Raw genomic sequence first — 72089 nt, 5'->3', positions numbered from 1 at the left:
GCTGTTCTACTTAGACAAGTGCAATCTGCTTCTACTCCCTCACTCAAAGGCCTATCGGTTCTCTGAAACTATTGCTTCCAAGGTAACATATGGCCCTCTGGTTGCCAAACATAAATAAGCTTTGAAATCTTTGTTCACTTGACCTTTCTTCGCACTTAACTGTTGACAGCTCTCTTGTTTCAAAACACTTTCCTTCTTTGGTTTATTTGATATTATTTCCTCCTGGTTTTGCTTTTATGACTCTGAGGACTTTCTTATGCTTACCCAACTTTTACTGCTGGTATTACCTATGCTGCATCCCTGATACTCTTTCACATTCTCATCGTATACTCTCTCCCTGAGCAATCTTACCTTCATGCTGGTTCTAATCTCTATGGACTCCAAAATCCGTAATATTAGCTCATACTGTTCTTCTGGTCTTCAGATTTCTAAACACATTTTTATGAAAATGTATAAATAATTATCCATACTGATTACTCAAAAAGCTCTTATGGTCTATAAATTGTATACACATACCCCCACTACCACCACCACCAATTCTATGATATATTGGATTTTTAACAGCACAAACCTCTGTTATATGCCTTTCTATGGACCAGTTATAGTGCTGACATAGGACTTAGAATCAAATGAAATACACTCACGGCCTTCTGAGATCTGTAAGTCCAGAGACCCTGTTCTTCCTCTTAGATCTACCTCTTAGGGGCTGCTATACCATCTTGCCCTTCTCAATCATAGGGCCTACACTATGCTGTCCTATAACTGCCCATTTTCTTATGTACATCTCTCCCACATAGTGTCAAAAGGCCAGGAACTTCCTCTATCTTATTTATGTTTCATTCTAACTCAATATACATTTGTTGACTTGAATGGATTTTCCCAAGTGCCACAGTGGGTACACTGTCAGTCTGTTTGGGTTGCTATAACAAAATACCATAAACTGGGTAGCTTTTAAACAACAGAATTTGTTTCTCACAGTTCTGGAGGCTGAGAAGTCCAAGATCAAGGCATTGGAAGATTGAATTTTTGGTGAGGTCCCTATTCTGGTTCAAAGACAGTGCCTGTCCTCACATGGTAGAAGAAACAAGGGGTCTCTTTTGGGCCTTTTTTATTAGAGCACTAATCCTATTCATGAGAGCTCCATCCTCATGACCTAGTCAGCTCCCAAAGACTCCACCCACCTCCTAATATCATCACCTTGGGTGTTAAGATTTCAACATATGAATTTGGAGGGAAACACAAACATTTAGACCACAGCTCCCACCTAAATACTATATAAATTTGGTATAAAAAGAAAATTCTTATTTTCTCTCCTGAGTTTCATTTTCATACTTCTGTAATTAATCTCCCAGCAGGTCAAGAACATTCTATTTAGGCATTCATAGTATGTTTTTGAAATTTATGAACTAAATAGAAGGGATCATGTAAAGTGCAGGTAACTTTTGGTAAACCTATGGCTTATTTGACCGAAGATGTATAAATACAACCTCAGACATTAAAGAACTACCAACTTATAAAAGCATCTGGAATTGTGTGTGCATGTGCCATTATAGCTAGGATACGAAAAAAATGTTAGAGATTTTGTTGGATCTTTTCGTTTAAATGTTCTTATATATTTTTGGGCAAAAACCTTGCATATTAATATTAACCTATGCCTCACAATAAAAATATTAATCATATTTCCAAGATTTTTACTAGTGTGAGAGGTAAGGGTATTCTGTGAAGTCTCTGAGATTATATACAAATATTGTTGTATGTATAAAAGTTTGTTTTATAAAAGAGGTTCTGTTGCTTTTATCAAATTCTCAGAGGGATCTGTTTTTCTCCAAATGTTAAGAACCATAGTGACAATATTCTTTAATCTGTGTTACATTTTACAATTATTATTGAGAAAGAAGAATATTGAGAGAAAATGCAAAATGAATACCTGAGGCCAATTTTTTTTTCTACACAGCAATGCAAGCTCTCTTTATGCTGACCCTACAAGGGCATTTCTATTTGTATCTGAATAGATTTATTTCTAGATTTGGAAGACAGCCCATGTTCCATTACCATGCAGCCCACAACATGCTCGTGATTGCTAATTAGGGTACAAATTGTGGTGGTATATCTGGTGACCTGCGCATGTGTTCAATAGAAACAGAAATGAGCCCCTCAACTCATTTCACGTAGGCCGGAAAACATCTGCCAGATGGTTATAGTTTTTAGTAACTATAAAACTGAATCACATTTGAACAAATGACTTAGATGTATAGCGTTTAAGAGCTTATTCTAAATTTTCTAACATATCCGTGGAGATTAGTCTTAATGAAAAACTACATTAATTTACTTCATGCATTGTGATTAGCTTAAAATGGATAATTTCTTCTCATTTTAGCCAAAGTCAAGCTAAAAATGCTTTTAGCCACTTTTATATAATGCTGACAAAACACCTGGGAGCTTTATTGATATAAGGGTATCTATTAGGACATCAAAATTAATTTCAATTCCCTCAGGTATCTTATTTTAATTAACAAATCCATGATTCTATTCTATTAATTAGCATTTCAAAAATAAGTTAGAGATGAATTTAATTCTAACAAAGTATTTATCTTCTATAATAATAAAAAGAGCACTAACAATCTCAATCTAATTTGTTTTATTCTTTTAATAACAGTCCTGAATTCCATCCAGAAGAATAATATAATTAATATTCATTATTTTTATTTGAAGCTTTATTTTCAGTGTGCATATTTTTCGAAAGCCTCATTATCAGTGGCACAATAGTTTTAACATTGTATCTTTTAAAGTTTATTAATGTGAGCACAAGTTCATTTAATATATTATATTATTACATTTTCTCTTAGATATAAACTACATATTTATTTCATTCCCAGTTTGTTTGTTTTTGATGTGCCACTGAGCATGACAGGAAACAAGTTGGTAGAATCAGTAAACAGCTCCCTGTTTCACCCAAACATACAATTTGTGCATAGTCATATATTTTAACCTATATTGCTATTTTTGGTAAATCCTTGTATTTTGAAGCTTATCTTAAATACAGCTACAACATTTTACACAATAGAATAATTAACAGATTAATTGTGCATCTTGTATCATACCGAAAGTTCCAATATAATAAAAAGTGTTGAACAATTTCAAATAATTTTGTCTTACATTAAGCCACAAATAATGGCTTCAGGTGGTATAATACTAGGGAAACTGGGTGATGAAAACCTAAATGGCATCATTCTGAAATTCCTCATAGAATGTTTCCAGCTGCATATCTGATTTTTTGCCAGTGTGTTTTCATCTAAAGGCATCATAGAATTGTTCTCAAATAAAATTCTGATATTCAAATAATATACAATACAAAAAATCAAGATTTTTGTATATAGTTTCTGTTTTTGCACCTGTCACACTGATAACCTATGTTGTATGTTACCACAAAGAGTCAGACAGTAAGTATTTTAGGTTGTGGGCCAAAAGGCAAAATTGAAATTATTACAGAGTTGATTATGTAACAAATGAGAAAACAGGTTTCTACAAATCTTATTTATGAAATTCAAAAGCATAAAAATTGAAGATAATTTTTGGTAATACAGATCTACTAATGAGTAGAATGGAGTTCCCTTTTAGAAATAATATGTCACTCAATTGGGGTTCAAAGTTAGTCTTCCATATGACCAAAATCAATTGCAACTGTTCATCTGTCAATGCTGATCTGATATGAGATTTTATATATTTGGTCTTTGAAAATGCCTTTCACACAGATAGGTACTACCAAATACTGATATTAACTCATGAGTATGTATAAGCCATTTATAGAATTTTGTTAAATTCTTCTCTAGATATTTGCCTGTTAGCATATCCTTACATTTCAGATTATTCACTTCCAATTGAAGATTAGGTGGAAGCTCTTCACTTACACAGTTAAATAGATTTTAAAATATGGAAATTTCCTTTGAACTTGGAAATACTGGAACTGTATTTTCAGCTAGAAAAGTATATCTCCTGAAAAATTGTGTGGGAATGGAGGTATTCCTTTTTATCTTAACTTTTCACAGACTAGGAAGTGTATAAAGCAGCTTGACATTACTTGTAATTCAAATAATGTTAGTTGTCATCAAAATTATTTCCTGCAGTATAAGTTTTGTATATAAATGGTGTTTTCTCTCATAACTTTAGGTTAAATTAATTAAGAAACATCACCAAGTCTACAGCAAAAAGTAATTTCCAAAGCTATTTGGCATTCAAAACAGAGTTCAAAATGTGATCTTCTTAATCACAAAATTTCAGTCTTGGCCCTGACTTCAAAAAAATTGTAATGCAATATTGTCACTGCTAAGATATCAAGTTTCTATCAGGGTATTCAGCTTCTATTTCTAATACAAATTCGCAAAATTGATGATGACCGTACCCACAGAGCCAATGAAAATCACTGTTGATACTATTGGTAGTGGCTTAACTAACAAAGTATTTTATTCTTGTTGCATTTATTGACAATAATTCACTGAGCTAGTTCAGGTCCCATAAGAGACACACACCACGATGGAATTAGACATGCAAGAAATATATTTGGGAAAACATCTGTAAGGGATGGATGAGAAGGAGCTGGAGGAGGTGGGAATGCAGTTCTGACCTGCGTGAAGGAGAGAAGGAAGGAAGGAGGTTCTGGCAATGCAGTTTGAAGAAAGTTTTGGTCAAGCCAACGAGGAGTCCTTGAGGCAAAGTCACCTGTCAGAGTTGTCCCTGCCGCGCTCAAGTGTGGCCTCAGCATAATCATGTTGGCAGATTTGAGTGCAGCAGCTATGGCCATCAGTAAATTATAATTCCTTTAGCAAGAGATCTAAATGGCGCATTTTCATGGCTGCCACAGTTCCCATGGAGCTCTCTTACTGCAGGGAAACTCAAAAGAGAAATTTGCGGGATGAACTGTAGCCCCAGGCACTGCAGGTTATCTTGGGCTGCAAGTGGTACTCATCTTCTTTCTACACAATCTACTCTAAATCCTCCTGTGTTCACCGATCACTTTTGCAAATCTTGATTGCCTTCCTGTTCTCGTGACCCAAACCTTCATTCCCAAGCAACTGAATGCTTGATGATCATACCCCATTCAGGCCTGAGTTGCTGCATGTAACTGTTCGACGGGGCAAGGGTGTACCAAAAGGTGCCCAAGTGGATAATTTAAGTTCCATGTGTTGCTTCCTGCCCCCCCTTGTGTAAAAGCAGCCCTACCTTCTCTTGCTGGGTCAATTACTCTTCTTAGTATGGTGATACCTATTCTTGTTGACTGGTCCCTGGACACAAGGAGTTCTGGAGGACATGGTGCCCTAGGGACAACTGTAGCTTATATTTGGTAAGAATATACCCTTTTTGGATTTCAGGACCTCCATTCCAGTACAGCTTAGAGTTGTAGAGGTGAGAAGCACCAAAGTCCCCAGTGGACCGTTGGCAGTGATGTTAAGTAGGGTCACTCCTGTTTCCCCCTTTGATTCTTGAATCCACATATTTTTATTATTGGAACACAATACCATACTGAAGCCTCTGATTTTATACAATTAAAACATATCAAAGGATGGCATCCCATCCTTTCAGAGAATCACCTTTCTGCTGGTGCTGAAGCTGTGCCTTTAAAAAGCTGTTCCAGCATTCTGTAAAGCCAGCTGCTTCTAGATGGTTGGTATAGACTTAACCAGTGGATTCCATGGTCATAGACCCACTCCTTCACCTCCTTCATTGCAAAGTAGAACCCTTGTTTAGATGCTATGCCATATGAAATCCTTGCCTTTGAATTAAGAATTCCATAAACCTTATAAACTGCAGTGGTGCAGGTAAGAATGGCAAACCCATACTCAGAATAAGCATCTATCCTAAGAGAGATATACTTACTGCCTTACCAGTATGGAATGAGGCTAAGTGGTCAGCTGCTCTTCCCAAATAATAGTGCCATATTGATGTCAAGAACTGCAAAGGAACTGACATTTTACCCTATTTTTAAGCTAATAAATTTGCCTTCCATAATTTCACTGATTTTGGAGAAGATGAGACTCTTGGATCAGAGACAATGGGCAGTTTATTACTTAATGCAATAGCAGTAGAATATCATCTTTTTAAATTAATATTATTTATGATTGACAAATCATAATTATATTCCCCTTATGGAGTACGGTGTGATATTTTCATATATGTGTACCAGGTAGAATGATTAAATCAAGCTGATTAACATATCCATCACCTCACTTAAATTTTTTTTTGTGGTGAAACATTTAAATTTACCCTTAGTTATTTTGAAATATGCAATGCATTATTACTGACTATGAATCACCCTGCTGTGCAATAGGTATCAAAACTTATTCCTCCAGTCTAGCAGAAACTTTGTATCCTTTGACCAGCAGCTCCCTATTCGCTTGCCTCCTGACCCCCAGCCTCTGATAACATTCATCTTTGTCTCTGCTTCTAAAAGTATCATTGTTTTTGTTCTGGTTTCCTCAGCTCCAATTCCCAAAGAGGTTTATAAAGAAGAATGTACATGCAATGAGTTGAACTACAGGATGAGCTTAGGGAACCCAGATATTTTATAATGGGAAATAACTTGTATCTTTTCCCCAGAGGGAGGAGTTGCCATTATTCTACTGGATAGTAAATAAATCAGCCCTTTCCCCCAATGAAATGATCTATCTTTCAAGGCTGTTTGTTGTAAAAACACTCTTGAAAAAAATAATTCTGAGAAAGAGTAGCCAGTACCTCCACTAATAAAACATGCAGACATATGAGAGACTCATGGAGAATTGTTTTCAACAATCAAGTGCACAGTTGGTCTCTGTTGTTGAACATGTTAAACATTCAGAAGCAGGAGTAGCTATACAGAACTTTGTAAGTGGGGGAGTCCATGCTCATCGGTCCTTATGTAACCTCTATCTCTACTATGCTATTGTTCCTTTAATGTATCCTCTATGACAGGTCTGGAGTTGTTGATGATGACATTTGTAGTGTCAGTTGACCAAATAATTTTATCTACTTACTTGTCTAGTCTCTTTTTCATGGTGTATACTTTCTGGTGGGCATTAAAGAGGATACAAAAATATACACACTTTCTTTTTACTCTATACATTCAGACATGTGACTCTGCCCCATATCTTTTTATCTCTGATCTTTAATGCTTTCCCTTCTAGTCCCTTGACCAGAAGGTAAAGCCATTGGCTACTGCCAAAGACTTTTTGCGTAATTGTACCTTTGGCCACTTCTCCCTCACAAAGTAGATAAACAGGTTCACTGCTTTGCAGCTCAGCTTATTGGGAATATTTTCCTTCTGTAATATCTTTCAAGGCCACCCATGAATGTGGCTGCAGTGTAGTCACTGTCCATTTTCAGTTGACATACTGAGCTAATCCATTAATAAACCAAGGTCTGGATTTTTCCTCCTCCTTCAGCTGGTCACACGGGGCCCCTCTATACAGCTATAGCACATTTATGAAGATAAATGTAGTTGTTGTGGACAATGAAACTAGCCACAATGGCTACTGGAGATAAAGCCTCAACTGAGTCTTAGAAGATAAGAAGGCAACTTGGACATTCAGCAAGTAGGACAAGACATAGATTATCTCAGGCCTGTCTTCCCATGTGCTCCAACATAGTGTATTCTCCTTCAGAATTCAATCAAAAACAGATAAAACAGCCAAGACTTGTGTCCTTTGGCTCTGATGTACTTTGTGAATTGAACCCCTGCAATCTGTCAAATGAACATGCTGCAGTAACTCAGAGAAGTGAAGCTAAAGGAGAAAGAGGAATTGTTAAGTCTAGCCATGTCTTCTACGTAGTATTCATAAGTATGTGTAACATAAAGAACAACTTGCCTTAACATTGCTTTTTTCCAGATCCAGATGTACATCTGGATATTGGCATTATTGTGTTATCACCTTTAAAGAAGGAGGAATGGATGAAAGCATGGCAGGATAATGAATTGGCTGGAACACAAACATTAGAGCAAGAGCCACATATGATAATATATTCAGGGGCATGGTGGGGAAAATAAATAACAGTGCCTATAAGACGAGCAAAAGCAATGGACCCTCAGTCTCAGTGTCACAGAGAACAGTAGGAGCAGTAAGGAGCACATTCTCTATGTCCAGGGGTGTCACTCCAACCATTTGTAGCCATGGCCCAAAGTTGCCAATCTTCTGATCCTTAAGAGAAGGTAGAAATATATTTTAAAAATAATATGTCCAAGATTTATTTTGGAGAAAGTGAGATGAAGACCTTAATTTGTTCCAAACAGCTAGCCTCCTGTCCTACAGGAATTTTTTACTTAGTTTTTTGAAATATCATCTTTATGATATAATCTTCCCTTGACTTATGAAGGCAATTTGCACAGGAAAAATATAAGGCAAATTATCGAAAGTGGCATAAGTGGAATTGATGTTACCATTTGTTACAATAGAAAAAATTTGAAATATACTCCTGAGCCCCCAGATTGACATCTATTTATCCATTTATTCACCCAATATTTCTTGAGCATGATCATGTGCCAGACACTTTTCTAGGCCATGGGGATACAATAAACAAAATAGATTAAAAACTCAACCTCTCATGGATATTATATTCTGGTGGGAAAACAGAAAAATTTGTAAGATATATTGATGGAGAAAAAATAAAGCAGAAAAGAAGAAAAAGAAACCAGGGAAGGAAGAGATGGCTAGTATAAGGCATTCTAAGCTATTGTAAGGTCTTTGGTTTTACTTGGAATGAGATGGGAAGCCACTACACAGTTTTTAGCAGAGGAGTATTTAGCAGAGACATATTTTAATTTATAATTTAAGAGGGTATCTCTGGCTGCTGGGTTGTGACTAGACTGAAGGGGAGTATCTGAGTCTTTTCCAGCTGCTATAACAAAATACCATTGACCATGTAGCTTATAAACAACAGAAACTTATTTCCCATAATGCTGAAGATGAGGACGTCCAAGATCAAGGCACTGACAGATTTGGTCTCTGGTAAGGGCCTGCCTCCTGGTTCATAGATGGCACCTTCTCACGGTACCCTCACATGGTGGAAGGGAGATAAGGCAGCTTTCTGGGGCTAATCCCATTCATACGGGCTATGCCCTCATTCCCTAATCATCCCCTAAAGGCCCCAGCTCAGAATACCATCACCTTAGGGGTTAGGTTTCAACATATAATTTTGGAGGGGACACAAACATTCAGACCATAGCAGGGAGCAAGGGCAAATGCAGTGAGATAATTTAGGAGTTTGTAATGAAACAGAAATCTTAAAAAGAAAAGATGAGTGTCGACTCAGTGCTTTTGATAAATATAACATCATTATTCTTTGATGTGAAGAAAGGGGAGAAAATTGGAATATATATTAATGTACCAGTTACTATACATAAGTACAAAATGCACTTATCAGATGAGATTAGTCATGTGTATGTTAAATATATGTACAATCTACATCTTATCATCATGAATTTGAGTTTTTGGTTAGTTTATTTCCTGAGATGAGCAAGAAACTCTCCTATCAAATTCAAAGATTTTAATAGTGATTACCATTAGAACTTGTCATAGGAAATTGTATTCATTGGATACATGTTAAAGAAAATTGGGTTTGCTTCTTTTAGTTTAAATTATGTGGGGGTTTTTTGGTTGTTTGGTTTTTTTTTTTTTTGAGGAAGGCAGAGGCGTTTATTCCTCCCTGCCTCCCCTGTGGGAAGCCTTCGATCAGAGGCCCATGGGCCCACCACCGTTGGGTGCTCAGTTCCTGCCAACATCTGCCAGCAAGTCCTTGAGGTAGCCTTGGGGCAGCCTGTAGTAGACTCGGGTCCTGTCCATGGCCCTGGCTGCCAGCAATGATGCCTTCACAGAGGCATAGTTGCCCCCCAGCAGGGCTATACTCCACCGTGACCGTGGCCTGGGTAGCAGCCTGGCCATTGTTCCAACTGTGCTCTGGTCCAACGGCCTGGCCTGCAGATGGAAGGACACAGGTTGCCAGAGCCCCTGGCACAGCTCCAGCATATCTGTAAGCAGTAAATTATGTTGTTTTAAAAAATTCTCATCACCCTATTCTGCATAGCTTACTGGTTGTTTAGTGTTTTAAGTTTCTTCTTGGTATTTTACCCCAATAATTATACATTATTACTAATATTGTTTTAAGTAAATATTTGTTTACATTCTCCACGTTTATTGCTTTCTTTGCCTATCATTCCTTCTTAAGTTCAGTTTCTCCTTCATAGTTTAATTTCATACTTTCTTAATTATGTCCCTTAATGAATCTTTTAGAGAAAGTTTGCTGATAGTCAAGTCTCTTATGAGATTTCTGAAAATATTTTTTTGCCACTGTCATCCTTGAACACTGCAGTGATTAGTGGGCGATCACCTATATTAGGCAGATAGTTATTTTTTCTTAGTGCTTTGAAAATATTTTCCCACTTCTGGCTTTTATTGTGGCTGTTTAAAAACCTGCTATAAGTCACTTTTTATTTGCTATTTCTTTTATCTCTCTAGTTGCTTTAATATATTTTTTCCCACTATGACAGGTGTGTGTATAAATTTAGTTTTATTTCTCTTGCTTTAGAATGGTTTTACTGCTTGAATTTCAGGTCTTCAGACTTTTGTCAATTCTCAAATATTCTTATATGTTATCTTGATGATTACTTCTCCCTGTTCTCTCCTTATAAATTGATATTGGAACTCCTCAGTCTCTCTCTCATAACTTCCATCTTTCATAATTTTATCTTTCTATTCTGCTTTCAGAATAATTTTTGTCAGATTTATATTGTATTTAACTAATTCTTTTATATTTTAAACTTTGAAAACATGTAAAAGAATACTTATATCATATGTACAAGACTACTTTTTTAAAAAGTAAGCTGAACACCCTTGTACCCAGCACTCATGTTACGAAATAGAATACCTTAGTGGCTCTGCAAAAATCACAATCCTGCCCTCCTTCTCTCATCCAACAAAGGTAATCCCTGTCCAGAATTCTGTATTTATATTTTGTGGGCTTTCTCTTTCTATAAATTTTTACTATATAGTATCTCAAATTCATGCTTAGTTTTTCACACTTTAAAAACTTTTATATTTTTATATAAAAGCAAGAATATTTATGTATTCTTCTGCAACTTAGCTCTCTTTATTGTTAAATTTAACCCATGTTGATGTGTGTAACTGTAGGTCACTCATTTTTAAAGTCAACTTTATTAAGGTATAATTTACATACAATAAATGTACCCATTTTAACTATATAGTTTGATGATTTTTGACATACATATTTGTGAATATATATGTATATATACACCCACTACCACAATCAAGATATAGAACATTTCATTACCCCCTAAAATTATCTTGGTGATCAATCATTTTTACTACTGTATACTAGTTGTTGAATAAATATGGTACAAATTATTCACTCACTCTTATGAATAGACATTTGAGTTGTTTCCAGTTTCGGTTTTTATAAGCATTGATGTCATTCAAAGACATGGCTCCTCAAGATCATTGGCATGTACATAAGGGTGGGTTTGTAAGACTGCAGGGCATGCACATCTTCAACTTTACTAGATAATGTCATATTGTTTCCCAAAATGGTTGTACCAACATGTACATAAAATTCACAGTGTGGGAGCTCTAGTTGATCCACATTCTTGCCAAAACTTGAAACTTTAATTTGGGCCAGTCTGGTGGATGTAAAACTGTACTTCATTATAATTTAAAAATGTATGTCTGTGATTTCAAATGATTTTGAAATATCTTTTTATATGTTTATTGGCCATTCAGGTTTTTTCTTCTTTGAAGCGCCTATTTTGTTAATTTTTCCATTTAGCTGCTTATCTTTTTCTGATTGATTTAAAGTAATTCTTTATATTCTGGATAATAATCCTTTGTTTAGATAATAATCCTTTGTCAAGTATGTGTTGCAGATATATACTCCAGTTTTGTTTAGTGTTTTCATATTTTTTGGTGTCTTATGCTAAAACAGAAGTTAATTTAAATTAGCTAGATTTATTTCTTTTTTATGGTTTGTATCTTTGCATTGTAAGATATCATTTCCTTCTTCAGGTTAAAAAATGTATTCTCCTGTTTTTCTTTAAAAAGTTTTATAACCGTGCTTTTCACATTTAAGTCTTTAAAATATTTAGAATGCAGGAATCTAATTTCATTTTCTTCCAAATGGGATAATCAATTTTTTCTTTTTCTCCTGAGTAGCAAATTTCTGTTATATACCAAGTTTCCATATATCCATGGGATTGTTCCTGGGGTCCCTATTCTGACCCAATGGTTTATTTGTGTATTGCTGTCTTAACACCACTGAGTCTTAAACACTATAGCTTTATAATAAATTCTGATGTCCAGTACAAGTGTTCTCACCTGTTTTTTCCTTTTTCTCTTTTTTTGAGGCAGGATCTTGCTCTATCACTCAGAATGGAGTGAAGTACCAGGAATATAGCTCATTGCAGCCTCCAGCTCCTGGACTCAAGGGATCCTCCTGCCTCTAGTAGCTGGGACTACAGGCGCACACCACCACGCCTGGCTAATTTTTTCATTTTTTGTAGACTGGGTCTTCCTTTGTTGCCCAGGCTGGTTTTGAGCTCTTGGCCTCAAGGGATCCTCCCAACTCAACCTCCCCAAAGTGCTGGGATTACAGGTGTGAGCCAATGTGCCCAGTCCTGTTTTTCTTTTTAAATGTTGCTTAGTAAATATTAACCCTTTGCTTTTATTTTAGACACAGATATAACATTGTATGAAACCTCTATTAGTATTTCCAATAAAATTGCTAACTGGCACCTTTATAACACGAAGCCTTTGAAAACTGTACATTCTATTTAATCCCTACTACCATTTCCCTAGTTCACAGCATTACCATTAATCTATTTCATTACAAAATTCTTCTTGGGGTCCTTGCCTCCAGCACTCCAATCCCTTTTTCACATTCTAGCCAGAAAAATTTTGCTAAAATGTAATTCAAGTCAACTTCTACTTATCAACCCTTTAGTGACTTCCCAGTGCCTCCAGGATTAAGGCTAAACTGCTCACCTTGGTTCATCTTTAGGAACTAGCTTCTGTTCACTTGTGATCCTCACTTCTAGCCATCTTTTTCCATCATATATTACCCTGCATTCCTCTGTGGTCCTGTTGCTCTGAGTTCACTTTTGGTTCCTCAAGTTAACTGGGAGAAGGTTTTTTTTTTTTTCTGAGACAGAGTCTCACTCTGTTGCCCGGGCTAGAGTGCCGTGGCAACAGCCTAGCTCACAGCAACCTCACACTCCTGGGCTCAAGCGATCCTTCTGCCTCAGCCTCCCGAGTAGCTGGGACTACAGGAATGCGCCACCATGCCCGGCTAATTTTTTCTATATATTTTTAGTTGTCCGATTAATTTCTTTCTATTTTTAGTAGAGACGGGGTCTCGCTCTTGCTCAGGCTGGTTTCGAACTCCTGAGCTCAAACAATCCTCCTGCCTCGGCCTCCCAGAGTGCTAGGATTACAGGTGTGAGCCACCGCGCCTGGCCTGGGAGGTTTTTTAAATAGGTAAATGGCAATTTGAAAAATTTGAACTCCCAGGATTTCAAACAGAAATTAATTTGCAAATTTATTTTATTTTATTTTATTTATTTATTTTAAGAGACAAGGTCTCACTCTGTCTCCCAGGCTGGAGTGCAGTAGCACAATCATAGCTCATTGCAGCTTCCAATTCCTGGGCTCAAGAGATCCTCTGGCCTTGGTCTATCGAGTAGCGAGGACTACAGGCATGCGCCACCACTTCTGGCTAATTTTTTGGAACATTTTTTGTGGAGACTGGGTGTCACTATGTTATCCAGGATGGTCTTGAGCTCCTAGCCTCAAGCAATCTTCCTGTCTCAACCTCCCAAAGTGCCGGAATTACAAGCATGAGCCTCCACACCCAGTCTAAATTGCAATTAAATCCTTAAAATTAAAAAAAAAAAAAAAATTCTTTCAGCATAATTGCAAACTCTTAAAAGTCATACAATCCCTAACAGCCTCATGCTCTTTCCCTTTTTATGTTTTTAATGAGCTCAGGGTTTGATTGATTAAAACAAGTGTAACTCTATCAATCATAATAACAAATTGATTGTAAACTCAATTTAACACACACATATCAGAATACAAAGCACATAGTATGTTCTTTGAACTGGTAAATAAATGTCTTATTTCCTGATCATGATAATTTCTAATTGTATAATGTTTGGAACTTTCACAATCTTTCTACCTTGGTGAACACTGGAAAAGAAATTCAGGAAGTTATTATTTAGGAGAGATTCACTGCAGAAAGTACACAACCACATCAAAGAAGGAGACTCTAACAGCGATCTTCTTTAGCACCTGACTCAAGATTCTTTTCAGTGTTTGAAATATCTAAGGAGCCAGCCAATCCAGAATGGGGGTCTCCAAAGGCCCAGTACGCACCACTAACATCATTCAAGTAATCTCTATCCTCCTTCCTCTGCTATAAAAGCCCCACCCTACCTTTTCTTCTCACTTTGGTTCTTTCTCAAGCTTTTCACCACCAGAGCTGAGGGAGAAGAGGTCTTCAACCCAGGTGGCTTGGGCAGTAGAGAGGGTCTGGATAAAGGGTCTGGCCCAATCCCCAACCCTTATGACATCAGAATTTATCAATATGAATCCAAAACCCTAACACCATTACAAGGTAAGTGTTACTCTCCACTTCACCCACTTACACACTCCGGATAAAGTTGTACAGGCCACCTGGTCCCACAGCTGCAACTTCCTCTTCTATCCTGCTTCCCCCAACTCAGACATATTCATGACAATAAGCCTTGCTAGAAGGCCAGGGTTAGCCCAAGGACTTCAAAATGTGTACACACACAAACTGAAGTGTAAACTGGTAACTTGTCCTCTGACTAAGCCCTAAAATTCTACCTTTGTCATGGGGAACATGTGAGAATTCTTCAAGACATTTGTAGGGGCCTTACTCACAAATATATGGATAGGTAGTTTAACCTCTTTTATCTCCTTCAGCTGCCTACAGGTATAAATGCCCACATCCTTTGTTGGAGTTCTCCTGGATGGCGGACAGTTTTCCTAAGTGAGACACTAGCTAAGGGCTCAGACTTAATTACATTCCTTGGTGTCACCTACCCACAGGGAACTTACATATCTTTGCCACCCCAAATTGTGGGACTGCAGACTGAGCTGCTGCAAGTCTAACTTCTCCCTTTCACCCCCACCCCCATGACAAACAGGTAGTCAGAGAACAGATGAATAAGTTTGTTGCCTAAATTAACACCTAATCTGAAAATAAAATTCGAGTCTCCCCTGCCTGAAGGCATCTCCAATCACTATCAGTGATTCTCTTGGTAGAAAGCACAATGTTGGGAGCCAATTCTACCACTTCTTAATCATTCTTCAAGTTATGTCTGGGTGCTATGCTTGGGGGTGGTGGGTGGTGGGGTTCTGGTTCTAGCCATTGTCAGCTTTCTTTAGAATATGAAATACTTAGCATTTCCTTGACCCATCTTTGACCCCTCCCTAGTTGCCATTTGGGTAACAGAAAAAGTTCAACACAACTTCTTGTTATACATAAATACAATTTTTTAAAAAAACACACATGTACATGATAGATAGAAACAAACTACTGCATACAATAGTCATAAGTACAACAAATATACCTTTGCAGTAAGTATATTCATACACATGTTTATAGACACGTGAACTCACTGCAAAAAAAGACAGAAAACAGGAAGAGAAAAATCAGTTATCTACAGAATCACTAGCATCAAACTCATGTTAAGAATGTTAAGAATATACAATGAGATTTCATGATCTCAATAAAGCTGTTTCATTAAAAAGAGAATGTTCAGTAAGACAATAAAACAAACAGGGAGGGAAAGGAGGAAAGACAAATATTCATACATCTTCAAAAGGTAGAGCATTTAGCCTCATGGCACTGAATCATTTGCAGATAAAATAGGCATATAATTCAAGTATCAGAGAAGGCTTTGCACCAACGTCAGACATCCAAGACTTTATCTCAGATAGAAAATAAGGAATTTAGTTCTCTTTTAAAATGTCCTCTTAATTTCCTTTCAGTTTATTTTCTTCCAGACCACTTCAGGATTTACAGAAATAAATATAAAATCACTACATTGTTGTCTTTTAAAATTAAAAAATTGCAAACACAATATTCAATCAATAAAATAAATGGTAAAATAAACATTTTTAAATCCCTTAGTTCCACAATATGGTCAGATAGGAGAGAGGGCACATAAGTTTTGGGTGGGAAGAATTAAACTACTTTCTACTAAATCTATCTACAACTACTAGTTTTTTTTTCTTTTTAAAAGGTGTAAGATTTTATTAAACAAATACACAATAAAATATAACTCAACTGAGATTTCAGGACTAAATATGAATGTTTCCTCTACTTTAAAAGGTTTTTGGGATCTTTGGAACTTTTTTACCAATAGGCTAAATTATTAGTGCTATTTTGTGTCACTAAATATTTTTCCTTTCTTCAACTTTGAATGTTACATTTCTTTGAAAAGAAGCACTTGCTGTAAGTTGCTACCCTGTCTAGGAAAAGACTGTCCTTTTCCTCAAGGATTCTGTGTGTTTTTATCCTAAAGAACCTGCCCTGTGTTGATAGTTTGTTTTCAGTCATTCTAAGTGAGCACACAGACACAAGAAGAGGTATGTGTGGCATTTTTCTGAATCACCTCCAAATAACAATAGAGGTTGTTAAATCTGCTTGAGGTGCCAGTAATACCTGACTGTGTTCCAGAGCACCTTAAAGGCAAGCAGCTCTAGCAAGGTCTAAAAACCTTCTAACATAAACTTGTCACTATGGCCCAATCCCCAACCCTTACGACATCAGAATTTATCAATATGAATCCAAAACCCTAACACCATTACAAGGTAAGTGTTACTCTCCACTTCACCCACTTACACACTCTGTCTGAACATGCATCTACCAAACAAACTTAACATCAACTTCCAATCTAACCACCCTAGATCAGCCTAACAAACTTAATATCTTACTGACCTTACTGATTCCCTTCCCTTCCTAGATTCGCTGACCTAGTCTGCATTTCAGAGAAATCGTTCTCCCTCCTGAAGTTGTCCTACAATCTTAACATGCTAACGAAATACAAAAATAAAAAAAGACATATTAAATACAAGACCAAATTTTTTAACAGATTTAAGATATTTTAGTAAGTATAACAAATATAACAAGAAAAATAAAAGAATTATAAAAACTGTATACATTCTTCATTGAAAGTGTACATATAGGCAATTTAGAAAATTGCTACTTTACTCATAACTTTTCATACTTCCATAAGTGTGACTAAACAGAAAGTTTAAAGTGAAATAATAAATTCCTCACACTAAATGCCTATATGGATACTTTGAATGAACTTATATATTAATATTTAAATTTTTTAATGTGATAAGTGAGCTTGCTTCTTGCTTGTCAATTTGTCTAATCTAGGTTGGATTGATGATAATGCTACTCTCAGGGGATAATGTATATTTAAACTGTTTCTATGTTTTGTTTTAATAACACTTAACGTAGAGAACCCAGTCTCACACAGGTATGTTGAGGGGAATGGAAGAAGAGATTTTAAGGCAATCTCTGAAAGCTCAGGATATTCATGTTTAACTTTTATCCAAAATGAAGGAAGTGATGCTGTATTTTCAAAATTTATTTTCAATCCTTCATCAGTAGCCAGCTTCAACAACTTAGCCTGTAGAGTTACAGTTAAATTTAAATTACCTTTTGATGAAAGAAATGGATTTTGGATCCATGAATTTCCTACGCGTGGATCTTCTTTTGATGGAAAATAAAATTCAAAACATTCTAACAAATTTGTAAGATGTTCACTGATAACTTTTCGCAGATATGCAATATCAAGATCACTCCCTACTTCACTGATAATTGTTGTTAAATTATGGAACATGTCATAACAATCTGCAGAAATTCTATTTTTCCAAGTCTCTAACTTTTGTTTCTGTCCTTCAATCTTATCAGCCATTGAAAAACATGTTGCATTCTTTCCTTGCATAGAAGCATTGAGATCATTAAAAATACTGAAGATATCAGACAAATAAGCAAGTCTGGCTGTCCAATTTACATCTTTAAAAAGTTGGGACCAAGAAGGTTTCTTGCCTTGCAGAAACACTAACAGTTCATTTCGTATTTCAAACATTCTTGACAGAACTTTTCCCCGTGATAACCACCATATCTCTGAGTGCAATAATAGTTGCTTATGATCAGCTTCCATATTGTCACATAACAAAGAGAATAATCTTGAATTTAATGCATTAGATTTTACGTAATTTACAATTTTTACTATGTCAGTAAGCACACTATTTAGTTCAGCTGATATTTTTTTCATGGCAAGACTTTCTCGATGAATGAAGCAGTGTGTTGTTTTACATTCTGGTGCAAGTTCCTTAATCTGGGTAACCACTTCAGAATGTTTTCCTGTCATTAAAGCTGCACCATCAGAACATACTCCTACACAGAACTTAAATTCCAAACCACATTTGTTAACAATATAATTCTTCACAGCTTCATATAGTTCTGAGCTAGTTGTGTTTATAGGCAAAGAGGCTGAAAAAAAGAATTCTTCCTTTATATCATCATTGTGTTCAAACCTCACATAGACTAAAAGAACTATCATGTTAGCAATATCTCGGCATTCATCAAGTTGCAATGAAAAATACCTTGCTAACTTTATTTGTTCTATGAGTTGGTCTTCCATATCATTAGCCAGTTCCTGAATACGTCGAGCTATGGTGTCATTGGAAAGTGGTACTTGAGCTACCTTCTTTGCTGCAGATTCACCCAACATTTCCAAGCAAACTTCTTTGATGCAGTCTTTCACTAGTGTCTCGGCAATTGTGTAAGGTGTTTTAGATTTAGCAACTGGAAGTGCTACTTTATATGAAGCCCGCAAAGCACTAATATTTATATGAGAAACGTTGAATACCTGTTTTGGTTGACTTTTTAACTCACTACTCTTTCTTTCAAAGAATTCTTTTGGTTGTGAACTTATTTCTTTATGTTTTGAATATAAATGTCGCTTAAGTTTTGATGGTTTCATTGCTTCATTAGCCAGTACATCTCCACAGATAATACACTGTGGTTTTAGTGTTTCACCATCAATTACAGCTACAAAACCAAACTCAATATATGAAGGGTCATATTTCCGAGTAAAACTAGTATGAACTCTTTTGGTTTTCCCTTCTTCAGGATGTCTTCTATTATTACCATTTCTTTTATTACTACTTCTGTATTCAGAAAAGGTGTGTCTTTTCTTGACAAAAAAGTCCAGTGAAGCTTGTTTCGTCCTCTGCAAATTAGGATTAAAAACAAATAATACAAATTTTACTTCCCTCCTTTAGTTAATAATGTTAAACCACAAATTAAAAACTAGACTTGATTAAAAATAAAAGATTACTTTAAAATTAAGTTATAAAAATAAATAAATGCTTACATTTTCTCAGTTTTATATATCTTTGGATTATAGCTGATAAACTAAGCATGAAATATCACACACTGTGATGTTAATCTATTGTATTTGCAACTCCCACATGTGACTCACCTTGAGAATTTAACAGCACCCAATGGGTCTATTAATATATTCAGTAAGATGAGCCCATTAATCATATGCTTAGCTGTTGCAGCAATGTCAAATTGTTGTTACAAATGTTTCTAAATACTTCTCTTAATTTTTATACTTAACTCATTATGGAATGATAAAAAATAGTTTTCAGGCCAGCACTGGTCTACAGATCACACTTTGAGTACTGCTGGCCTAAACCATGTGCCACCTCTGTATTTCAAAACATTAGCCATTACCTCATAACGCCTACTGATTTAATTGTTTTTGGCCTTATCTCATGCTTTCCATTAAAATTCTAAAACTGAACTCTTTCTCAATACTAACCCATTATCTTCCAACTAAATTTATCATCTTCTCCCCTCCTAAATACTTCTTCACTTGACTCGAGATATCCTTTTTAGCTTGCCTCCCCACTCAAACTCACATACAGTTCAAACAAAGTGACATTAAATTTGTCTGTTCCCAAATTCATTCTTCTGTAGAAACATACCATCATACATACTATTTATCACCTCAATCTTGGCTCTCTCAGTACCCTAAGAAATGCCTGACATCAGAAAGGAGTAAAGGAGATACTGTTCATCACCCCAGAACGATGAATAAAGCAGCATTCAAAGTTATAACTTCCAACTTAAAAAAAAAAAAAGAGGGGGAGGCATTAAAAGTAATTAGCCTTTCTTTGGGAAAAATATATCCAACGTGGTCAAAATGTGCTTTTGTATAGCTTGTTAAATAATGCTTATTCATAATGATCACAGTAAAATGTAATGAGGCCCTTCCCCTGCATTAATTTAGAGCAGATACTCAAACTTACCCAGTCCCCTACTTTGTCTCGTGAAAAGGGTGTCTCTGATGACTTTAGCATTTTGGAAGGTTGAACAGGCAAACTTCTTCGAATCCCGTCATGTTTCCTTTTCATTGTACTGGTTTTGTAACAAAGACTACAAGTTATCTCATGACCACAGCCTTTAGTCTCATGTTGAGATGGCACTCCACATACTGCATGGACATTTCCATCACATGATATACAACTATTAGCACCTGTGCATTCTTTTTCACAAACTACACAGGATAAAAATCTCAGTCTCCTCTCAGGAGAGTTTTTTTCAGCCACCTTAGGAGTAATAGAAAGATTCTCTTCAATATCACTACTCTCTGTTTCTGTCTCAATGTTTTCTTCATCCTGGACTCTGAGGCTATTTTCTAACTCTTTGTCAGCTTGATCTAATTCATTTTCCGAGTGCAGGCTGGCAACAAGTTCTTCAGTTAACTGAGAGTGGGACAGACCCAGTTTAGCTTCAGAGCTAAATGTACCTTCACATGGAGTTTGCTGCATCCCTCTGTGATAGGGCTGGTTTTGGGTCATCTGAATGAACCACAAAAATTCAGCCCAGTGTGAAGAGTTATTAGTTTGCATCCAGGAAAAAATACGCTTTTTTATATCCTCATTAGTTTGTTCTGTAGAATTTTGGTTTTGGCAGGTCCGAGGCTTCCCATGGACAATTTTCAATTCTGGCCAAATATTACTGAGTTCACTGACAATCTGACTTGAAAATTCCCTTCCATTGTCAGATTGCAGGACACTAGGGGCTCCAATAATTGTAAAAATATCTAAAAGAGCATGTGCAATTTCCTTAGGCCTTTTAGATTTTAATGACCGCAAAAAACTTAATTTTGTATGAAGGTCTTGATAATGCATTATAAATTTATACTCCCCATCAGGATTCAACTGCATGTCTATAAGATCTACTTGGCATCTTGAATTAACTTCTTTAATTGGTTTTGATATTAGAACTTTCTTGAGTTTTGAATTTTTCTGTTGGCATGGTTTACAGAGTGTCAGGTATAGCATTATAACTTCTTTTGTGATGTTCTTGTATTTTGCTTGTAACTCTTTTTCCATGCGGGTACGTCCGCCATGTCCAATGCTGAGATGTGTATCATGCAGAATGTCAAATAAGTCCTCACTGTGTAAGTAATACCGTATTTTATCTGTTTCTCCATTTATAGCCTCAATCAGCCTCTCATTTCCTTGCACAAGGATCACATCAAATCTAGCCAAGCGACGGTAGTCAACTGATTCCTTTTTTGCCTTAGCTTTAGCCTCTTTCACTTCCCTTATCAATTGACAGTACTTTGCTTTAGAAAATATCTTAGTATTATTACTTTTGTTTTCCAGTAATACTGCTAAGCTTCTGAAGAACTTTTCTCTCATGTCTTCTGGTTCAATTTCTGCTTCATTAGTTTCTAAGTTACTGAGGTTATCATCACCCATGTTTTGAGACATCATGGAAAGCCACAAAAATGACCCTAAAATATAAAAGAAAAAATAAATTAGGGATATTTGGAAATATAATTTAAAATACATACATTGCCCAAATAACCAACAGAACTTAAGGTAGAAGTAGGAGCTATGGACACACAACAGGGGGATGCCATTTGGTTAGGGAGTCCAACCTTGGTGGAATGAATGGAATAAACAAAGGGTGAAGAACTCGAGTGAGGAACAAAAAATTCATTAAAAAGTAGAAAGCCAGGACATGACTTTCCAGAGCAGTATCCAGGGTTAGCCTTAAAGTAAAGCACTGTTTTACCTAAAACAGGATGCAAATTAATGTTTGTATTTATTTATTATGCAAGAACTTTTTTTGGCTAGAGAAGCCTCAGCAATACAGAAATAGATTTTTTTTTTTTAAATCTGCCGACTATACCACATTTTCTGTTTTATTCAGTCAGGTTAGCTGTTGTATCAACATTTGGGGCTTAATTTCCAACACAATGTATTTATATCAGCTCCCTTTTTGGGTTTGTAAACTACATACTCAAAACAAATATCTTCATCACCAATTTTGATAAAGTAAGAGTAGTGGATGAGTCTGAACTACTGAAAAATCTCTGACTTAAGCATGTTGAAAAATGTTTAGAATATTCATAATAAATACAACCTTAGAATGCTCAAACTTAGCTTACTAAATCTTAAGAAAACATTTTTTAAAAATCAAATTAGCATGTCACCTCCAGACAGTCTCATAGATGCTTGGAAAAAATATTTTCTCTCAAGTCAACATTGTTTATACTACCAATTTGCATTCCAAATACTGAACTAGTAAATTTAAATCATCCCTAATATTCCTAAGTTCCAAAACTAGGTTAAAATTAATGATATGTTACTGTTTTGGCCTCAGTTAACTCTCAATTGTTCCAATAAGACTTCCTTGATCATTAAATTTAAATTCACAGTGAGTTCTCCTTTCCTGAAAAACATAATCTATTCATAACACAAGTTAGCACTATAGCACTTTCTTCTTTAACTGTTTCAAAAGTAGATCTAATAAGATTGTAAGTTTTTAAAGAAGCAGATACCTATTTTTCTAGTATCTTTCATGTTATCTAACATATTCCTATATTTAAAAGTATGCAATACAAATTTGTTGATTAACTTTATAAGACAATGACAATACTCATGGTAAATGCTATCTCAAAATGTAACAGAACAATTCTTTCCATGCTGATCCATTTTGTGCCAGGCTATGGCACTATATGCAGAAAAGGAAGGTAAACAAGTACAAATTTGGAAGAAAGAAGGGATATACAGCCATGTAAATGAGAACCAGAAGAATATGAGACCCAGAAGTTAGCAGAATCAACATTAATAAGTCTATAATGAGCAGAGAATAGGAAATACAGTGCTATAAGAGGAGAAAAACATTGTATTCATTACACTTAACCCTTTTTTGCAAGACAGTTACTCCACAATCAGGCCACCCTGTGCTTCCACCTCCACTATGTATTATGGCATTAACAGACCTTAGAACATTAATGGATGTAGACTTCAGAAATTCCATATTCCTCGATAGAATTTCTAAATAGTATTTCAAAGTTTTACACAGCTGTTATGTGACAAAAATTGGAGGCAGTGGCTATAGTAATGGGACCTATGGCTAACCTGACAACTGCTCAATATTTACATACAAAGGTATCCCTGATTTATCCACAATTATTTATTTACTCCATTGGAAATATTGTATTCAACTAATTTTGACATTATTACCTGTTTAATTCAGCTCCTTTAATAACATTATGCTATATTGGTTGACTTTTCCTTCAGCTACATTCACTAGAAGCTGAAATGGAATGAGGTTTGATGACTTTTCAAATACTAGATCCCTTCCTCTCCCAAGTCTCACCCTCTTTCCCAGAATTAAATTATTCTCACCACTATCTTGAAGTGAGTGTGGCTCTGGAGATTCACATTCCATTCTGTCTTCCATAGACTGGAGCTGGGTGCCTAAGGATTCCTTTGTGGAATCCAAAGGGGTCATTTCTTCCATAAGAACTTCCTGCCCATATGTGTCCTGTGGGACCTGGAGACAGATACATTTGGTAATCAATATAAATAATTATGGTTTGTCATAGCTAAACCTCAAAACATTTTTCCACTAAAGTAGAATGTAAGAAGAAGGAAAAAAAATCAGTCTTCACTGAATTCTTAAGAGGAGTATAAGACAGAATAAGAAATGAAAAATGCTGGGACTAATAAAGCCAGAGTCATACAACAGAAACTGATTGTCTCCATTGGACAGGAGTTGATATTCATCCCTTTTGGTTTCTGTTTTTGGAAATAACAATGAAAACATATTAAAGCTATTTCTCCTAAATTGTGATGATTGAAAGAAAATTGTAAATGAGTTTCAATGTGGTTAATTAAAAGTAAATATTTGGGGGGATGGTGGAAGGAAGGAATGCAAATTACCTAATAGAGACCAATGAGTTGTTTAACCCAGGAAGGAAGGAATTTCAGTTGTTTCAGACCAAATGTGGAAAACATTAGCCCAACATGTTATGGATGGGGGAAAAAAAAAAGCCAACTAAGTTGGATAACTATGTTGGGTGAAAAAGAAAACATTATCCTCTCCTTAACACTAATCATATAGTATATGGTTTATAATTAAATTACCCCATTGTCCCAAAAATATATTTTATGGTATTTAAAAACAAGCTAAGATCCAATCAATGTTTATGCATGGTTTTTAGTTCTATCTCCTTTGCCTCTTTTAATCTAAAATATTTTCTGCCTTTTTTAAATGACATTAAATTTTGAAGAGTCAGAGCCAGTTGTCTTACAGAATATCCCACATTAGAGATTTGTCTGATTATTTCTTCACAAATAGATTCTATTTAGACGTTTTTGAAAGAATACTATGTATGTGATGTGCACTATTTGGGTCACAATAAAGAGCACATTATGTCAGGTTATTTCATGACAGTTAATGCTAAATATGATCACTTGTTTATGGTAGTAACCACTAGATATATCTATTCAAAACACTTTTGTCCTATTGTAATTAATATCAGCTACCAAATAATAATTTGAAATTATGTAAATATCCTATTCCCCAATGGTTTTAGCATTGATTGATGATTCTTGCCTGAATCCATTTTTGTACTAGAGATTACAAAATGGTGACTTATTTCTATAATTCTGTCTACATTTATGAGCAGGAATTTTCAGTAAAGAGCTTTCTGTCCCTCTTCCTTTATTTGTCTGGGTTTTATTTTTTTATCACTATAGACTTAATTTATAATCTATTCCATCCTTAATCACTTTGATGCTCAAACTGTCTCAAACTTGGCCAGTGGGAGACCCTTCGAGCTGGCTCCTACATCCTTTTGACATGAGCCCACTAGTTTTTTAGCACATTCATGCTTTACAGAAACAAACAATTCAAGGCCCACATTGTATTTTCCCTGTCCCAGACTCAGTTTCAACTATTTTTTCCAAGAAGTCCTGATTCACTTTAGAGGGCAACAGTGTTTAGTAACAAAGACTGGTTAGTAGGTAGACTCATTGTCAATGAGGTTATCATTTCCAGGCCCTTTCACAGAACCAGTAAATACATTTTCTAAAATATCATCAACAATTCAATTTCACCACCGTATGGTTTCCTCACCTTTCCACATTCCATATTTGTATCTCCTTTTCCCACAGTGGGAAAAAAAAAGTTCAAAACAATATATTTATTCATTTGCTTTATCCTACAATAAACACAAAATAGTTTCAGAATTACAACACTAACTTTGTGCTGTAGAACACTTCCAATGACATACCTAGTAAGTAAAATTCAATATGTCTTTGCAGATTTATATATCCATCCCTAGACAGAATCCCACTAAGAGTATAGTCAGAATACCATGTTCAAGTTACCTGAATTTTTAATTATTTTATTAATTTGATATACAGTTGGGTTCATTTGTTTCTGCTTGTTTTTGTTTAATCATTTTCAATCTAATATATATTTATAAATACTGAAACCATTTACATGGTATCGAAAAATCAAAATATTCAGAGAAGTCTTCCTCATATTCTTAAAGCCTGCATTCTACTCTCACCTATGCCCAAAAGAAACTTTTTTTAGTTGCTACTTTATTTTTGCAAAATATTAATAAGTAAAAATATTACATGTACATGTATATGTACATTTGCATGTAAATGTATGTATATTTACTTATAAGTGTGTGCATATATTATACTGTATACAAATTGAATACAAGGATGTATATACTTATTTTTCTTTCATATTATGTATACTAGTTCATACCTTCATTTACCTAATATAAAAATATTATCTGGAAATCATTTGATATCAGTTCACAGATATTCTCATTTTTTTTTTTTTTAAAGACAGGGTCTCACTCTGTTACCCAAGCTAGAGTCCAGTGGTGTCATCATAGCTCACTGCAACCTCAAGCTCCTAGGCTCAAGCAATCCTCCTGCCTCAGCCTCCCAAGTAGCTGGGAATACAGGCGCATACCACCAAACCCAGCTAATTTTTTTATTTTTTGTAGAGACAGGTCTCACTCTTGTTCAGGCTGGTCTTGAACTCCTGAGCTCAAGCCATCCTTCCCCCTCAGCCTCCCAAAGTACTAGGATTACAGATTACATGCATGAGCCACCACATCCAGCTTGCTTATTTTTGCATAAACAGAATCATACATGTATTTAGTTCTGTCTGGCTTCTTTGGTTAACATTATGTTTGTAAAATTCATCCACGTTGTTGCATGTAGCAATTGTTTGTTAATTTTCATTGTGTAGTATTCAATTGTAAACACCACAATGTATTCATCCGTGCCACTCTTAATTGATATTTATTTGAATTGCTTAGAGTTTTTGGCAATTATGATAATGACGCTATGAATATTCTTTTACATGTTTTTGAGAATGTTTCTGTTAGATATATACCTTGCAGTAGGTTTGCAAGATCATGGAGTATCATGGAATATGGTTATAAGACACTGTGGAGAAAACTTTCCTGGCTCACCTAACATTAAACTGGGATATTTTAGATTATATGACAATAATGTTGATTCCCCCCCACCAATTCTACAGACCAGTGAATCAGTGGAGAACAAATACTGCCAGAACCATAAATTCCACTAATGCAGACTCATCAGGCAGAACGAGATGTTCAAATGGTTAAAGGACTAAAAAAAGGTGTTAGTAGTTGAACTTATTCTACTGCATAGACAGAAAATGTCCACAGATATTGAACCCCAAATTGCACATATACCAGAATATTTCAAAAGGGAATATTCAATGACATATGAGGAAATGGAAACCTACGTGTATTATGACATCATGGTAGGATTTAAAGAATTTGTGTCATGTTCCTTTCCCTCCAATTGGACACCATGTTATAAATTTACTCTTCTTAGACTGTTTAAAGTGTGTAAGAAACCAAATCAATGTTCTTTTAAAATAAAATTTATAAAATGCCTAAGCCAGTTCCTTTCAGTAAGCTTTTCACTTCTCTGATCTTAATTAGTATCTTATGTAGATTGCTCTAGATAATAGCAAGCTTTTCAGTTTGTCCAAATCTTTCTATAACTGTGGAAAAATAGCATGTAGGAAAGAGGGCTACCGATTGTTTATAATAAAACAATTGTATCAATTCTGTAAAGTTAGTGTGAGCAGCCTCAGCTCTTAGAGCAACTAAGAAACAAAATGTGGATATGGTTCACTGTGATGCATTCCCCACTGACGACTCCTCCACCTCTCACATACATATACACACACAAACACAAATCCAGCCTCTTCATTCTTCTACTTTGCCACTAGAGGGACTGGACCAAGATAGGTGGGCCTGGTCTTGGAAGCAATAGGAGGAACTCCACTTCTGGCTCTACCACAGAAGTTTGAAGGGTGCCTTGGGGCATGGCAATAACAAATTACAAAACTGAAGTTACTTCAAATTGGTTATGACAATCATTTGTCTTTCACTATATAATACCTGGGTTTGATTTTTAAAATGTTGGAAATAAATGTTTAGTTATAAAACGGTAAATATTGCTGTATTCATTAGAAATGCATCTATTTCAAGTAAGTTAAAATGCTTAACTTATAGTGGCTTAAACAAATAGGGGTTTATTTTTGTTACATAACAAGAAGTCCAGAAGAAGGTAGTTGCTGGCACTAGCTCACTTACCTAAAAGTTTTGTCAGGAACACTAGCTGTCTTTATATTTCTGCTCTGCCATTCTTTTTTTTTATTATTATTATTATTATTATTTTTATTTCAGCATATTATGGGGGTACAGATGTTTAGGTTACATATGTTGCCCTTGCCCCCACCCCCAAGTCCGAGTTTCAAATATGTCCATCCTTCGGGTGGTGCACATTGCACTCTTTGTGTATGCAAATACCCATCCCCTCCTCCCTCCTCGCCCCTCCCCCTCCCCCCTGCCCAACATCCAATAGATGTTATTCTTATACGTGCATTTATGTGTTGATCGGTTAATACCAATTTGATGGTGAGTACATGTGGTGCTTCTCTTTCCATTCTTGGGATACCTCACTTAATAGAATGCGTTCCAGCTCTATCCAGGAGTATACAAGAGGTGCTATATCACCATTGTTTCTTAAAGCTAAATAGTACTTCATGGTATACATATACCACATTTTATTAATCCACTCATGTATTGATGGACACTTGGATTCTTTCCACAACTTTGCAATTGTCAATTGTGCTGCTATAAACATTCGGGTGCAGGTGTCTGTCTTATACAGTATCATTTGGTCTTTTGGGTAGATGCCCAGTAATGGGATTGCTGGATCGAATGGTACTTCTACTTGTATCTCTTTAAGGTATCTCCATATTGCTTTCCACAGAGGTTGCACTAGTTTGCAATCCCACCAACAGTGCATGAGTGTTCCTATCTCTCCACATCCACGCCAACATTTATTGTTTTGGGACTTTTTGATAAAGGCCAGTCTCACTGGAGATAAGTGATATCTCATTGTGGTTTTGATTTGCATTTCCCTGATGATTAGAGATGTTGAGCATTTTTTCATATGTTTTTGGGCCATTATTCTGTCTTCTTTTGAAAAGTTTCTGTTCATGTCCTTTGCCCACTTTTTGATAGGGTCGTTTGATTTTTTCTTGTTGATTTTCCTGAGTTCTAAGTAGATTCTGGTTATCAGCCCTTTATCGGATTTGTAGCATGCAAAAATTTTCTCCCATTCTGTAGGTTGTCTGTTTGCTCTTGTGACCGTTTCTTTGGCTGTGCAAAAGCTTTTTAATTTGATCAGGTCCCATTTATTTATTTTGGTTGTTGCTGTGATTGCCTTTGGGGTCTTCTTCATAAATTCTTTGCCTAGGCCAATGTCTAGAAGAGATTTCCAACATCTTCCTCTAGAATTCTAATAGTTTCACTCCTTAGGTTTAAATCTGTTACCCAGCGTGAGTTGATTTTTGTGAGAGGTGAAAGGTGTGGATCCTGCTTCAGTCTTCTACATGTGGCTATCCAGTTTTCCCAGCACCATTTATTGAATAAGGATTCTTTTCCCTAGTGTATGTTTTTGTCTGCTTTGTCAAAGATTAGGTGGCTATATGAGGACAGTTTTATATCTGGGTTCTCAGTTCTGTTCCACCGGTCAATGGCTCTATTTTTGTGCCAGTACCAAGCTTGCTCTGCCTTTCTTAACATAATAGTATTCATCCTCATGCTTATCATCACTTAATGGTCATAAGATGGCTACCACAGTTCCAGATATCACATGCATATTCAAGACAAGAAATGGGAAAAGGTGGAACTAAACTCATCTGTCCCATTTTATCAGGAAAGTAAAACCTTCCCCAGGAACCCCCCAGAAAATATGCTTATTTCTCTCTGGCTACAACTATATTGCATAGCTAACACTAGTACGAGTAAGGCTGAAAAAGAATTTAGTTAGGTACACTGTCAGTATGAACAAAACCAACATTTTGTCAGGAAGAAAGAAGGGGAGAATAGATATTGGGCTGGCAGTTAAAAGTGTCTGCCACAGTAGTAGTTCCCCTTTCTCTCAGAAATCACACAAAAACGAGAAAAACAAGAAATACTTTTGCAAACTCGATCTTCAACAAGACTAAGATATACCCATAACCCTAAGCCACATAAAGAACTATCAAATATGATCAGGGTAAAACCCTGAAAGTTATCCAGGGAATTGACCTAACACCAAGTCCTACCTGTACCCGCATTTTTCAACAAAGCTAGAAGAGGAAATTCTAAAGTAAAGACACATATTAAGGGAAAATATATGTGTGTGTGTGTGCATGTGTGTGTATATAGTTTATTTGAAACAAAGGGAAAAAGGTGTGCTGATTAGAAGAGGGAATCTGCCTGTATAGGCATCTGTGCTATAATGTACAACATGAATTTATGAAAAAACATGCTTTCTGCAAAACTGTATAAAAACTAACAGGATTTATGGGGAAAATAAGGTGAAAGGGTAGACTGTTTAAAACCTACAGAACTTTGTCACCAGATCACTAATAAAACTATAACAATTCCAGTAAAGATACAAGTATAGTCAAAAAGACATTAAATAAGGAAATATCATGTTAAGTATAGGATTTTACCTTAGAAAGGAGATAGTATCTTGTTAGGAAGAGGTGTAAGGAAAGGGTGATGCAAGGGTAGAAGGACATCATCATGAGAGGTTCAACTGAAGAAGCATTTGCACACTTTTCAAGAAATGTAGTGATACTGCAAGAAACACAAGATCGTCTGGCACTGGCTCATCAGCTTGTTTTTATTTCTTTGACACTGGCTTATAAAAAGATACCCAGTTTTTGCTGTTTTAATATTTTTCTTCATTCATAAAAAAAGCTGCTTATATGGCTCCAAATAAGACCTTATGCCAAGAAGTGCAATCCTGCTGTGTTCTGCATTGTAGTCATTATTTTCTATCCACTGCCCTCGCTTCTCTATCATACTTAAAGCAGATAACGGAGAAGTGAAAAGCAACTGTGAGGCAGCTTATTGAACTGCATCATCTTCCTCCATACCTTCCATCTGTGCCTCAGCAATTAACTGTTGTAGTTCTTGTGTAGAAAGATCCTCTGCGTGAGATTGCAGCAGCTCTTCAACATCCTCAACTTCTTTAAACCCAACCTTCTTTGGAAGAACAACACAGCTTACTTTGATTTTGGGGAGCTCTCTAGAAGGCTCAAAGTCTTTGGAATCATGAATTAAATCAGGGAGAATTTTGTGCCACATCACATACAAGCAAGCTTTTGTGACATTCTCCCACACCCCTACAATAATATCAACTGCAAGTTTAATGTTGAATGGACTCCAGAATTAAAAAACTGGGTTTTGTTACCCCCTGTAGGTGCAATCAAAATCTTGAATGTTCACCTTAAATAATAAGCTCTAAAGGCTGAAATCATACCCTGACCAAGGAGCTGGAGTAAAAAAGTTGTATTAGGAGGTAAAAAGAGAATTTTGATATTTGAAGAAAACTCAGTGATTATTGGGAGGGTGACTTGGTGTATTCCTGAGGATTATAAGAATTTTAAAAGACAATTTTTTCTCTTGCAATATGTTTTTTATAACATCTACAAAAATATCACCTAAAAGATCAGTAAATATCTGCACTGTCATCCTGGCCTCTCTTCCTAGACTTAAAGGAAACACCGTGGCTAGTCTTTACAATTCCTTTTAAAGCTCATAGACTGGCAGAGTGATACAACACGCTTTAGCTTTTCATCTCCACTGGCATTTGCACCCAGCATCATAGTCAGTTGATCCTTTGTAGCTTTAAATCTTGTATCGTGTGTTCCCTCCTTAAACGTACAGACCCTTGAGGGCATTTGGTTCCAACAGAGACTGGTTTCATCAAAATTGAAAATCTGATCCAGGGTATAGCCTTCTTCATCAATCAAATTTCTTAACACTGACTTAACTGAAATGTCTTTGCAGCTTCTTCATCTGCCCTTACAGCTTCACCAGACAGCTTAACACTGTGGAAAGCATAACGGTTCTTGAAGCCACTAAACCAGCCACTACTTGCACTAAATGAAGGCATTTCTGCAGGATTATCAGCATTTTTTCTTAAGGTCTCCATTACATTGTTAAGGCCTTCTCTTTAATTTTGCATCTTTGTTTGGTATTCAACTCACACATTTAGCAAATGTTCCATTTCTTGATGCCTTGTTCTAACAGATTTTGTAGCAGTGGCAGTTATTCCAGCTACATAACTTTCTTTTAGTTTCCCAGCCTTGCTCTAATTGCACACAACATTGACTCTTTTATGCTGGTTGCACAACCAATATCACAGTTTCTTCCATTTTTTTCAAAACACTTTATAATTTTGAGCTTTTCTTCAATTGTTAAAGTTTTTCTTCTCTTGCACTCACTAGCAGAATTTTATCACCAGCACGCTTCCGTGGTACTTGCAAACCCCTTTGCTTGCTCATTTTCTGGAATACAAAAAAGTTTAGCAAAAATGCATAAAGATGGGAGGGAACCATGCAAATAAGCACTTCCAAGACAGAGACTGTGGCCAAGAGAGACAGAGGAAGGATGTGGGGGCAAATGGGCATTATGTACAGTATTGTATATCTTCACGACTTCTGGGATTCAGCTATAATCAGATACTTTGAATTCATCTGCTCCTATCTGGTGGCCCAAAACATTAACTTCCTGGGAAAACTCATGCATAAATAAGCCAGCAAAATTTCAGCATTATACTGACTGATTTCCAGTCAGTATAATGATACTGATCTCATATTAAAAGATTTTGCATTCCAGAAACATGTATTTTAACAGATCAGACTGTATACATAAAGTATTCATATTCAAAAAAGTTCAGATAAATGTATGGATAGTATCTCTACAGAAATGTAAAGGTATTTCGCAAATCCATAATGTTCTAAAATTACTGTCATAGAAAGTAAATATACTCTCTTAAAAATAACTCTAGTGCAATGGTAAAAAATGTCTAAATTCTTCTAAAAAGAATATTGGGCGCAAAACACTTTACGTACTAACAACTCTAGGTACTGAAAAGAACCAAGGAAATCATGCAATTAATCCTTTCATTGTACAGATAAAGACATTAAAGCCCTAGAGGAGGTGTGATATGCCCAAGGTTACACAGCTAATTAGTGTAACAGCACCTATCATAGAACCCAGCCAGATATTATGATTCAGTGTTTCCTGATAATTCCACTAAATTAGGTTACTTCTCTATTTGTCTCTCCTAGAAGGTATTCCATATTTTCTTACACTAATTTATTTTCACATATGGTAAAAGTAGGGGACATCATAAGAAAAGATATCTACACAAGACATTAGTAATTTGTTGTACAATTTTATCTATTACTGCCTATTTCTTTAATTTCATAGTCACTGAATAAAACATTTTCTACTGGTAAGGAATAGATTAAGGTTTTCTATTTAAATCCTTTACTTATTTGGATCATCTATCACACAGAGATTGTTATCTCATAAGCATGAATCTATTCATCTACACCAATGATCAAATAAGAAATAATGCCCCAAACCAGAATTTGCAGCCACCAGTGTGAAATTACTCCCACTTACTCCATTCTGGACCCATGCACCCAAGTTCTCCACAGATGATGGCACCGCCAATTTCTCACCTGCAGTCTAGGTTCATCAAGCTCCTTCTCTAAATCTTCCAGCACAGTTACCGCCTCTTCCCCACTCTCAGGATTACGTTCTCGCATCCAAACCTGGAGCTCCTCAGGCAAGATGGTCAGGAACTGTTCCAGCACCAACAATTCCAGGATCTGCTCCTTGGTATGTATCTCTGGAGTCAGCCACTGACAGCAAAGTTCCCGCAGTTGACTCAGAGCCTCCCTGGGCCCAGGTGTCTCCTGATAGCAAAACTGCCTGAAGCGCTGACGAGAGAGTTCCCTGGTATGAGACAAATTCCTAGGTAGGCAGGATTCCTGATCCCAAAAATGGTCTTCTTCTTTAACCTTTACTTTGATAATCTCTTCTTGTTCTTCTGAAACCTGGCCAGCCAAGGCTGGGAGCGCTCTAGAGGCTGCCTCCATCCCGAGCTTAGATAGCTCAGGAGAAAGATCTCTCCAGTTGGGAGTTAAGCAGATGGGTGATTCTATTTGTGTTTTTTTTTTTCTTCCGTCCTAGGTCAGGAAAGTTTTTGATATAAGAAAACACTGTTAACAAAGGATAACTACAGGCGCAGTTAAAAAGGACTTGTTTACATGACAACACAGGGCAGTTACTCCAGCAATTCCACAGAAAGTGAAGCCATCCTCTGACAAGATCAGAAATAGTGACCACAGAACTACTCACTAAAACCGCAGGGCCGCAAACTGAGCAGCAGGACACTTGCAAGACAGAAAAACGAGGTTATCAAGGACACTTTGGCCCTAAATAAAGCCTGGAGATACATACGAGCCCAGGCAAGGAAATCAGAAAGGAAGAGTCGCCCCCAAGACCGGAGCTCCCAGCAGCCTTGGCGGGGGCGGAGACGGAGAGGGGCTCCTCGCACACCACGAGCTGCCTGAGGAGGAGGCCTGATTGTTGCTGCGTACACGCAACCCTTCCTTGGCCGCAACGTCCACGTCTGAGGAGCTCAGACCCCCTCGAACCTGGACTAGTAAGCCGAAAGAAACACTCCACGGCGGAGGCGGAGGCGGAGGCGGCCGCTCCAGTACACACCAGCGGTTGGGCCAACAGGTTCCGGCCGTGAGCAGCGCTCATTTCCGGTCCGCTCTAGGATTCCAGGTGGTGCAGCATTCTCAGTGGTTGTGCTAGGACTTAAAGTATCGGTAATCTTGGGTAGACAAGGGCTCTACGAACTACAGAGAATTAACTCCGAAGTTACCAAGTTATCTGTCATCCTGGTGAAAAGAGTTTCACGGTGTGAATAGTGCTGGTGTAGAGGCTGCTGCTCTGTTTTCCCGTCACCGTGATAAACGGCTGCTTTGCACTCAGACCCGCGGTACTCACCGCTGCAACCTGAAACAAACGTAGAAGAGCATCCCTTTGGCGACTACCTAATCAGCAATTCTGTAGGCTCCTCCGCTGCCCTTTCTTGCTAATTTCAAGCCACTCACTCCTTTCCCAGTCACCATAAATCAGACTTGAAAAAGAACTGTGAGATCTAGTCCATTCTTTCCATGTTTCGGATGGGAAAGCCAAGACCCACAGAGAATGGGCTTCCCCCTAATGAGTAGCAGTATCCAGTTCTGCTACTTCTGACTCTGTGAGCCGTGACTAAACAATTGTGGTAAACTGGTCCCAGAAAACTAACAAAATCTGGACGGGTGTTCAGAGCTTAACGAATCATTAGACTGGAGTAACCAGAAAGTTCCTACCTGGCTCATTCTCCTTCATGCAGCAACCAAATTCGGCCGGAGATCAGGGAGCAAATTTTCCCACGTGCCAGTCTCGGATCCCCTCCTCACCCCAGCCTGCCCCACGTCCTTAAGAGCGCTGAATAAATAACGATTCTCGAGGAATATTTGTTGAATTGCTGAATGGCTTCGCTTCCCCATTTTCTCATTCTGCTTTGGTCCCTATATTGGTTACTCACATTTTGGCATTTCTGACTCAAGAGGCTTTGAATAATCATAACATTCCTTTCGTAAATCCTTAAATAAAAAATTATTAACCTTGGAGCCCATGGTATTGAGCGAATCGCTAAACCCAAAGAAATTGTATATAAAATTTTTGTTTGTGTGCCCGTGTCATCAGATCCTTAAAGGGATGGAGCCTCCCCATTAATTTTCTTAGCCACTATTGATGCGCTGCACTTATATTCTCTGTTTCCCTCCTAAATAACTGTTGGTCCTTTGGAGTCAGGGATTCTACCCGCTACGTCTCACATTACTCAACGATCATGCCCGTGCTAAGCACAGCAGGCAGTCAACATGGAGTAAGCATGACCTCAAAGTCCTCTACTGAGGATTTTTTGTAGATTTGCATTTTTAATTACCAAGATGATATACGCTTGTTTAAAAAAGTCAAATATTACAAAAGTGAACACAACAAGAAGTGAAAAGTTCCTTGATCCCCAATTTCATTTCTCAGAAAAATTGATGCCAAGAGTTTGGTGTATATCCTTCCAATCTATTTAAAAATGTCTTTTGTTTTTGGTCCTATTGTGTAATGGTTATATAAACTCACAAATTATAACTTACTATAACTTACAAAAATCAAATCATGCTAGACATTACAATTCAGCAAGTTGCTGGGTTTTGGTCAAGCCAACATGTGGATACATACATCTATCCCATTCTTTTTAGTGACTGTATATTATTTGAATTAAATAAACTGGCATATTTTCAAATTTCTAACATTGCAAAATATTACAATGAACATTCTTAGACATATATTTTGATTTTTTAATATTTCTGTAGGAGGCTTTTTAGAAAAAAAAATTGCTGAGGTAGAGATTAATTTGATAGATATTGCCAAAAGATCTGCACCCCAGAGGGATGTTTATCAAGAGTCTCACTAATCACGTGCAGCGCTTTCCAAGGCCTTGGGAAACATGTTGTTAGGTTTGTTCCAGGTGGGAACCCAAAAAGTATATATAGGACAGAATGTGGTTAATGCAAAACTTAGGCTTGTAAAACAATAGCCGTAGGAGTCTGGAGAGTCCCTGGACTTTGTAAATCTAACAGACAGCTGCAGCCAGCATTCCTTCTCCCTCCCATGATAGAGACGAAGTTTTTCCCTCCCTGGCTTTCCTGATAATCATGACGCCAGAGCTAAAGGACGGATGTGACTGGGGCAGGGGTCATAGGAGTTGGTTATTTGAGAAAGAATTTATTACAGGCAGCTTACAGGAGCCCATTTACTTACTCCCCCCTCCCCTCACCCCCCAGAAAAACCCTCTATAAAACCCAAGGCTCTCCCCTTTTCTCTCGTGGACCCTTTTTCGCCTCTGCCCACTGCACCCAGATGCTCAAAATAAACAACATTTTGCTACACATAAGGCGCTCTCTCCCTCCCTACCGCCCCCCCCGCCCCGCTGCTGCAGACCTAACACATATGTCTGTATAATTTGCAAAACTGTCCTATTACAATGGAAATTAGTTAACACAACTCCCTCTCTTTACTCCGCCTTATCCTCAGATATATCATATAGGCCATAGAGTGGCCATATCTAATTTTGTGTTGATTATGTCTATTCTTTTTCCTAAAGAGGTCCTCCTAAATTGTGTAAGCTTTAGACCTAACAAAATCTGGATCCACTCGTAGACTAATTTATGTTCCCAGCAGAAGCACAAGAGAGAGTGCCCCAATCTCCCTGCATTACATCTTGCTCCTTGTCCCTTTTGCAGCAACAAAGCGTCAGTTTTTCTGATCCGCGCAGTGTTGCTGAAACCTGACCTAACTCTTCCGGGTCGAAGGTACAACAAAGTTTATTATCGAGGATATATTTAACCACAGCTATGGATACACATTTTCTTTATGCAGTTGGTCCCATGGTGTAATGGTTAGCACTCTGGACTTTGAATCCAGCAATCCGAGTTCGAATCTCGGTGGGACCTTTCAAATAAGTACCTTTTACAGTTCCTGGTTTGGCACCAAAACATGGAAAAACGCCTTTCTCTGCTTACTAGCGAATTCCCTTCTGGGAACACCTTTGTGGCGGTAGAACCTAACACTTTCGCCTAGCTTTCAAAGCGTCCCAAGTTCATGGGCTTGGAGACAGAAAAAAAGACGCTGCTTGTACTGACCTCATGAACTTCTCAGGGCCGGGATGAAAAAGCTCTAGCTGCAGCAACGTGGAAACCCAATTAATGTGACGGAAATAAACACCTTCTCAAAATTTCCTAGGTTCGAAGCCCTCTTCGCCGTCCAGCCGGCTCCTAACTGAATCCGGCGCGCGGAGTTGCGGAGCCTTGGTCCTGGGCGTGCTTATTTTTTGCTGTGGACCTTATGTGCCGGGTCACTTCTCACCCCCTCTTCCCTTCCCCATCTCGCCGAGACAATTCACCCTGTCTGCGTTCTCTCATTCTCACCACTCCCCTCAACTGCAACGCCGGTCTGCAAACTCCTCCAAAGCCTGCAGCCGCGGAGCTCGCGGGTCCCTGGCGTCCGAGGCGCCGGGCCCCGGGGCAGGCGAGAAAAACTCTTCCCCACCGCACCCTGGCCTAGCCGCGCCGGGCGCGGGCTCTCCCAGTTCGGGACTACACACGGTGAAGGGGCGCAGGGAGGAACCCTGCAACTTCTGTGGCAGAGGGGGTCGCTGGGGGTAGAACGCCCTCTGCCTTCAGCGGTTCGCGCCGCGTTTCGTCTCCTCAGCACACAGTACCAGGGCGATACGGGCGACTCTCTGCGTCCTCCCCAGAAACTGCCAAACACCTGCCTACGAAGCACCGGGGAAAGTTTTCCGAGCGGAGTCTCAGGGACAGGAAATGTCTTTCCAACCCCACCTGCCCCTCCGCCAACCCCAACTCTCAGTGTGTAGACCAGAAACCAATTGAAGATAGAGCTGATCAACCCTGGAAGGGCTGGGAAGTTCCGTATAGACACTCATTTAGCTTAGAATGAAGGCAGTAATGTGGACGAGAAGGAGGAAAGATTTTTCCCGGAGGACAGGGACTAAATTAGGAAGAAACAAATATCCGGGTTTTGTACAAATTAATCTCTTCTAGATCGTAAGAGGCAACCTTTAAATATAGTGATTTATTTTAAGATTTCTTCTTACTTTGACATTTTGATTTTCTCATACGTAACAAAAAAGTAAGTCGAGTCCTACTCTCGTCAAGTCCAGTAACCCGTTTAACCGTAAATATTTCATTAGCTCATATTATGAATTACCAACGGTTGCACAGAGAATCTGTAACGAATTACGTTTACAAAGCTTACGAAAACATTCTTTTGGCTCCCACTATGAGCGCTTGGTTGTACATCCATATGGTTTGTGATTATGCTAATTGCAGAGAGAAATAACTTTCTTCTTGTGGTATTGCCTCAGCAGGTGTGGTCCTGCCTTCCTTCCATCTTGATGTTAGTGTGATTAGCTCGCACCCAAAGTATTATCCCTTTTCTGAATGGCCTGACTGCCTCTCCTACCTGTGTGGGATACTTATAATTCTAGTCATTCTTCCAGCCACCACCATATTGAGCCTATGGTTCTCTCACGGATCCCCAGCACTGATATGCTACCCCTAACAAAGCTGACTTTTCAAATAGACCCTAGAGTCCCAACCACTCTCCTGGAACTTTATGAAATGAGAGTAACAGAAGGGAGGGTGAGTTGTTCTCGAATAGTGAAAGAAAATTTAATGCTGAAATCACTATGATCACATCCTTGATCAAGCATCCACTTATTGTAGCTCAAACCCAGTAACTCAGACTCTATTCCAAGCCTCCAAATTAACATAATGGAGAAGACCAGACTGGAGATGGTGCCCACACCCAATTGATCTAGTACTGAAAAGAAGGCCAAGGGGCAGCTGCTATGGGGAGGCAGAACCAGACACAGCCACTGAGAGAGGCTGGGAGTGGATGGAGATGCTTCCCCTGGTGTCTCACATGTTCTGTGGGTCTCCTATTCCTTTAGGAAGCTGAGGGAATCCCTGCGAGTGTTTACGAAGAGTCCGTTTAACTAAACTTGAGTTAGGCTCCTCTGAGCCCTCTTCTTGATTAGGTCCCATGCTTGGCCTATCTCGCCCAGTTATATCAAAGAATCCAGTTGAGCCCAATTTTAGCAAGATTTATTCTACTAAGCCAGTTTGTTGAGAATTCCCTACCCTCAATATCTAATCAAATTCTTCTTAGTAATTTTCCATCCAATATCTCCCTTACCCTATTCACTAAAAATCCCCTGCTATCCCTGTTGTATTTGGGTTTGAGTTTACTCTCTCTCCCCTATTGCAATAATCTTGAATAAAGTCTTCCTTGCTTGTTTAATTCCATTTCATATAATTTTTCTTTGACAGTTCCCCCAAAGATCTTACAGACACATCCTGGGAAAACTTCTTTTCCAAGGAGAGAACCAGCTAAGAATTGAGAATACAATCAGCTGCCTAGAGAAGATGTGTCCAGAATAGAGGACTGAGCAGATTAATGATAGCTGAAAATAGACTTTAAAATCTGTCCAGATCAATAAGTGTAATAGACCACATTAGCAAAATGAAGGATAAAAACCATATGGTCATCTCAATAGATGAAGAAAGAGCATTTGACAAAATTCAACACCCTTTCATGATGAAAACTCTCAACAAATTAGGTTTAGAGGGAATGTATTTCAACACAATAAAGGCCATTTATGACAAGCCCAGAGCTAGCATTATACTCAATGGTGAAAAGTTGAAACTTTTCCTTTAAAATCAGAAATAAGACTAAACTTTCCTGTTTCTACTATTCCTACTCTTGTCATTTCTTTTCAACATACTGAAAGCCAGAGCAATTAGGCAAGAGGAGGAAATAAAAGGCATCCTAATAGGAAAGGAAGAAGTGAAATTGTATCTATTTGCTGACAATATGATCTCATATATAGAAAACCTCAAAGATTCCAGTAAAAATACTGTTAGGGTGGGGATGGGGAAAAATACTGTTAGAACTGATAAATTCAGTAAAGTTGAAGGATACAAAATCAACATAAAAATTAGTAGTATTTCTATAGAATAACAATGAACTATCTGAAAAAGAAATTAAGGAAACAATCCTACTTATAATAACAACAAAATAAAATACTTATGTGTAAATTTAACTAAGGAGATAAAAGACCTATGCACTTAAAACCATAAAACACTGATGAAAGAAAATGAACAAAACACAAATAAATGGGAAATATTCCATGTTCATGGATAGGAAGAATTAATATTGTTAAAATATCCATACTGCCCAAAGCAATCTACAGATTCAATGCAATCTCTATCAATATTCCAATGTCAGTTTTTACACAAATGGAAAAAAAATCCTTAGATTTGTGTGGAACCACAAAAGACCTCGAATAGCCAAAACAATCTTGAGCAAAACAAACAAAACTGGAGGCGTCATACTCCTTGATTTCAAAATATATTATAAAGTGATTGTAATCAAAACAGCATGGTACTGGCATAAAAACAGACACATTGACCAATGAAACAGGATAGAAAGCCCAGAAATAAGCCTATGCATTTATGGTCAATTGATTTTTGACAAAGGTGCCAAGAACACTCAATGGGGAAAGGTTAGTCTCTTCAATAAATGATGTTGGGAAAATTGATTATTCACATGCAGAAGAATGAAATTAGGCCCTTATCTTTTACCATATACAAAAATCAACTTAAAGTGGATTAAAGACTTTAATATAAGACATGAAACTATAAAACTATGTACTAGGAGAAAACATAGGGGAAAAGCTTCCACAACATTGATCTAGACAATGATTCTTTGGATATGACCCCAAAGCATAGGCAACAAAAGCAAAAATAGACAAATGAGATTACATCAAATTAAAAAGTTTTTGCACAGCAAAGAAGACAATTAACAAAGTGAAGATCCAAGCCCCCCAAAATGGGAAAATATATTTGCAAACCGTATATTTGATAAGGGGCTAATATCAAAAATATGTAAGGAAGTCAAGTGACTCAATAGCAAGAAAACAAACAACCCAATTTAAAAAATGGATAAAGGACCTGAACAGACATTTCTTAAAAGAAGATATACATGTGGTGAACAGGTACATGAAAAAATGCTCAGCATCACTAAACATTAGGGAAATGTAAAACCACAATGAGATATCACCTCATACCTATTAGAAGGAGTTTTATCAAAATGATGAAAGATAATAAGTATTGGCAAAAATGCAGAGAAAAGGCAACTCTTGTACATTGTTGGTGAAAATGTGAAGTAGTACAGCCACTATAGGAAATGGTATAAAATTTTCTCAAAAAACTAAAAGTAAAACTACCGTATGATCCTGCAAGCCCACTTCTGGATAGATACCAAAAAAATTGAAATCAATATGTCAAAGGGATACTGTACTCCCATGCTCATTGCACATTACTCACAATAGCCAAGAGGTGGAAGCAACTTAAATGTCTATGGATAGATGAACGGATATAGAAAATGTGGTATATATGCACAGTATACCACATTTAGCCCTAAAAAGGAAGAAAATTCTGTCATTAGTCATGGTGTGGATAAACCCAGAAGACATTGTGCTAAGTGAAATAAGCCAGGCACAGAAAGACAAATACTTCATGCTCTCACTTCTGTGTGGAATCTAAAAAAGTTGAACTCACAGTGCTAGGGGGTAGAATGATGGTTACTAGAGAATGGGAGTTGGGGGTGGAGTGGAGGGAATGGAGAGTTGTTGGTCCAAGGCTACAAAGTTTCAAACAGACAAGAGGGATTAGTTTTGATATCTATTGCATAGCAGGGAGACTATAGTCAATAATTTAAAAAATGAAATAATGAAAAATAAAATCTGTCCAAGATATGAGAGGTGTGCCTAGGAAGACTGAAGGTAGGAACAGCTCTCCTGGGCTGGACACTTGCAGAAATAAAGAGAATTCTTGATGGTTGGATGTAACATGTAGATGCTTTAGCCAAAGAAAAGACTTAAGTTCAATATAAGAAACATCTGAATACTTTATTGAATCATAGATTCAAGAACACACTCCCTGAGATCATAATGCAATAGAGATCCAGGTTGAGGTCCGGAATTTTTCATTCATAACAAACACTTTGTGTATTTCTGATGATTCAACCCAGACACTACACTTCAAATATTCAGATACATCCGTTTAGAAGATTAAAGAAAACTTCACATGCCGACGAGGGTGGGATTCGAACCCACGCGTGTAGAGCACAACGGATTAGCAGTCCATCGCCTTAACCACTCGGCCACCTCGTCACACATAAGCATGATGAAATCACTTTCTTCCTCCTGGCAGTTCTTTCTGTAATAATGCTTACTGTCTTTAATTGTTTTCTCTGTCTTAATCCTGACTCAATCCTCATAGCCACATTCAGAATCGGGTATTTTTAAGTACATTTCACAGCAACTACAAAACTGATAAGTGACGCTTAGAGTAGCTTAGTTACTTAGCACATATCAAACGAACAGGTAAAACTAGTATGGCTGGGTATTAAATACGTAGATCCTTATTGAACGCAGGAATGAATGAACATGGGATTTCAATCCAGGAACCGCCCTGTGTTCTCTCTGAGACTAGGATTCCTAGGCTGTTGAACTCTGCATTCGAGGCATTGGATTCCCTGCCTCCTAATGCGAACATCTCCAGGGATTCCTGTTTTCTGGGAGGTACCGGGAAACAACCACAACAATAAAAAAAACCGGCTCTGTGATTCCCTCATACGTATTCGCTTCTGAAATATGCCGGACAGATAGAAGACGCTTTCATTTCTCTTTTGTTTCTTCATTGAGGCTTGGAATTGATCAGTCTGCGACACGCAGCAATGGGTGAAAGCGTGATTGGAAAAAGGTAGAAAAACGCTGGCGCCCTGGTGTAAACGTTTCGGTTCTAGAATAGATTGCCAGGGTGCCTGTGTCCTGGTTGGGGCTCTGTCTCCCTCACCGTGTGACCTGGGCCAGGCCGTTTCACCGACTCCATCCCCATGACCTCTCGCCCCCACAATTTTTATCTTTTCAGAAGGAAGCTGAATTTGACAACTTCACATAAACTCTGCTGATCAAGAAACTCTTCCACTGACTAGGATTGGTCTGCTTTTTTGTATTTAGTGAAGAGTTTTGGAGAGATTCCTTCTCGCCAGAGCTGTTGCTTTTTCCTTCCTGTGAAATCTCTACTTCTGTTTTGGCAGAAGTGGCCCTCTTCCCTCCCTCTCATGTTCCTTTATTTAATTTCATATACTCAGCATCAGCATACAACTACTCATAGCGGAAAACTCAGCTACGATCCCTGGGTTAGAGGGCTAAGGATTTATTCATTTAGTGAGTCAAACAATCACATTTATTTCTTTGAATGAGATCAGTTATGATTTTTCTCAAGCCTTGAGTTAGGACTCCATTCTGCTGTTCAAATCACTTATGCTCTGTTTGCGGGGAGCGGTTCTCTCTTTCAGGGTTCCAGGGAATCTTAATCCAGTAACTTCAATTGTGTTTCTCAATACAAACTTTGAGGAACAAATTTCCCCTGTTAGACTAACATAGATTGTATTTAGACTATTTTCTCTCCAATTAGAGGGCAGGGACAATATTTCTTTCTTCCTCATATTACACCCAGTGCATTAGCAGGTAGTAGGCACACAATAACTATTGTTGAATAAATGAATGAAAAAAATCTAGATTTTTAATAGAAGAATCAGCAAAGATCAAGGTACCTAGAGAGACTATTTGTCTTTTTGGGACAGGGTCTTGCTTTATCGCCCAGGCTGGAATGCAGTGGCCAATCATAGCTCACAGCAGCCTTGAACTTTTACGTTCAAGGGATCTTCCCTCCTCAGCCTCCAGAGTAGCTAGAATCTACAGGAGCTCGCCACCACGCCCAGCTAACTTTTTTTTGTTGTTGTTTTTAGAGACGGGAGAGGGGGTGTCCTGTCTTCATATGTTGCCCAGTCTGGTCTCCAACTCTGGCCTCAGGAGATCCTCTCGCCTCAGCTTCCCAAAGTGCTCACACAGTGACTCACGCTGGCAAGGCGTGAGCCACTGTGCCCCTGCTATTTAAATTTCTTGAGCGAATAAGTAACACCCATGGGGTTGCTGTTAGGATTAAATGAATATGTAAAGAGCTTTTAAGATGTCTGACACTTAATAATCACTATTTCAGTGTCATTCATTATCATCATCATCATCCATAAGAAAAGACAACCAAGCAGGGAAAAAATAAAAAATAAAAGGAACTGTACAGGCAATCCACAGATGTAAACAATCAAATGGCTAATAAAACATATCAAAAAGAAGCTATACTTCATTTATATTTAAAGATATGATAATTAAGATAATAACATAATTCTCCCCCTCTGTTACACTGACAAATATTTATAAGATTAATAATAACAAGTGTAGGCAAGACTATTGGAAAGCACCTGTTTTGAAACACTGTTATGGGAATGTAAGTTGGCACAAACATATTAGAGGATAATTTTATAAGTTCTATTTAAAAAGGTTTATATCCTTATTTTCTTCCTAAAACACAACTGTTAAGTAGGAGGAAAAAGCAAGTTGAAGCATAGTATGTGCAGTTTTGTTATTAATTATATATGTAGGTAGATTGAAACAGAGTGTTAGATAGTTTATCAGTGAGGTCCATTTAGCCTCAGCCTCAAATTTAGACTTTTCTTGATACCTCCAAAAAACATTATACATAAAATTATTATATATTTATTTGTTGTTAAGAGAGTTCACCTTAAACATATTTATTTCAAATATATCCCAATTTTTATAATCCTCCTTTGCTATTTCTTTACTTTTGATATGATGGAAGCCTCAAAAATAGAAATGCTATGGACCCTTTGCAACTTTGGAAAAGCCCTGATTGGTATTAACATTAAAAATATCTGAAAGAATATATAACAATTGTCAAAAGTTGGTATCTCTAGGGCTGAAATTATGGGCTCTTGAATTTTCTATGTCATTTTTGTAGAGTTTACCTTTTCCTTTATGTGTTAATTGTATAAATCAAAGAGATAAAAATAGGACTTTCCATTTCAGAACTGACATGTAAAGAGCCTGAAAGTCGCCACACCCATCCTTACAACAAGAAAAAAGCTAACCAAATTAAAAAATCAACAACTCTTCTTAGATCTATCAGAGAACTGAGGATTCACAGGGCAAACTGCTACCTCCAAAACTGTAGAGACAGATAGATAGAGAGAATCATAGTTTATCAGCAACAGAAGCCCATAAGCAGAAGTTGGCAGCTGAAACCAGCACATAGGTAGGAAAACTTAAACTGTAATTAATGAGTTGCTGGAGGCTCAGAATAGAGTAGCTAGGGAGTTAAAAACTCTAAGGGGGTTTATCCTGAAGAGGCCCCATAATTTCCTGAATTTTACCTTCAACAGCTCTACTAAGTTCTCACACTGAAGACGAGAGAAAAATCCCCAGATGCTTCCAGCAGGCAGAAGAAGAAGGCAACCATTTTGAAATAAATACTCCCAGAGCTCTCTGTTCTCCTAACAAGACCTGCCCTAGAGGGAAACTATTTCACCAAAGCCTAACTGACCTAGAAGAAGGGGAATACCAACTCCAGAACCCTCTATTCTTCAACATGGGGGAAGAAAAACACCCACCTCAGGTTCACTAAAAGACTGAGACCTAATCATAGGACTACAGAAAACTCCTCCCCCCATATACCTTACCACTACATCAAAAGAGCTTCTGCATAATAACAGATTACTACTAGGAGAAATGCAAGTCTTACCCTATTGGTCTCTAGAAAAAACCTAAAACAGGTAAAACAAATACAAGGATACTAGAGGAAATTTTAGCCTCTGACCCCACAGCTCCGGCAAACAGTAAATACAGCTTAACTCCTAGCCAGATAAACAACAACGATAATAACAAACTCACACAAAAGGCCTATTTCAGTTTCTTTTACCCAATATATCATGCCTGGCTTTCAAAAGAAAAATCATAAGCCATGCTAAAAGAAAAGAAAATCATAGTCTAAAGCAACAAAGCAAGCATCAAAACCAAACTCAGATATAGCAGATATTTTGAAACTATCAGATCATTTTAAATTCTTAAAATGACTATAATTAATATACTAAGAGCTCTAGAGGAAAAAGTAAACAACGTTGAAGAACAGATGGACAATGTAAGCAGAGAGATTTAAAAAAAAGCTAAAAAATAAAATCAAAAGGAAATGCTAGACATAAAAAAAATGATAAAAGAAATGAATAATGCCTATAATAATCATCAATGGACTGAAATGGCTGAGGGCCAAGGAAAGAATCAGTAAAGTTAAAGATATGCTAATAGAAACATCGAAAACTGAAATGCAAAGAGAAAAAAAAAAGAATAAAAAATACCCTACAAGATAACTAAGATCTGTGAAACAATTAAAAAACGTATAACATCCACAAATGGAATACCAGAAGAAGAAGCAACAGAGAAATGAACAAAAGAAATATTTGACACAATAATGGTTGATAATTTTTCAAAGTTAATGACAGACACCAAACCACAGATCTGGGAAGCACAGAGAACATCAAGCAGTCTAAATACCAAAAACATGACACCTAGGCATATCATATTCAAACTGCAGAAAATAAGACAAAGAAAAATCTTGAAAGAAGCCAGAGAATAAGAACACCTCACCCACAGAGTAATAAAGATAAGAATTATATTGGACTTTGCTTCTCTTCAGAAACTATGCAAGGAATAAGAGTGGAGTAAAATATTTAAAGTATTGAAAGGAAAGAAAACACCTATGTAGAATTCTGTATCCAGTGAAATTATCCTTCAAAACTGACAAAGAAATACATGTTTCTTCAAACAAAACTTGAGGAAATTTGTCACCAGTACACGTGCCTTGAAAAAAAATCAAATAAAAGTTGTTCATGCCAGGTGTCATGGCATACCCTGTAGTCCCAGGTGGGAGGATTCCTTGAGCCCAGGAGGTTGAGTCCAGGCTGGGCAACATAGCAAGATCCTATTTCTAAAAAAAAAAAATTCTTCAGAGAGAAGGAAAATAATGTAGGTTAGAAACTGAGATCTACATAAAGAAAGGAAAAGAGTTAGAGAAGGAATAAGTGAAGTTAACATAAAATACTTTGTTTTTCTTAATCTCAATTTGTCTCACAAAATAATAACAAAAACCATGTACTCAGTGATTATAGCTTATGCATAAGTGAAATGAATGACAGCAATGTTAGAAGAGATGGGAGAAAGAAATTGAGAATACTTTGTCATACAATACTCGCATTATCCACGAAGTGGTATAGCACTATTTGAAAGTGAAATTAGATTCATTGTAAATGTGTAGTCCAAACTATAGAAGAGACACTAAATTAAAAAAAAGAAGTATAGTTCATATACTAAGATAGAAGAGTAAATCCAATCATATAAAATATGCAAGGAAAACAAGAGAAGGCAGAAAAAGAGAAGATAAGAAAAGTAACACAAAACAAATACAGTAAATAGAAAACAGTTGCAAATATGTGAGCTATTAATCTAACTTTACCAATATTCACTTTAAATGGGAATGGTCCAAATACACCAAGTAAAAGACATGAGATTGTCAGAATGGATTAAAAAAAACAAGACTCAGCTCTACGTTGTCTGTAAGAAGCCCATTTTAACATACAGACACAAATAGATTAACAGCAAAGGAATGGAAAGAGAGAAATTATGTGAATACTAATCATAAGAAAGTTTGAATAGCTATATTAATTTGAGACAAAGCAGATTTCAAGGCAAGGAAAATTAGCATGAATAAAGATGGATATGACATAATGATAAAAGGTCAATTCTCTAAGAAGACATAGCAATCCTTAATATGTATGTGCCTGAAATACTCTCTAGGGATTAGGGGGATGGAGGGGCAAATCTACAACTAAAGGACATGGAGAGCACTAAAAGGAAGGAAGGGCATGCCTTTAACCCGCACTTGGGTGAGGCAAAGACATAAAGTGTAACTATAATGTTTGTACCCTCACAATACCCGGGAATAAAAAAAAATATGTATGTGCCTAACAAGAGAGCATCAAAATATGTGAGGCAAAAACTGATAGAACTGCATAGAAAAATAGATGAATCCTCTCTTATAGTTGGAGACTTAAACACCTCTTTATCAGTAATGGACAGATCTAGTAGGCAGAAAATCAGTCAGGATACAGTTGAGCTGAACAGCAACATTAATCAGCTAACAGAATATTTCATTCGATCACAGAAGAATACACATTCTTTTTTTTTTATTTCAGCATATTATGGGGGTACAAGCTCACATAAAACATTCATCAACATAGACTACCTTTTGATTCATAAAATATATCTTAACAAATTTAAAAGAATAGAAATCATACAAAGTCAGATCTCAATGGAGTTAAACTAGAAATCAACACCATAAACAGGAAAAAAAAACCCCAAATACTTGAAGTTTAAACAATACATTTATAAATAACTCAAAGATCAAAAAAAAACCAGCCTTACGAGAAATTTTTAAATAGTTTGAACTAAATAAAAATGAAAATACAACCTATCAAAATTTGTGCAGTGTAGCAAAAGCAATGCTTAGAGGGAAATTTATAGCATTATATGCATATATTAGAAAGGAAGGAAAACCTAAAATCAATAATCTAAGCTTCATCTTAGGAAATCAGAAAATGAAAAGCAAATAAATGCAAAATAAGCAATAGATAAGAAATAATAAAAATCAGAACAGAAACCAATAAAATTGAAAACAGAAAAACAGTAGACAAAAATCAATGAAACCAAAATATGGTTCATTGAAAAACAATACAATTGATAAAACCCTAGCCAAGTTAATCAAAAGAGAGAAGGGGGCACAGGAGAGAGAAGACACAAATTGCTAACATCAGAAATGAAAGAGTAGCCATCACTATTGATCACATGGGCATTAAAAGAATAATAAATGATTATTAACAACTCTGTGCCTGCAAATTTGATAACTTTGATGAAATGGATCTATTCTGCCAAAACTCACACAAGAAGAAATAGACAATCTGAATAGGCCTATATCTATTAAATAAATTAATTAATAATTCACTAGTGAATTCTTCTACACATTTAAAGAAGAAATGATACAAACCTTCTACAATCTATTCTAGTAAATAAAAGCAGAATAAACACTTCCCAAATCATTCTATTAGGATAGTATGCCCAAACCAGATAACAATACAAGAAAAGAAAACTGCTTTCTTCTGCCAGTTTGAGTGCTAAAAAGAAAAGAAAAGAAAACTACCTACCAATATCTCTTATGAACATAAATGTGATCTCCCCAATAAAACATTAGAAATTAAATCTAATAATGTTTAAAAAGAGTTATACACCATAACCAAGTGGGATTTATTTCAGTTATGCAAGGCTGGTTCAACATTGAAAAGCAATTAATATAATCCATCGCATCAACTAGATAAAGAAGAAAAATCACGGAACCACATCAATACATGCAGCAAAAGCATTTGAAAAAATCCAACAACCATTCATAACAAAAACTCTTAGCAAACTAAGAATAGAGGGGAACTTCCACAACTTAATTTTTTAAAAATCTACAAAAACCCTATAACTAACTTTAAACTTAATGGTGGGAAACCAGATATTTTCCCCCTAAAAGGAGGAACAAGGTGAAGATGTCCGCTCTCATCACTTCTATTCAGCATCATACTGGAAGTTCTAGCTAATGCAATAAAACAAGAAAAGGAAGCAAAAATTATATAGATCAGGAAGGAAGAAATAAAACTGTCTCTTTTTTTGTAGATGACGTATTATCTATGTTAAAAATTTCAAAGAATTGACAAAATAAATTCCTGGAACTTAAGTAATTATAGCAAGGTTTCAGGATACAAGGTTAATATACAAAAGTCATTTCCTTTTCTATGTATTAGGCCAGGCATGGTGGCTCACGCCTGTAATCCTAGCACTCTGGCAGGCCAAGGTGGGTGGATTGTTTGAGCTCAGGAGTTGAAGACCAGCCTGAGCAAGAGTGAGACCCCGTCTCTATTGAAAAATAGAAAAAAATTAGCTGGACAACTAAAAATATATATAGGAAAAAAATTAGCTGGGCATGGTGGCGCATGCTTGTAGCCCCAGCTACTCAGGAGGCTGGGGCTGTAGGATTGCTTGAGCCCAGGAGTTTGAGGTTGCTGTGAGCTAGGCTGATGCAACGGCACTCTAGCCCCAGCAACAGAGTGAGACTCTGTCTCAAAAAAAAAAAAAAAAAAAAATTCCTGAGCATTTAGGATTTGAAATTAAGAACTTAACATCATTTATATTAGCACTGAAGGAAGGGAGAAAGGAAGGAATGAATGAATGAATGAACAGAAGGAGAGAGCATGGAAGGGAAGAAGGGAGAAAGAAAGGGAAAATTAAAAAAAGAAAAAGAATACTTAGATATAAATCTTCTAACCAGATATGTACAAATGAGATCTATGTGAGGAAAGCTACAAAACTCTTTAGATCAAAGAGAATCAAAATAAGTGGAGGGATATTTCGTGTTTATGGAAAGGAAAATTCAATATTGTCAAGGTATCAATTCTTCCCACTTGATCTATAGATTCAGCATAATTCCAACCAAAACTCCAGTGAGATACTTTGTGGACACCAACAAAAAGACTCTAAAGTTATGTGAACAGGCAAAAGACCCAAAATAGCCAAGACATTGCAAAAGAAGAGCAATGGTGAAGGACTGACATTACCCAACTTCAAAGTTACAGTAATCAAGATGGTGTGGTATTGTCAAGAGAATATAAAAATAGATCAATGCAAAGAGAGTACCCAGAAATAGACCCACACAAAAGAACCAAGGCAATTCAATTGAGAAAGGATATAATTACTAAGTTTTAATGGAACAATTGAACATGCATATGCCAAAAAAAAAAATTCTAGACACCAACTTTATACCTTTCATAAAATTTAACCCCAAATGATCATAGACCTAAATGTAGAACACAAAACTATAGAACTTATAGCATATAAGAGAAAATCTAAGTGATATTGACAATTGGCAATTAATTTTTAAATACAATGTCAAAAGCAAAATCTTTGAAAAAAAATCAATTAAGTTGGATTTCATTAAAATTAAAAACTTCTACATGAAATACACTGTGAAGGAAATAAAGAAAAGCCATGCTGGGACAAAATATTTTCAAAATCTATATCTGATAGAAGTCTGTTGTCCAAAATATACAAAGAACTCTTAAAAACTCAACAATAAGAAAACAACTTAGTTAAAATGTAGGCAAAATACCTGGACATTTCAACAAAGAAGATGTACAGATGGCAATTAAGTTTATGAATAGATGCTCAACATCATATGTCACTAGAGAATCAAAAATTAAGACAACAGTAAGATACCATTACACACGTATTAGAATGGCCAAAATCCAATACACTGACTACACCAAATGCTGATGAGGATGTAGAACAATAGGAACGCTCATCATTTGTTGGTGGGAATGCAAAATGGTACAGTCACTTTGGAAGATAGCTTAGTAGTTTCTTATAAAACTAAACATACTCTTACCATGCAATTCATCTCCTTAGTATTCACCCAAATGAGTTGAAAATTTATATCTACCCAAGAACTTGCACACAGATGTTTATAGGAGCTTTATTCATAACTGCCAAAACATGGAAACAACCAAGATGTCCTTTAGTAGGTGAATAGATAAATAAACTGTGGTACATTCAGACAATGGAATATTGTTTAGTGCTAAAAAGAAAGAAGCTACAGGTTCAATGCAATCCCTGTCAAAAGACCAACATCATGTTTCACAGAATTAGAAAAAAACAACTTTAAAATTCATTTGGAACTGAAAAAGAGCCCAAACAGTCACAGCAATCCTAAGCAAAAACAGAAAACAAAAAAAGCTGGCAGCATCATACTACCTGACTTCAAATTATACTACGAGGCCATACTAACCAAAGCAGCACGGTACTACTTGCTGGCATAAAAATAGACACATAGATCAATGAAACAGAATAGAGAAACCAGAAATAAACCCATATTTATAGCCAATTGATCTTTGACAAAGTCAACAAGAATATACACTGGAGAAAGAACACCCTTTTCAATAAATGGTTCTGGAAAAATTGGATTACCATATGCATAAGAATGACACAGGATCCCTATCTCTCACCATACATGAAAATCAACTCAAAATAGATAAAATATTTAAATGTAGGACCTAAAATTATAGGAATACTAGAAAAAAACCTAGGGAAAATTGTTCTGGACATTGGTCTAGGCAAAAAAATTCATGACTAAGACCTCAAAAGCACAGGCAACAAAAGTAAAAATAGGCAAATGGAACTTAATCAAACTCAAAAACTTTGGCGCAGCAACATAAATCAACAGAGTGATAGACAACTTGCAGAATGGGAGAAAATGTTCAAAAATTATACATCTAATAGGAAATTAATATTCATAATTTAAAAGGAACTCCAACAACTCAACAACAATAATGAACAATAATAATAATAAAATCCCATTAAAAAGTGGGCACAGGACACATTTTTCAAAAGAAGACATACAAATGGTTAACAAGCATATTAAAAAATGCTCAACATGACTAATCATCAAAGAAATGCAAATTAAAATCACAGTGAAATATCATCTTACACCAGTTAGAATGTCTATTGCTAAAAAGACAAAAAAAACACAAAAAACAGATGTTGGTGAGGATGCAGAGAAAAGGGAAGTCATATATTGTTGGTTGGTGGGAATGTAATTTAGTACAACCTCTGTGGAAAATAGTAAGGAGATCTCTCAAAGAAATAAAAATAGAACTACCATTTGATCCAGCAATCCCAGTACTGGGTATCTATTCAAACGAAAAGAAATCATTATATCAAAAAGATGCCTGCACTCATATGTTTATCACAGCACAATTCATAATAGCAAAAATATGCAATAAACCTAAGTATTCATTAATGGATGAGTGGATAAAGAAAATGTGGTATATATACACAATGGAATACTATTCAACCATAAAAAGAAGGAAATCACGTCTTTTTGGCAGCAACATAAATGAACTGGATGCCATTATCTTAAGTGAAACAAATCAGACACAGAGAGATAAATAACACATGTTCTCATTTGTAAGTGGGAGCTAAATAATGGGTACAGATGGACATAAAGTGTGGAATAATAGACACTGGAGACTCAGAAAAGTGGGGTAGGTGGAGGGTGGATGATGAGAAATTACTTCATAAGTACAATGTACCTTATTCTGTTGAAGGATACATTCAAAGCCCTGACTTCACCACTACGAAATACATCCATGTGACAAAATTACACTTATACCCCATACATTTATACAAATAAAATAATGATGATGATAATGATACGCAATCTCTGTCCCCAAGGTAAGCAGAGACAAGAGAATATATAAAATATTATTTGGCAGATTCTCCACTAGCAGTCTGAAATAAATATTTTCTTGTTAACTGTCTCTTTAAGACTGAGACACACTGTCTTTACTCATTTCTTTTTAAATGTATGTGAATTAAAATGTATTCTCTTTGATAACTTGGGGATAAGAGGGCACCCCTAGAAAATAAAAATTGGGAACTTAAGTGTTATAATTAGGGCTCAGAAACAATATACCGTGTTGTATCTATTAATGCTTTTGGCTGTAAACTAAACCATTATAGCATTTTTAAACTACCTGTTGCCAAATCCATTATTCTAATTCTCAGAAAGTCACACCATTCTAAGCCCAGAAATATTAAAACTTTCTTTGAAATCATAAATCTCTCTACGTTTTAAAAGTTTACTAAAGTTTTTTTTAGTTTAAATTGTAATAATTTTGTTATTAAATAGTTCCAACTCTTCTGTATAATTTTGTGTGTAAAATACTTTTACAGATACTGAATAGAATTAAGAGTAGGAAAAAAAAAAAGAAATGAGCTATCAAGCCACGAAAAGATGTAGAGGAAACTTATGCATACTATTAAGAGAAAGAAGGCAATCCGAAAAGGTTACATAGCATATGATTCCAACTATGTGACATTCTGGAAAGGCAAAACTATGGAGACAGTGAAAAGATCAGTGATTGCCAAGGATAGGAAGAAGAAAGAGATGAATAAACAAAGCACAGAGGATTTGGAGGGGGCTGTAAAATTATTCCTTATGATGCTATAATGGTGGATATATGTCATTATGCATTTGTCAAAACTCATAGAATGTACAATTCCAAGAGTGAACCCTAGTGTAAACTATGGGCTTTGGTTGACAATAACCTGTCAATGCAGGTTCATCTATTGTAACATATGCATTGCTCTGGTGGGATGTTGATAATGAAGGGTGTTGTGCGTGGGACAGGGAGGGGGTATACAGAAACTCTACTTTCTGTTCAATTTTTCTGTGAACCTAAAACTACTCTAAAAAACAGTCTAGGCCGAGTCGGGTGGCTCACACCTGTAATCCTAGCACTTTGGGAGGCCAAGGTGAGAGGATTGCTTGAGGCCAAGAGTTTGACATCAACCCAGGCAAAACAGCAAGACCCCTGTCTCTACAAAAATATTTTAAAAATTAGCTGGGCATGGTGGCACCCACCTGTAGTCCCAGCTACTCAGGAGGCCAAGGCAGGAGGATGGCTTGAGCCCAGGAGTTTGAGGCTGCAGTGAGCTGTGATGACACCACTGCACTCTAGCCAGGACAACAGAGCCAGACCCTTTCTCAAAACACAAAAACAAAACACACACACACACACACAAACCTTATTAAATAATATTGCAAACAAAAATTTACAGAGGTCCATTATGTCAAATTAGATTATGGTGTGCTTCAAATTTTCTTAATACTTGCTTTTTTTTTTTTCCAATTTGAAGTGGCATTGACTAATAGTAGTGTTGAAATTTTCCACTATGATGGTGATTCATTAATTTCTCCAAGTAGTTCTATGAAATTTTGCTTTGTATATGTTGAGGCTATTTTATCAGATGCATATATGCTTATATTTTTGTCTTAGTAGTGAGCTGTCTTTTATTATCGTATAATGATTTTTCGTCTTACAGTTTATTTCATCTGATATAAAAATAGCAACCCCAGCTATATTTTGGTTAACATTTACTTCATGCAAACTTGATCATTCTTTTATTTTTATCCTCTCTGTATCCTTAGTCATAACTCCTCTAAATAATATAAGTCTTGTTGTTATATACAATTGAAGTGTCCTTTAAATTGTTTAATTCATCTCTCATAATGACTATTGATATATTTGGACTTTTTTCTTTTTTTTTTTAACTTTTGTCCCTGTCGTTATTTCTCTTAGACACACATCACAGTAAAACTCATATAACATAAAAATCACATTTTTAATTACTTAAAGTATATAACTCAGTGGCATTTAGTACATTCACAATGTTGTACAATCATCTTCACTATCTAGCTTCAGAATATTTTCATCACCCTAAAAGGACACCTCATACACATTAAGCAGTCACTCGGCAACACCATCTCTTCCCAGCCCTTGGAAGCCACTAATCCACCTTCTGTCTCTATCGATTTGCCTATTTTGGATATTTCATATAAATGAAATCATACAGTATGTTATCTTTTGTGTCTGACTACTGTCACTTAGCATACTGTATTCAAGGTTCATCCTTGTTGTAGCATGTATTAGTATTTCATTCTTTTTTATGGCTGAATAATAGTCCACTGTATGGATATCTTGTTTAACCATATCTTGTTTAACCATTCATCATTTGATGGACATTTGCATTGTTTTCACCTTTTAGCTATTGTAAACAGTACTGCTATAAATATTCATGTATAAGTTTTTGTTTAAACCATGTTTTCAATTCTTTTGGGGATATACGCAGGAATGGAATTTCTGGTTCATATGATGGCTATTTATTCTATGTTTAACTTATTGAGGAGCTACTAAACTGTTTTCCACAGTTGCTATACCATTTTACATTCCCATCAGCAATGTACAAAGGTTCTAATCTCTAGGTTTGTACAGATGTTTTTATTTCTTCATGATTCTGTCTTGGTAGGTTGTGTTTCTAGGAATTTGTCCATGTCATTTAGGTTACCTAATTTATTGGTGTACAATTTTTCATAGTTTTCTCTTATAATCCTTTTTATTTCTGTAAGGTCAGCAGTAATATCCCCACTTTCATTTCTGATTTTAATAATTTGAGTCTTCTCTTTTTTTCTTAGTCACTCTAGCTAAAGATTCATCAATTTCGTTGATCTCTTCAAAAAAGTAACTTTTGGTTTCATTCTCTCTACTATTTTTATATTCTTTATTTCATTTAGCTCTAATCTTTATTATTTCCTTCTTTCTGTTTTCTTTGTGCTAGGTTGTTTAATTTTTCTAGTTGCTTATGATGTAAAGTTAGGTTATTGATTCAAGATCTTTCTTCTTTCTTGATATAGGCATTTACGGCTATCAGTTTTCCTCTGAACACTGCTTTTGCTGCATCTCATATGTTTTGGCATTTTGTGTTTTGGATTTTTTTAACCCAATTATTGTCCCATTTCCCTTGTGTTTTCTTCTTTATCCCATTGGATATTTAAAAGTGTTTTATTTAAAATCCACATATTTGTGAATTTTTGTTTTTGTTTTGTTATTGATTTCTAGTTTCATTCTATTGTGGTTGGAAAATATGCCTTGTATGATACTTAAAATTTATTCCGACTTGTTTCGTAACCTAACATATGGTTGATTGATGTAGAATGTTACATGTGCACTTGAGAAGAATGTATATTCTGCTGTTGTTGTATGAAAGTGCCCTATGTGTTTCTGTTAGGTCTAGATGATATGTAGTATTATTCAAGTACTCTATTTCCTTATTCATCTGTTTAGTTGTATTGCCTATTTCTCCCTTATTCTATCAGTGTTGGCTTGGTATAATCTGGATCTCTGATATTTGGTGCATATATGTTTATAATTGTTCAATCCTTTTAGTAAATTGGCCCTTTTAATCATTATATAATATCCTTCTTTGTTTCATAACAGCTTTTTAATTGAAGTCTATTTTTTCTGTTATACTAAAGCTATTCCTGCTCTCTTTTTGTTACTGTTTGCATGCAATATCTTTTTTCATTCTTTCATTTTCAATCTCTTCGGGTCTCTGGATCTAAAGTGAGTCTCTTGTACATAGCATATAGTTGAATCGTGTTTTTTAAAAATCCAATTTTCTCCTCTCTCCTTTTAATTGGAATTGTAATTACATTTAAAGTAATTACTGATAAGGAAGGACTTCTGTCATTTTGATATCTGTTTTCAATTTGTCTTGTGTCTTCTTTCTCCCTCAGTTCTTCCATTGCTTCCTTCCTTTGTGTTATATTGATTTTTGGTTTTAATGTACTGTTTTGAGTCTTTTCCCATTTTCATTTCTGTACATTTTAATAATTTTCTTAATGGTGATTACAGTTAGCACCTTAAATCTGTAACAATCTAGTTTGAAAAAATACCAACTTAACTTCAATACTATAAAAAAAAACTATGGTTCTATACAGCTCTGTCTCCTTTATGGTAAATTCTATCTTTATATGTTGTGTCCATTAACATAGATTTTATAATTATTGTTTTATGCATTTGTCCTTTATATCACATATAAAGAAAACCTGGAGTTTTAAACCAAAAAAAAAAAATGCAACAATGCTAGCTTTTATATTTACCTATGTAGTTACCTTCACTAGTTTTCTTTACTTCTTGATATGGCTTTGAGTTTCTGTCTAGTGTCTTTTCATTTCAGCCTGAAGGACTCCCTTTAACATTTCTTTCAGGTCAGTTCTATTTTCAAACTTTCTCTACTTTTGTTTATCTGAGAATGTCTTGATTTCTTCTTCATTTTTGAAACATAGTGTTGATGGATATAAATTCTTGGCTGGTAGGTGTTTCTTTTTATTTTTTCCAGCACTTAAAATATGTCATTCTACTGTGTTCTTGACTCCATGGTTTCTGATAAGAAATTGGCTATTAATCTTACTGAGATTCCATTGCACATAAGTAGTCACTACCTCCTTGCTGCTTTTAAGATTCTTTTTCTTTTTGTTTTTAGGTTTTGACAGTTTGATTTGTTATGTCTCAGTGTGGATATCTTTGAGTTTATGCAACTTGGAGTTCATTGACCTTCTTGCATGTGTAGATTCACATATTTTGTCAAATTTAGGAAGTTTTCAACCATTATTTCTTCAAATATTCTTCCTCCGCTTTCTTTCTCTCATGTCTCCTTGTGAGATTTTCATTATGTATGTGTTGGTACATGTAATGCTGTCCCACAGGTCTATTAGGCTTTGTGCATTTTTCTTCTATTTTTTTTTCTGTTCCTCAGAGGGGATAATCTCAATTGAGTTATCCTTGAGTTTGTTGATTTTTTTCTTCTGTCTGCTCAAATCTCCTGCTTAATCTCTCATAAATTTTTTATTTCACATATTATACTTTTTGGTTCCAGAATTTCATTTTAATTCTTTTTAATAGTCTCTGTTATTTATTTATATTCTCTATTAATTCTCTATTTGGTGGGACATTGTTCTCTTGGTTTCCTTTAGTTTGTTGAGCATATTTAAGATAATTGATTTAAAGTCTTTCCCTAGCATATCTGGGCTTCCTCAAGAACAGGTTCTATAAATTTGTTTTTCTTGTAGACAGGCCATAGTTTCTTGCTTCTTCATATGCCTGATAATTTTTTTGTTTAAAATTTGACATTTCAAATATTATACTATAGTAACTCTAGAAATCAGACTCTTTTTCCTCCACAGGTTTTGTTGTTGCTATTGCTGCCCTGATCTTGAACTTCCCAGCCTCTAAAAGCATGAGAAATAAATTTATATTGTTTAAAATTACCTAGTTTGTGGTATTCTGTAATAGCAGCACAAAAAAGACTAAGACAACCATACTTTTATAATCCTTACTGCATAATGGATATAGGCAATGATAATGGTTGCAAAAATCATCAGGTAAAAGGCAAAGGGATGAATTAGCTGAAAATATTTGAACTCACTGAACAATCAGTATAATTAAAGTGGAAAAACCTAAACTATATGCCACCTGATATGATACTATAGGAAATAGATAGTAACATTTATTATGTATTCTAGCCTAAAATAATTTAATGTGAATCTAACAACACTTCAGTGTCTATAAGTTTACAGGATTTATGGGGGATATAACAATGATAAAATCAGCCAAACTTAGAACACAAAAAATTTTATAGGACAAATTATCCAGTTACATAAACAAATAAATAGCATTAAAAAAGTAAACAGGTAATGTTATATATCAAGAGTTTTAAAAGATTTATCAACCAAAAGCAATGTGTGGACCTTTTATGGATTATAAATCAAACAAATCAACTATAAAAAGGCATTTTTACATAAATGCGAAAATTGAACATGGACTAGGTATTAGATAATATTAAGAATTTCAGTTCAATATTTTAGAAATTATTAAGTTTTTTAAATGTCCTTTTCTATTAGATAGATTCTGAAATATTTAAATATCAAACCACATGACACTTGGAAGTTGCTTAAAGTATTTCGGCCAAAAAAAGGAGGAATGAATGAAATAGAATGGTAAGTGCTCATTGTTGATGAACTTGGTTGATGTGTACATGGAGATTCATTACACTAGTTTCTCTAACTTTATGTAAGTTTGGAATATTTAATAATACAATACTATAAGAACTTTTTTTGGTGCAAATCTTGGTTGCCAATTCCCTGTCTTTGCTTTTCAATGTTTTAAAAACCCTCATTTTTAAAGGTTAGTTGGATGAGTACACAATTCCAGATAATTATTTTATTTTAATACTTCCAAAGTATATTTCATTCTTTCCTTGATATTATCATGAAAATTAAGGTGCTTGTTAACATTCAAATTGTTCTTTCTTTGCGGAAGATCTATCCATTCTTTCTGACTGGTTTTGGACTTTCTCTTACGTTTGGTGTAACACAGTTTTAGTATGAGGTGTGTGGTTATAGTCGTTTTTCTTTAACTTGCTTGAGATATACTTTGCTTTCTGAATCTATGGATTAAATTTTTCTCTCCAGTTCTGAAAATTTTCTAGCTATTTTATCTTTCAATATTACCTCACCTACACTTTTGCTCTGTTTATATTCCTGGGCTGTAATCATATATACTTCAGAATTTCTCATAGAAACTTCTTTTTTTATTAAGTTTCTAAAATCAGTTTTCTATGGCTGTGTAATAAAGTACCCCCAAACTCAATGGCTTAAAACAACACGAAGCTCAGCTAAAATGTATCATCTCTTCTCCTTGTGGCATCAGCTGGGTTTCCTAATTTTTTTGTGGTGACTTGACAAGTCAGCTGAGACTCACTGCTCTTAGATGGCCTTAATCACATGTGTGACAGTTGGCAGGGGCTATTTTGGGGGGTTCATCAGTTTTCCTCCATGCAATCTCCCAAGCAGGATTGCCCAGCTTTCTTACACAGTGATACGGTTCCAAGAAGGTGATAACTGAAACTGCAAGGTCTCTTAAGACCTGCACTTAAAAGTAGCACACCACCACTTCTGCTGGGTTCCATTGGTTGAAGCAGATCACAAGGGCAGCCCACATTTCAAGGGGAGGGGAATAGATTATATCCCATCTCCTGATGGGAGGAAATACAGATAGTTTGGGGTGATATTTATGTATCTCAGCTTGCTTCATATGTTCCATGTTCTTAACTATTTTTGCTGTATTCTAGATTAATGCTTTGGCTTTATCTCTCAGCATAGTAATTTTTCTTCATCTGTAGCTAATATACATTTTATCCTCATCTATTAAGACTTTAAATTTCAACTATTATATCTTTATTTCTTGAAATTCTTTTTTTTTTTTTTTTTTTGAGACAAAGTCTCACTCTGTTGCCGGGGCTAGAGTGCCATGGCGCCAGCGTAGCTCACAGCAACCTCACACTCCTGGGCTCAAGCAATCCTTCTGCTTCAGCCTCCCGAGTAGCTGGGACTACAGGCATGCGCCACCATGCCTGGCTAATTTTTTCTATATATCTTTAATTGTCCAGCTAATTTCTTTCTATTTTTTTTTTTTTTTTTAGTAGAGACGGGGTCTCGCACTCCTGAGCTCAAACAATCTGCCGGCCTCGGCCTCCCAGAGTGCTAGGATTACAGGCATGAGTCACCGTGCCCAGCCGAAATTCATTTCTTAATCTAAATTTTTTATATAATTTTACTAATTCTTCTTGCATACTTCTGTTTGTAATCACAGCCTTAATTTATTGAGATATGTCCTACGTAGCTACTATATATTTTGTGTCTTAAAATTCAACATCTGCAGTTCTTTGAGACTCAAGGTCACCATTTTTTGTATCTGTTGAGACTCTCAAGTACAGTAGTTTACCTTCTTGTGCCTGTAGTAATCTTTATTATTGACCTTATTGTGTGATCTTAATATAAGGGAGTTCTACAGACCTAAATGGGGGAAGTTTTGTTTCAGAGAGAACATATTTCTACTTCTGCCATGAGCTAGGGGACAAAGTTGACCCTGAACCACTTCTGTCTCACTACAGGTTTTGGCCTATAACAAGGGTGTCAGGCTCAGCTCCTCCACCTCTCTGCTCCTCTGATATTAAATATTCATCCTCACAGTTGTATTTCTGTCGGTATCTGGCTTCAGGATAAACCTGCTCCTCTGCTGGTCCAGGTTGGCTTCCTGCAGTTCTTGCTTCCAACTGCTCCCAGGAATTTTAGGCAGGACTCCTACATGTATAGCTTTGACTACTGACCACTGCCTGGGCTCCAGATGTTCCTGAATCACTTTAGAGCCCAGAAAATATTTATTTATTTTTCTGTTTTGAGTGACCCCTAAAGAATGCCTCAACATTTTGTGAGATCAGAAATGTCACAAGGAGTGTATTATCTAGACATTAACTGTTGGAGATTGGGAAACTTCATCAAAGCTTCTAGTCAATCATAATTGGTGAAGACTTTTTTAAAAAAACAAAATCAAAAAGCACAAATAAATGGCTGAAAATAGATAAGCACACATTACCTACGTAGTAGTCTGATGGGGAATGCATAACCTGAGCCTAACCATGAGAAAACATCAGTCAAACCCAAAATGAAAGACATACTATTGAAAACTTTTTAGTGATTTTGAGAAAGAGTTTGCACTAGAGGCGCCTGAGAAGTCAACAGCTGTGAATTCGTGACGGGCCAGCTCTATTTTAAAATATGGGAAGCTTTCCCCGCAAAACCATTCAAGAAACCAATAATTCATTGTTCCCCGGTTTCCTATGCATTCGTAGCCAAGAAACAGAAGCCAGCCCTGCTTTACCTAATCACCTTTTATTCAAATAGCAACCCTATCCCACCCGACCCCTACCAGCTCCGCTTAGCAGGGTACCGTCAGGGTATTGTAGGAGGTAAACGCTGCTGCGGACGTGGATCTGGGTGCCTACGTGATGGCTCTCACCTGACGGGTGTTTCAACTTAGTCCTTGTAATTGATCCATGACATCTTGGCCTCGCAGGAACGTTCCCTACCGTCACCACAAAACGTTCAGTGGACATTCTTGGCTTCTGGAAACAGATGATTTGAGGGTCTTTGTTCCAAGAAAGGCGGTGCTGGGCGCGGGGACAGGAGCGCGGTGAGCGAGGACCCCCTATAACCCCCCTTCCCCTAGTTCCCCTCCGAACACCATGGTCTTTGCCCGTACTCGGGGTGCACCGCTACCACCTTTGTTTGACCTGCCGGGGCCTTACGGTTTTAATGGACAGAAAGTGAAGCTAAAAAGAGCGAGAGACAACAGATTGTCTCCTTTCAGCCTCCTTCCTTTGTAATCTCATTTTGTTACTTTTTTCTGACGCTGTTTATGCAGGACCCAGCTCAGCTGTTTCACAAATTCGGAAATTTGCATTCCTGATTCCTTTGCAAGTTACTAAATCTTAAGGAGGGAAAGCAATAATGATTATAAATCATGAAAGGAATGCAAAGTTGCGCCGTGTCGGGCGGGGGTGTAGCTCAGTGGTAGAGCGCGTGCTTAGCATGCACGAGGTCCCGGGTTCAATCCCCGGCACCTCCAAGCAGTTTTGGGAGGACGCGTTTGTTATCAAAGCACTTCTCCCTTTCACTTCTGCTGATCCACTTCCCCCTTCCATTTCTCCCTGGTGCCTTACTTCTTTCAGCTTTCTTCCTACCTGTAACAGCCTTTGTGGTATTCGGTATCTGCCCCAAGAACATTGCCACAATCAGGAATGTCCTGGGCGCTAGGTAACTAGTATCTTTGCAAATCGTTCAGCCTGTCTTTGGATTTCATACTATGGTATTCCTGAGAAACAGAAAAAAGATTAAAATAACAGACCCTCAGTTTCATTCACTCCTTCATTCCTTCTCTCTCCTGCTCTCGCTGTCGCTTCCTTCTTAAAAAAAATTCTGGAGTTCTTGAAGCAAAGAACACCCTGGAGGTGTAATAGAAAAAAACATTTTACTGATTTCTTTCTTCTGAGCTTCCAGCTACGCCCCATACTTCACATTTTCTTGAATCACCAAATATGGAAGCAGCGGCCCCGGTTATTACTGTGGGATGATAGGCACATGAAGAACAATACAGTGCTGTCTGTCATAGCACGTGGTGTCTCCCAAGCCTATACCGAACGATAGGGATGACATTGGCTGGTTGAATGAATCTAGAACTACTGTCGCTTTGCTGAAATACCGTAGTGGGAGTGTGAAAGACCAAGCATCTAAATATCTCTTGTTGAAGAAAATTTCAGTCAAAACAAATGACGTCAGGCTCATTTTACAAATTCATTTGACTAGATGACCACTTCCACTGCCTCTAACACAAGCAATTATCCCACAACACCTATATGTGTTAACCAATCCAAAAACCAAAGCTGATTTGCCTAGGCCAGAGTTACTCTGGAATATTGTTTGAATACATAACATGAGAGGAAAAAAAACCTTGTCCTTTTTTAACTTACTGATGTCTAGAAATTATTTTTTCTGGAAAATAATTCTTTGTAATATATAATGTTAATAGGTCTTTATGGTCTTTACCTATTTAAGTCTTTGTAAGGTATTTTGTAATCAAATACATTAAATTTTTTTTCATGACAAGGATATCCATTATCTTCACTAATGCTTAATGTTGTACTGGAAGTATTGGACAAAGCATTTAGACATGAAAAAGTAATTAAAAGATTAAGTATTTGATAGGAAGGGATAAAGCTATCTCTATGTATTGGTAGGCTTGTATATCTGGAAATCACCCCTCAAAATGGAAAAACTACTACAAATAGAGAATTTAGTAAAGAACTTGGTTGTAAAATTAACACACACACACACACACACACACACACACAATAGCTTTCCCATATCCAAGCATTAGGGGAGGCTTTTTAATATCAACTTTCTTTTCTTTTCTTTTTTTTTTTTTGAGACAGAATCTCACCCCTGTTGCCCGGGCTAGAGTGCCATGGCGTCAGCCTAGCTCACAGCAACCTCAAACTCCTGGGCTCAAGAGATCCTTTTGCCTCAGCCTCCTGAGTAGCTGGGATTACAGGCATGTGCCACCACGCCCGCCTAATTTTTCTATACATGTTTAGTTTTCCAACTAATTTCTTTTCTATTTTTAGTAGAGATGGGGCGGGGGGGCGGGGAGGGGGTGTCTCACTCTTGCTCAGGCTGGTCTCGAACTCCTGAGCCCAAACGATCCACCCGCCTTGGCCTCCCGCAGAGCTAGGATTACAGGCGTGAGCCAGCACGCCCGGCCTATCAGCTTTATTTTCAAAGCTGACAAATGAAGAAAAAGAGTGAAGTATTTATCCTACCTCTCTTGTATGAAATGCATTTCAGGATAGACATATATTTGATGAGGGAAAGATTTTCTTCTGTAGAAAATCACAACTAATAAATGCAGGAGGAATGATAAAATTATAGTCAACATTTTACAACTGGTATTGCCATAACGCATCCAGGTCACAATTATCAATGGGTCCTACAACCATGAGATGAAATTTGATGGGGGACTCTAGAACGGATGGAGCAGGCTGATAATCACCTAAAACCAATGATAAATTTCACCTCACCAAAAGTGAGAAAACCACGCATTATGTGTCTCTCGGTGAAGTGAAATAGTACATACCCAGGACCACCAATAAAATACTTGTGTTAAAAAATTAACTCTTTCTATAATCAAATAGGTGAAACCATCTGTTTATAATAAATATTGGAAATATATAAATGTGTTTAATAACACCATAAAAATGCAATCAGCTAACTCCAGAATGTGAAAAATTATCCTGGACAAATTGACCCTCAAAAAATAAATGACGTAGAAAAAAGAAGGAGATGAAACTGATACAGATTAAATGACATGTAAAGAGAATAACAGACAAATGCAACATGTTTGAATCCTAATTCAAACAAAATAATTGGAAAATGAAACAATTGAACATGGAGTAAGCATTAGATTATATTAAGAAAGTCTTGTAATTTTGTTAATTGCAATATTATTGTGGTAATGTTAAAAAGAAAGCTTGTAACTATTAGTTGTACACCCTAAAATATTTATGGATGACATTACCATAATGTCTGGCATTTGAACTATATTTGGGGGGTCAAGAAAGCACAAATAAAAAGTGAAAGTTATTGAAGCTAAAGTTAAAAAAAACAAAATAATGCTAAGTCCTGAAGCTATATGATAGGTACGTGGGTATTCATTATGGTATAATCTCTACTTTGTTTAAAAATCTCCCAAACAGTTTCCTTTGGGCCAAAAACTGCCATTTTCCAGTAATTCACCAAAATGAACACAAAGAGAAAGAGGAGAGGTACCCACTATACATTCTCTAGGCTTTTCAGAAATTGTTCCTTTGGCTACATAACATGTGAATCTACAAGAAAGGTGGTATTGTAGACCTCAAAGGAATGGGAACTGTTCCAAAAGGAATGCCCCACAAATGTTACCAAGGCAAAAGTGGAAGAGTCTGCAGTGTTACCTAGCATGTTGTTGACATTGTTGTAAACAAACAAGTTAAGAGATTCTTGCCAAGAGAATTAATGTACATATTGAGCACATTAAGCTCTCTAAGAGCCCAAATAGCTTCCTGAAATATATGAAAGTGATTAGAAAAAGAAGGAAACCAAAGAGAAAGGTACATGTATGGATTCAACTAAAGCATCAGCCTGCTGCATTTGGAGAGGCACACTGTAAGAACGAACTAAAAGGAGCCTTAGCTGCTAAAACTTATTCCCTATGAATTCATGGCATAATATGTATAAAAAAATGAAAGACCTCTGGACTGTAAAAATGTTTCTCTTAATTGAGTAGAAATGTGGTGTCCCCATCCCCAAAGAAGTAATTAAAGCAAATAAATAAAAGTTCAAAGCAAAAAGTTAAAATATTTATATTATATATATTAAATTATGTGTATATTTTAAAAACTTTACTCAAAAATGGCTTCTATTTCTTCAAAATTATTGCAGTATATACAGTTTTTATTCTGTCTTTATTTTATTATACTTCAGGCAGCTTTAAGATCATTGTAATTTCCTCTTCACTGCACATCATCCTTATAACTTTGTAAAAGTCTTCTCTCTCATATTTTTATATGTGTATTTATTCCCTTTTTATCCCATTTCTCTTTTCTTGTTTCAGATTCCTCTCATCATATGCAATCATTTGAATGTTTTTAATGTGCCTTTTTGTTTATATGTCTTCTTGTAACTTATGTTGCTTTTGTGCATATATGTTTAATGTATGTAAATGCTATGATTTATAGAGTCCAATATATTTCTTACCCTTTAATATAAGCATGATGCTTTGTATGTTGCTATGTGTCTATGTTTTTCACTGTTTCTAACAGATGCAGAGATGGTGTATATCTATCACTGTGATATTGTGAGATAAGAAATATATGTATATATGTGTCTCTGCCTCTGGTTTCTGACATAGAGCTTCTACCTTGTGGGTAGAATGCTAGGAGAATCTTTTGTTCTAGTATTTGATCTTTGACCCCAGTTCCTGACACAGAGCTCCTATGACCTTTGTAATTTCTTGAGTTAGAGGAGCATCTTTTGCTCTAAAGAGGCAACCTTTGGTGGACTCCTGGATAGCCTCAGTATGGGGGCTGGTTCCCTGGGGTACCACCCATGTAATGAGAGGGTTGCAAATTTCAGCCCTACCCCTCCCCCTCCAGGGTGGGCAGACAGGCTAAAATTCGAGTTGCTCACCAATGGCCAATGACTTAATCAATCATGCCTACATAATGAGGTCTCCATAAAAATCTAAAAGGATAGAATTTGGAGAGCTTCTGGATTGCCAAACACAAGGAGATACCTGGAGGGTGGCACAGCAGGAGCGGGCATGGAATTTTACATCCTTCCTTCATACCTTGCCCTATGTATCTCTTCTATCTGGCTGTTGATCTGTATTTTTTATAATATCCCTTATAATAAATAGGTAAATGTAAGTAAAATGTTTCTCTAAGTTCTGTGAGTCACCCTAGAAAGTTAATCAAACCCAAGGAGTGGGTCATTGGAACTCCTAATTTATAACTTATTGGTCAGAAGTACAGGTAACAACCTGGGACTTAGCAACTGACAACTGAAGTGGGAGGCAGTCTTATGGGACTGAGCCCCTAAACTGTGGCTACTCTAACCTACTTTAACTCCAGGTAGATAGTGTCAGAAATGAATTAAATTACAGGACACTCAGCTGGTGTCCACTGGAAAACTCATCAATATGGGGAAAAAACTCACATTTGGGTGACCAGAGATGAAGTATTTTGTGTTGCATTGAGTGTGAGTAAAGGAAAAATACTTTTTTCCCTGTATTTCAAACAATCACATTTTACCTCTCCATGCCTTCAGGGATGGACACTTAGATTGCTTCCAAATCCCTCTATAAATGTTGCAATATAATATATATATATAATAAATGCAATATAATATTGCAATATAATAAATGTTGCAATAAAAATCTTCCCACATGTCCCTATACAGGTGTAAAATTTTTCTTGGAATTCCCCATATACACAAGAGTGTAGTGGCTTGATGTCACAGATTAGATTCTCTGTGAAGCAGACCTTGAGAAAGAGTTTAACATACCAGATGTTTATTAGAGAGTATCTTTGGGATGCATATCTGTGGAAAACAGGGAGTAGATACAAGGTCAAGAAGAGGAAGAAATTCAAACTATGATGCAAGCCTAACAGCCTCATCTAACAGCATGGGGAGTTCTGAAGCTAAAATGGCCTGAGTCCTCTACTTTGGGGTCTTCATATTTCTGCTCCTTCAGTCATTGATGTGAACTGCCTCAAAAAGGGCATGATTTTGGGCAGGCGGCATTTTGGTACTGAGACAACCCCTGAAGGGTCTGACAGATGTGGGCTATCTGCTGAATGCTCACAGAATCTGAGGCAACAAGTTCTTTCTTGAAGATAGATCAGGGCAGAGCATCTTTTGTGTCAATCACATTCCATCATAGAGAATGTGTTTACATAATTGCCTAAGTCCAAGGAAATTTCTCTGTAGGATGGCTGTACTAATCTACACTTTATTCAGAAGTGCAAACCAAAAATGAAAAGATAGAAAGTAAAATAAGGAGATGAGGAAAAGATATAAACAAGCATTTACAAAGAGAAGAGATAGAAGGGATTAACAAAGATGTGAAGTGATGTTCAAACTTATTAGTGATCAGAGAACTATAAAATTAAATAATGAAATTTCACATTACACTATTGAAACTGTAAAAGTTAGAAATCTGAGTAATATTACAGTGAAAGAAACAATCAACAATAAAAAGGTAACCTACAGAATGGAAGAAAATATTTGGAAACTATTAAAGGGTTAATTTCCAAAATATATAAGGAACTCCTACAACTCAACAGCAAACAAACAAACAAACAAAAAACCCTGAATAACCTAATTATATAATGGACAAAGGACTTGAACAGACATTTCTCTAAAAAAGACATATAAAGCCAAAAAGTACATGAAAAGATGCTCAACGTCATTAATTGTCAGGGAAATACAAATCGAAACTACAATGAGCCAAGTGCCATGGCTCATCCTTGTAATCCCAGCACTTGGAAGGTGGAGGCAGGAAGATAACTTGAGTTTAGGAGTTTGAGACCAGACTTGCCAGGAGTTAGCTACTCTCCCAACAAAACAGGTCCCAGGCAGGTACAGCACTGAAGATTGAAAATAAATGAGACAGAGACAAAGCATAGATTAAAGTGATATGGAAATCAGGGGTCCTCCAGCATTACCATGAGCCAGGAGGCCATGAGTGAAGTCTCGCATCAGTATTTATTCTTTTAGCAAACAATCATTATTCGTCACTGATTCACATGTACAAATTATGAGTTTAAGTTTCAAGGCCCCCCAAAGAATCACAAGATCCCTTACTCAATTCTTCCTACGTGAACAAACTGTTACAAAATTTTCCAAGATTAAAATCACTTGCCCCCAAGTTAAGAATAAACTAGCTAAGCATACACAGGTTAAAGACAAAATCATAAGTCAGCAGTAAACCGTATAACTAAACAAGAACAAAGAGACCCCACACTTCTTTCTGCTTATCTAGTTCCTCATTAACTGAGACATGAGGTCAGGAGAGAAGCAGGAACATCAGCTTGGAGCTTAGAATAGCTAATTGCTCTTATCTGCTGGGCTGACATCTTTTGATCATTCTCTTAGCCTTTGGTCCCTAGCCCAGATCCACTTTGCAGACATCCTTGATCGGTGGAATGTCCCCCTCAAGGATGAGCAGCTTTAGCTATGTGAACGGACACATCCACAGATTGCTCTTAGGCAAAGTCCTGTCCCACTCCTGGGGTTCTCATGTCTCTCGACCCTAACCCTCAACACAGACTGGGCAACATAGTGAGACCCCATCTCTAAAAAATAATTCAAAATTAATCTGTGGTGGTGGCGTGTACCTGTGACTATGCAGGAGGCTGAGGCAGGAGGATTGCTTGAGCCCAGGAATTCAAGGTTACGGTGAGCTATGATCATGCCACTGCACTATAGCCTGGGAAACAGGGTGAGACCTTGTCTCAAAACAAAAACAACAAAACCCTAAAGATTATAAATAAAAATAAAAAAGAAATCTTTTAATTTTTATTTAATCAAAGTTATTTTTCACTTTTTTTGATCTTAGGGATTGTTCTTGTTAGAGTCTTGCATGCCAGTGTATAATTTTGATAATGAAAATTATGATGATAAAAATTATAATGATGGCAGTTAACTTACTGTGTGCTTGATAAGGAAGAAAGAGATTTTGGATTGTTATTATTTCTTATTATATTATTTCTTATTAAAATTGTTTATTATTATTTCCTATTAAAACTGGATCATTATTAGTAATTATTATGAAGAAACAGAAGCAAAATATCAATCATAAAAACATAACAACAGGGTGTGGTGGCACGCACCTGTGGTCACAGCTATTTGGGAGGGCGAGGTGAGAGTATTGCTTGAGCCCAGGAGTTGTAGACCACCCCGGGCAACATAGCAAGACCTTTTGTCGATAAAATATAAATAAATAAATAAGCAAACAAACAAACACAATAGCAGTTCCTTTGCCTATTGATAGGGCAACCAGAGTAGAATGAATATGAAGAGCAAGTTTATGTATTCAGTTCCTCTTACATGAGAAGGTTTTTTGCCTTTCAGAACCAGTTTCCCTAATTGAAGAAGGCTTGTTCTAACCTATATTGTGAATCCATCCTACTTTGGCTTATGTATGTTCTATTGTATATATTATTTAAAAACAGTTGGCTTCAAAGAGAAACCAAGAAGAAGAGAAGTTAGAGTAAATGACTTCACTTCATCTTCATGGCAAAGATCATGGTGTTACTGCAAGACAAATTACTGAATGGGATACACACCCATGCGTTATTCTCCCCTACCCTGCTCCCTCCACCACCAAAGAGCTAATGGAGCCAGAGATCCTAGCATTGGAAGCAATGTGGCTTCCTTTTAGCATCTGTGCTTCTTTTTGAAAATAAGATAAAGAAAGATAGTGCTGACTTAGTTATTTTACATTTAAATTACTTGGAAATATTCACTGTTTACAGGTCGCAGAACGTAAGAATAATCATAAGCATATATGGTCAGTGTGGTATCAGTCTTCGATTTGTCAAGTTCTCACCCCTTAGGTCAATAGCTGGTACATCACAGCAAGTGTGATATATTGAAAAGAAAATTATAGGGCAATAACTGAAATAAAGGAATTTCTTTGCTGGAATCAAAAAAGAGAAAATGTTCGTCATGTGATATTAGAATATAAGACAGGAGATAGAGTAAATAATGTTTTACAAAAGGATAAATTAAATTCACCATTCACAAATGAGGTCCTTACAAGGATCAAAAGTCTATTCAGTATGAGTAGCTATCCTATTGAGCCAGCAAGCACACGGAATGATACATCAATAAAAAACTAAATACAACAAAAAAGTAGCATATTGGTGAAAAGCCCAGGGTAACAAGAACAACAGAAAAGATGTCTTAAGGAAAATATCTCAAAATTTCCTGATATTAAGCTCAAAGTTAACAGGAGAGGAGATGATCCAAATGACAAGAGAAGAGATTCTAAGGGGGTGGCAGTGGATTCATTCACCTTCAGTCGTAAGGAGGTAAACCTGTGATTTTGTTAGCATGTGATCGATTATACTTAAAGAAGTTCTAATGTA

At 36.5% G+C, this 72089-nt stretch overlaps 1 protein-coding gene and 3 non-coding genes across 4 annotated transcripts; 2 read left to right on the top strand and 2 right to left on the bottom strand.

Annotated features, from left to right (window-relative positions):
- Positions 1–17147: 17147 nt before the first annotated feature.
- Positions 17148–39355, bottom strand: ZBED9 (zinc finger, BED-type containing 9). The gene is made up of 5 exons (XM_012646098.1): positions 39345–39355; positions 33517–34554; positions 23802–23949; positions 20400–21895; positions 17148–19312 (listed from the first exon to the last, which is right to left on the bottom strand). The coding sequence occupies exons 2-5, from the start codon at positions 33934–33936 to the stop codon at positions 17396–17398; spliced, it is 3981 nt and encodes a 1326-aa protein (XP_012501552.1). The 5' UTR covers positions 33937–34554; positions 39345–39355; the 3' UTR covers positions 17148–17395.
- Positions 37339–37410, top strand: TRNAQ-UUG. Its single transcript has one exon. It is a non-coding gene; the product is annotated as a tRNA-Gln (tRNA).
- Positions 39356–42634: 3279 nt separating the features above from the next.
- On the bottom strand, positions 42635–42716 carry TRNAS-GCU. Its single transcript has one exon. It is a non-coding gene; the product is annotated as a tRNA-Ser (tRNA).
- Positions 42717–63397: 20681 nt separating this feature from the next.
- TRNAA-AGC lies at positions 63398–63469 on the top strand. Its single transcript has one exon. It is a non-coding gene; the product is annotated as a tRNA-Ala (tRNA).
- Positions 63470–72089: the final 8620 nt, after the last annotated feature.

This window comes from Propithecus coquereli, unplaced genomic scaffold (assembly GCF_000956105.1).
Source record: "Propithecus coquereli isolate 6110/MARCELLA unplaced genomic scaffold, Pcoq_1.0 Scaffold240, whole genome shotgun sequence".
Classification (NCBI taxonomy): Eukaryota; Metazoa; Chordata; class Mammalia; order Primates; family Indriidae; genus Propithecus; species Propithecus coquereli.
This window is presented reverse-complemented; position numbering and strand designations above follow the sequence as displayed.

What these genes read in the sequence shown, in the direction of transcription:
- ZBED9 (XM_012646098.1), bottom strand. Translation starts at nt 33,936, where the DNA reads ATGGAGGCAGCCTCTAGAGCGCTCCCAGCCTTGGCTGGCCAGGTTTCA. An exon ending in ACACTCACTTCAAGATAGTG is followed by an intron (nt 21,896 to 23,801) that starts GTGAGAATAATT and finishes TTTATATTTTAG; the next exon opens with GGTCATTTTTGTGGCTTTCC. An exon ending in GAGACAAAGTAGGGGACTGG is followed by an intron (nt 19,313 to 20,399) that starts GTAAGTTTGAGT and finishes CCTAATTTGCAG; the next exon opens with AGGACGAAACAAGCTTCACT.